General features: G+C 38.8%; 3 protein-coding genes across 3 annotated transcripts; 2 read left to right on the top strand and 1 right to left on the bottom strand.

Moving 5' to 3' along the window:
* The first annotated feature begins 33332 nt into the window (after positions 1-33332).
* Positions 33333-35314, top strand: mei-W68 (meiotic W68). Its single transcript, XM_028323129.1, has 8 exons — positions 33333-33429; positions 33504-33681; positions 33765-33908; positions 33997-34190; positions 34412-34557; positions 34630-34767; positions 34886-35057; positions 35175-35314. Exons 1-8 carry the CDS (start codon positions 33333-33335, stop codon positions 35312-35314), a joined length of 1209 nt encoding a protein of 402 aa, XP_028178930.1.
* Positions 35315-35947: 633 nt separating this feature from the next.
* On the top strand, positions 35948-38909 carry LOC114366629 (uncharacterized). Its single transcript, XM_028323561.1, has one exon. It carries the CDS (start codon positions 36001-36003, stop codon positions 36535-36537), a length of 537 nt encoding a protein of 178 aa, XP_028179362.1. The 5' UTR covers positions 35948-36000; the 3' UTR covers positions 36538-38909.
* LOC114366637 (inactive dipeptidyl peptidase 10) lies at positions 36955-60603 on the bottom strand. The gene is made up of 17 exons (XM_028323571.1): positions 60490-60603; positions 58668-58771; positions 58142-58340; positions 52311-52385; positions 52143-52195; positions 50465-50676; positions 49987-50207; positions 49271-49374; positions 49063-49192; positions 48729-48969; positions 48581-48646; positions 48030-48345; positions 47034-47183; positions 46186-46371; positions 42235-42392; positions 41636-41841; positions 36955-40501 (listed from the first exon to the last, which is right to left on the bottom strand). Exons 1-17 carry the CDS (start codon positions 60601-60603, stop codon positions 40373-40375), a joined length of 2664 nt encoding a protein of 887 aa, XP_028179372.1. The 3' UTR covers positions 36955-40372.
* Positions 60604-72089: the final 11486 nt, after the last annotated feature.

Raw genomic sequence — 72089 nt, 5'->3', positions numbered from 1 at the left:
GGCAGAAGATGTTGCTTTTATGCTAAATTGTGTCTGCCCATTTCAGCTTTATAAACTGAGTGCCCAAACATCTGCACGCAGGAAGATTTAATGAAGGCTACTGACAACGCCACTTTTGTAGCGGAGTTTCGGGCTGAAACTGTATAGGTTTGATGTCGACACGACAAGAAGAAGAAGTACTAAAAAAATATTGGTGTTGAAATTAGTTAGCCGTATTTGTTAAAATATTTTCAAAGATTAGTGCGATCCATAGCTAATAGATAATGCTATCACCTCTTTGTCTTGAGATCATTAATTAGCTCTATCACTATCGGTCTAGCTCATCTTATCTAATAGTTGGCGGACGTCCGATATCTTGACGTCACATCAAGCACAGCGCCCTGCCCGTGACAGTGACGAGATAACCCGTCCCATGCCTCCACACAACTCAAACAAAGGATCAAACTAAACAAATCCGCAGACGATCGCGTTCCAAAGCACATGAAAGAGAGTTAATCAAACTACGAGTCTAGGGATGACGGGGGCGTGGGTGACACCCGTGCCACAATACGTATGATTGACCTGTGACAATGGAGCTTTCGTTTGACTAATGCGATTGTGAAATGCGCAATCGAACGCAGCTTTGCCGGGTGCGTTGGTATTTTGTTCGAAATCAAAAACTCATTTTGTTGGTCAACGCTCAAGTGCATTACAACTCTGTGTTGAGTCAAACGGTAATTTTGTAGATGACTGGTCATATCGATCATGAAAAGGTTAAATTAAAGGGTTGCGTACTTAATGCCATTTTAGTGTTCGTCTTCTCATTATTATGGAAGATAATAAATAATAAAAATAAAAATGGAATTTATTTCTCACCACAAACAAGTAGATACAATGTAACATGCTTACGATTAGGTATAACCAAATATATGTAACTTGTTTGTGGAGACTGGTGATCTATGGTAAGTAAAAAATACTTGTGTTACAGACCAAGATATCTCCTTACAGGATGAATTTTTCATTGGAATAGAGAAGGCTAGCTTTAGCTAGAGTCTTTTCAATATACTGACAACTAAAAACTACGCTTTTTTCTCATTCTATCTAGGAAGAAACTTGTAGATGCCGTCCGTCCGGGCCGCCTCCAAAAAATTAAAAATTTACGTCTAATTAAAACTGAATAATCCTGAATATTCAAGAGTCGAATTAATAAAAAAAAAACCTGTTTTTCAAATAGGTAAATTACCTACACCTAGTAATAAAAATGGCCGCTAATTTATTAGAACTAGGTTTTTATGAGCTAATTTCCTTGAAAATCCAATATCGGCGGAGTGGCAAGGTGAAAACTGTCATTCTGTACAGTTTTGTTGTGAAAGGCAGTAGGTGTTCGCTACTAATTTATTGTCACCCGTTATCTATAGGATGCGGGCGCGCGTGCGCATGGATGCAGTCATGGCGACGCCCCCCCCCCCTCTCTTCCCCCTACTTCGGCCTTGTTTAACATGCAACACGCGATTGGCAACAACTGTGTTCCAAATGCTTCTAGGTATGTATTCGTATTTATGACTCTATTAAGCGTATCGTTGTTTTCGTCTATTTAAAGCAGAACTGAAAGAGCATAGAGTACGGTATTTAGATCGCTATTGTTATGGTTCCTGTAAATAATATAGTTTATTACGCGATAAGGCTGCGAATAAATATGAAGGCCATCATTTACACTTTTTAATACTCTTTGTTATAATAATATGCGATTTGCATTTATTCTTCATGCGGCGCTACATTTTTAGACTGAAAAGTTTTTCTTCACATGAAAGCAACATAAGATCTTTCGCATATTGTTGGGCATTTGACAAGCAGCACTTAATATTGATGTTCCTTCGTTTTCATTGATATTTACAAATAGAAAACTATTTGTCAAATCTGGAGCTTATGAATATGACCAATCCCTCGTAGATGTAGAAGTAAAAGATCCAAGTATTTTTTTAGTAAAAAGTTGCAATAACTAACAAAGCATTATCACCAGTTTAAAGACCATCGAATATTCGTTCCGCAGTATGTTTGATAAAGGTTCTAATTTCGCATAAAATCGTTTCACTTTGAAAGTATTGCAAAATGTTTGCGACACGTACCATTCACACCCTCTTATTTGTTAATTCATTTGAATCCCAAACTACTCTTTAGCATAAACATGGGTTAGTCTTCGTATAAATATTCGTTTGCTCTTCACATGCGAGTGATATACGAGCATATTATACTAATTGCTGTGTGTCACAGCATTTGGCTCTATTATTCGCTTGATAGCGAGAAATTGGTATTATTGTTTGAATTGTCATTTCGTAGTTCACAAAAGGGTTGGAACCGAAGATGTTTGGCGAATAAAAAAGCTTTACCCCAAGTTCATCGCAATAATTCATTTTTTATAGTAACCCAGTAACTTATTTTACTTTTTTTTATAAAGACTGTAGTATTGTTAGTTTTTTGAACCGAGCACATGCCAAAAAATTAAGCGCGGCTGAAGTTGTTTTTTTTTGACAATATAATCACACAAAATGTGAGGTATACGATGGTTACAGGCAGCTCAGAATTTGAGAATCAATAAAAACCTGTTCGATAAGGTTTTTTTAATTTTGAAGATTTATTGAAAATAGTCCATTTATTTTGTTAAATTTGTAACGTTATAAAAGTATACATACTTACAGTTGAAATGATAGATATACTCGTATTTACCTTCGCCGTACTGTGCTGTTCTCACTTACGAAACCTTGGGAATTTAGGGACTTCAGGGGTACCTTTTAACCCGATTACCACACCCTTACCATTGATTTGCCCATCGATTATGATGAGTAATATTACAAATGTAATTAAGGTCTGAGGTCTGCCCATTTCACGCTCACCCCAAAACAAAGGCTACGGGGGAATATCCAATAAAGAATAAAGATGTTGCGTGATTTCACCATATCGGGACGTGGGAACGCACCTTGATTGGCGTTTTTAATTAATTGATGCAACTAATATGGATAATGGTGGAAGCAGTTTAGCTGAGCGTGGGAATTGTGAAATGGAAAGGGCAAGGAAAGATGGAGGTTTGTAATATTGATGTGAATTTAATTTGATTACTAGGACTTAATATTCTTACAGCCCGAAAAAGAAGAAAAAAGCAGCAAATTAATTATTTGGCAATGTTCGAAATGTCATGATTTTGATTCTGCAATAAAACGTTTAACTCAATAAAGACAATATTTTATAGAATGTAGAGCCAATACAAAAATATTGAGGTTACCCAACCCATGACAGCGCAGTGAAATTTTAAAATACGGATGATCGTTTAATCGCTCTCTAGTACAATGCCCGGAAATCCGATATTTCACATTCGCGTATTATGAAGCCGGGTAGAATGGGACCGGCGGACCATTAAATTTTATTTCAACCCGCGACTGCGAGGGTCTAAAAGGCAGGGCGTTTCGCGAACATAAATAATGACAAAAAACATATTGCGTCTGCGTTTGTTGCACTCATTATGAGCAATTAGCCACGATTGTGACAGAGAGCATGTGAACGGATTTCGTTGGACTGGTAATGGAATGAAGACGCGTGCCGCTGCAAAATACTATTGCTTTTTATGCATTGGTTAAATTAGTATAATGTTTGCTATAGCAAATAAGTAATAACATCGACAGATTAATAGTATTCTAGAATGCATGCAATTTATAAAATGGGCTACGAAAGGCAGAATGAATATTATTCAGTACTTAAGTGTTTTTTTTTAAATAAAGATTTTTTTTTCTGTTATTTATTTTGGTGACACGATTTTAGGGTTAAGCAGATGCTAAAAGTATTAACGGTTGTATTTACATTAATTAACCTAATATCAAGTTCAAACAATTTGTAAATTCAACCCTTAAACGTCGTTTAATGCGTTTGCTCGAGCCAACACTGACCCCTCTGTTAGCGCTGCACATTAGTAAAATTAGAGCGGTGGGAAAGGGTTAAACGAATGCTTTATGTTTATTGTTATTAGACAATATTTGTACATCTCAGATGTACGGTTATGGTTATAGTTATAGAAACATTTTAGCTAACGAATATTTTAAATTGTATTGTAACAAAAGCGGGAAAACGGAAGCTAATGGCGTAGTTTTTTTTATGGGATTTTGGTAAAAATTAGAGATGTATTCTTTAAAGGCAATCGATCAACAGCCCCTGTGGTCAGTCGATATGCGTGAAACGTAAATATGTAGTATTGTAATACCTATTGTTATTGATGTTCGTTTATCTATTCTGAACACGGACACACGGCATTGTGGACGCGTGCCGTTGGCAGTAATGTATTATTACAGGAATTTGAACTTTAATATGAAGAAAATAAAAACTCTCAGGTTCTGTACCAAAAATTTACACTGATGGATGGTGCGATTATTTGTTTGCAATAAACGAAATGGTCAATTTTAATGGACTTTTAACGAATTTTGATTTACGTGGTGTGAATATCGCTATTGTGTTATAGCTGATTACAGTTACAATTATTATTTGTGATTATACAAAACGAATTCGAAAAGCTGTGCCCCAGAAGCTTTTGATTGCGTGAGTGTAATGTAGAGATCTAATGATGTATTTGAGCAAAAATCCTGCATAATGCCTATTTTCAGCTGAAAACGCAACTCTCAAATTTGTTTTGAGCTCTATTCCGCTCTAATCTTAACCTTTTCCGGTAAAATGAAGTCCCAGAACGTCCAAAACGAATTCAATTTTAAACACATATCGCAAGTCTCGAGTTTCAGCTTTGTTTTGTACACCATAGAGTCATGTGAAAGTGTAAAGAATCCTAAATAAATTTTAACAACCAGTCTCCATTGACTACTTGTCAATGGATCATCAACAACGCAAGATGGTGCGCGCGCGCAGTCACGGGCGATTCGCGCCGGTGATAAAGTGCACGGCTGACACCGCGATTACACTCCGCTCATTTATTTCTATTTTGACGGAGTCCTGACAACTCTTAATGATCGTGAGCATTGATTTTGTATTGTGCAAGTTTGAAGTGTTCGGGTTGAAAAATTGCAACGATACTTTTAGTTGTAAGTAAGTAAACAGTTGGAACTAACCTAAGTTACTATTGTGACAATGAAGAATTGAGCTGGTAAAAATTTGGCTTTTGCCAACTTTTTTTTTAAGCAAAACTTTTCTTTTCTATTTTGAGAACTTTTAATACTCGTATGATATTGAATCGTAGTCTGTGTCGATATTAAAAGAATCAAGAAATATTTTCAACATGAAAAATTACTTGAGAGTGTAATTAACTCATCGCAAATAGTTATTGAAAATATGTAGGTAAATTATGTCATATCAAATGTATTGCCTAGGTTTACGTCACCACAGTGGTCATCTTATTACCTAGGTTTGTCCATATATGAAAAAAATACAATGCATTTTTCTTGCTAAGGGACTCTATGTTAGTGTACACTTACTCATAACGCTGAAAAATTACATCCCTAACATTATATTACTTACCATCCCATAACCACTAAAGCTAAGTGTGTATCCTTGTCGCCGTGCGCATCGCCTTATCGACACGCGCCGCGCATTAGTGCTACCTGCGACGCGTGCGCACGTGGGCGCGCCCGCGCGCGTCTCCGCAACACCTGGGCACTAGCTACTGGAAATGGATGAATTGTTTATTTATTTATTAAGGTATCAACAGAGTATCAGTAAGCAATGTGTTTATGGAAAAAAAAAGATTTTTAAATGGCACCCACTAATATAATCTGACAAACAATATGAAAGTATAAGAAATATAACGAATAGAGAGATTGTGAGGTCCATAATAATAAGTAAGATTGACAGGATTCAATGTCTGATAAAAAGGTTGCAAGTTGGTTTTAAAGTTTCAGCACTATCTCAACATAGGTTCGAAACATTTTAAATAGTGTTTGAGTTTCTTGCGCTGCTTCTTCTCAGCACTGGCCCATTTATTGTCCTGAAGCAGTGGTAATACTGGGACGTGTAAAAGTGCTTTTTTAAAGCCTACTTACAGAAATAAATGAGTTTTGTGAGTTTTAATTCTTACCAACTTCATTTCAAAAGTTCTACTATAACCGACGGAGTGTGTTTGACGTCTCGTTTCGAAATAAACAGAGAAATCGAAATGAGTAGGCTTTTTTTGACGACGGACAGCTGGTGTGGTCGTCAGATGACCATCTGAGTGGTACTTAATCTCTGTCGTATTGTTTAGTCACAATGCAAAAAATAAGTGAAACATGAAACGAGAGACATTAAAAAAAAACACAATTTTAGTTTGATTATGAATACGAAAGGCAAATTAATTGTCAATGGATAATTTCAACAAGTACAAAGTCAAGTATTTGATACAATTTTTTAATTGTACACGAATAAAAGTTATACTATTATCTATCGAGCTATCCATTCAATCCTATTCTCCAACTGCCCGCCTCTTGATGTTTGCATGACATTCGCCAAACGTCACTCAAGCTCACCACAAAGGAGTTAATGGGACCTACAGAAAGCGGTGTCGGATGCGCGGGAGCACAATATTGGACATCAAACCGATGCGTTTACGTAAATATAGACTGGCCTTTATTATCTGCCAAGTTCGATTGTGAAGAGCCTCACCCCTCCATTCACGAACCATGATTGATCTACGGCAGATTGACAGATTTTTTATAAAACCACCGAGGGTCGACACCAACCAGCGAATATTAAAGGCAATTGTTTAATTTTTACATTGGAAGGGCGATGCGTTGGAGTGTTGTAATAATGTTTTGATAATAGCAGTATCCGTTCAGCTCATATTTCTTATTCAGAATGCGTGGGACCGATTGCGCAGCGGCCCATTTGAATGTAAAATGAATTGAAGACGGTTACTTTTGTAACACCTTGTATTTGTTACTTTAATCACGTAGGTTTTGTCTTAATAGGTATTTAAAGTGATCAATAAAAATAAACGAGTAGCAATAATTTAAGTTTGTTAAACTTACAAAACATAACTCTCAGTTCGTTAAACAATGCAAAATAGTAAGTCAATATAAAAAGTAAAGCACACAATAAGTTTTTTATGAAGCAAGCACAGTGGTACTGTTTGCTGCCAATATTTCTGGTGCCATTGAAAAGACCGCATTCAGCAACTTTAATTATACTTTAATCTCATTGAATCTGTCATCTATCGACAGCTCGAAATAAAGGACGGCGGCTTATTATTTTTTATTCGTATTTTTTCGGACAATGGCCGTCCGATGGTTTAGCACAATGTGCCCACTGATCCTCATTGATCGCCAATTACCGGACATTAAGTACCTCAAACGCTTTCATGTCCGTTATTTGTAGCAACAAATCAAATGGAGAAAAAACTATGGGTCCACAATGGGCCTTTCAAGATGGGGAGTTTTTGTGCGCCGGCGCACGCTCGGAGTCGCCTCAATGGCTTATGGGAGCTTAGCCCGATTCCGGTATAGCGATCGCATTTTCGATAGCGTTTAGGTCAAAAGGCGGGTTCAAGTTCAAAAAGTATTTCTTTTGTGTACAATATTGTTCTATTGCCGTTAAGTATTGTTAATCAAAAAGCATTTTCTCATATAATTAAGATTATTACTTCGGTTAATAAGATACCAAGTGTACTACGCTGCTAAGGTAAGTAGTAACAAGAAATACCTATATCACAAAAAAGTTTGTTATTACAAAACAGAATCAACTAAATATAACGCTCCGAGCTTTCGTAGCACCGTAGCACGTAGAGTGACGTAGCATCAAGGTGTAGCGCACGCGCCGGGCCCATTCGCGCGTGACGACGCATTGTGCGCATGCCCCGGCGCATCGCATCTTACCATTGTTACCTTTGTTGCTTTTATTCGCTTTTTACCGACAAACGTCCAAAACGATGTATGCCTTCACGCAATAATTCGGCTACTTTCATTCTTTTATTGGACAACACTAGAGCCAAATCAAATATTGTATTTCGTTTTTTATGACAAAAAATGGAGAACAATTCTAATTGTCGGCATATTTGGGTGGCGATAAAGCAAAATTATGTTTTTTTAGGTGTTTCATAGGCCTTTTAGATGCGGAATATGGCTTATTGAGTATTTTTTTCTAAAAAGTGAATAGTTAACTTGATATCCTAATAAACGTAAAATTATCTTACCTACTCAAATGTTACGCTTGTATAACAAAACAGACCTACATCAGGTTGGTTTGAACGGGGCCCACATTTTTTTAAAATAAAATAGGTAAGAAGTAAAGGAAGTTCATACTACAAGAGGCGGGCCAGCCAATTTCGTTCGCATATCATGTCTCATCAAGTAAGTTCCATGTGAGTCAAGCTCTCGAGACGCCCGCCTCCGCCTCTTGGCTTTGAGTCACCACTCCCAGACTGCGGAGCCGAGCAGTCTGGCTGGGTTTAGTGATGTACCGATTGACTTTGAATCGGGTATTCATTAACTTTTCTAGTCAAAGTTCTTAACGATAATAATAACAGATTCGAAGACGTAATATGTAACGGTAAGATATAGATCTCACACTATGTATTTCAGTAATGTAGCGCTGATTCATAGTTGGCCAGCTCCACTTAAAACTCGTATTGAACCATTACATTTAAGTTATTCTATTGAGTCAAAGATAGGTTAACGTAGACATCGTAACGTTAGATATCATCAGAAAATCCAAATAATATTAGGAATACAAATAACCTGTCGTATTCCTTCCAGATACAGGATTCCAGAAAAGGAACCTCAATACATCTGCCTTGTGAGATGCAGGCGCTCTCTTGGTCACGGCTGCCAAGAGTCGCAGGTTGAGAAAGGCACAAAAGGACATACATTAACTAAATATCAATAAAAAAAATCCAAGGATTTTAGGTACAAAAGTAACCTGTTGTATTACCCCTGGATCGCAAAGAACATCACTACGTCTGCCTGGTGAGAATGCGGGCGCTCTCTGGGTCACGGCTGGCGAGAGACGCAGGTTGAGAAAGGTCGGGTGACCCAATTGGTCGGACGATGGCGTGTCTATGACCCATGGCTTTGGTAATTGGACGGTGCACTTGAAGAAGCATCTGTTGTAAAAGTCATTAAATCTTGTTATGTTGTTTAATATTTTCTTGTAACAACGAGGAAGCTTTTGATCTGTGCTATTTTATTTGTGAAATTTTCTAAAGAACAGGTAAATATTTGGGATCACAAAGTACCAGATTTTGTGACAACTTGAAATGATTCATATGTTATTTAGCAATTTCATTACTTAATATTTTAAGTAAGTTAATGGTTATTTATAATATCAGGATACTTATCCATTGAGATTGGTTATGGTTAAATAATGAATTGTTAACTGATACTACTTTGAGTAAAACAGGCGATTAGACTGTTAATAGATGATTAAGCATTTTGTGTTGTCAGTTAGCTCATTGTTGAAACCGCAGTCTCTCATGTTACACCGCACGCCGCCAAATATTGTGATAATCCATCCGGCCGCCATTGTCACTGGATGACTTGATAAAAAACCATAAAACGGCCATCCCTCGGGACCACTCCGCTCTGGAAAGCACACTCCTTCCCTCCTTCCCATAATCTATTCCAATTAACTGACAGGGCCATATTGTGATATTAACACAATGCATTCAATGCCCCTCCGCTTTATGCAAGGAATAACCCCACAGTAATTTTATTCCTAACCCCTGCTTTTTAAGGGTCGAAATCCTCTGCTTCATTTGGCTATGATGTTATACATTTTGATCTCATTGAGCGTGTATTACGGTTTTGATTACTGGTGCTTGTGATGGAAGTACTTATTTGTTTATTATGTTATTTTGTGAGTCTAACAATGTAGAGTTGCACCTTTTCCTCTCAAGTGTTTGGCAAATTGTTATTCGGACAAAACGTGGGCGTACTACACACACTTCAAAATATTATTCCAGGCTATTAAAATACTAATTACTACATAATTATAGTATTAAATTACGATTACGGACTGTCTCGTGTGTGTCTTTCTCGGACTCGAACATTTTGAGTATCCTACTTTCCTACTTATTAGGATTTTTAGCAGTGGACGGTATATCGCTGAAATGATGTTGATTAATTCAAGTTATAACGTTATTGTCTGCCACTAAATTTTTCCCAAATTCTCTAACGAGACCATAACAGTTACCAAACGAAACACATAACAATGAATTTGAGGGCAAATAATTCAGGGTCGAAAAAGGTAAAATATCATCACACCTATCTCACAATTATCAGCAAGGATACTCTAACTTTCCCCGGCTAATCCGCCGATAACCGGTTACGGCACCCTTCATTGATGGCAGCTATTAACGGAGATATAATCGCCATTGTCTTTGCCGGTTCCCACAATCGCCAAATTAAGGAGGGTTGATGATCCCCTAAAAGTTAGGTTGGTGTGATAGATAGGTGATTCTCACAAAAGTCAAATGAAAATTAGAGTTTTTGCCTAATGTCCAACTTTTAGGTTCCCTGAATTAATATACCCCCTATTATAACTCTGATTATAGGAGAAAATAGAGAATATTCTACTTACTACTGTGACTCTATCATCTTTTTCTGCCTAATTTAGGTTCTAAAGTAACTGAAAGATGTGTTTAGATGCTAGATGATTTTGTATATGAAATGTACGCATTTATTTATTTAACTTAACACTGCAGCTGTCAATATTATCTACCTATTATGCTCTCCACTACTTAAAATGACTAAATTGTAGAAGCAACCACAAAGTCCATCTATTTAATAGTGATGGCAAGAAGCAGCTGTTTACAACGCAAGGACATGGTAGTAATTCATTTAATCGCCAAAACCCGTAACATAACAATGACAACAACAAAAGTAACATCCGCAAAACTCTCTAATGCCCTAAAGACCCTGAAGAGTTATGAAATAATCTATTTTGCCTCATTATTAGGTATTAACATATTTAATTATTTTCATGTAGTAAATGACATAATATTTGTAATTTATTCTTGTAGAAATTATTTATATATTTGTACGCTGACTAATTATACAGCAAATTTTGGCGATCTACTTACACTAGTTTTAAGACCACTATGTTTACCCAAAATTGTGCAAATAAATATTTAAATTTGAATTTGAATTTAAGCTACGCGCTGTGCCATTGTCGGCTTAAAGAGCCAAAGAAGATCTTAACCAGAGAGTGCGGATCAGTACCATGTCATGACATGACTGTCACTTACTCTGAGGATACTGGTTGGGAATAGGAGGGCACAGTAATGGCGGTTTCTTTATTACATTACCGTTTCCAAAAACACTTCCCGTTTCCCACACCGACCGCAACATTTTGGGATTGATAACATCGAATCGACAATTTTAATTTGATATCGATATTGTTACTACTTACTATCGATAATGAGTGACGTTCTCAGGAGCCGCGGGGGGCGAGGGGGGCGTGCTATCTGCGTGTGAGATCGAGGATTTGGTATTCAACGGGATATCTTAGAATTATTGTTTATGCCATTCTGGGTTTGAATGCGGTCCCTTTTGTAAATCATTGTTTGTTGTTTTGTGAATTGTTACTTTACTGTTTCTTTTAAAACGGGAGCAATTTTACGGTATTTTGTTACCTTTTCTGTACTTTTAACTTTATGTAAAAATGCCGACGATTTTAAACACTTTACAACAAACTGGGTTTGCAGATTTTTTGTCTTTGTTATTTTAACGGTAATCATAACTTGTCTTTTATATGGTAGTATGGAAGTAGGCATTATTATGTTCAGGTTCAGTCGATAACTAAGTCATTTGAAGTTAACAAACTTAACTGCTGCATTGAAGTTTCCGACTTTCTTTTCAAATCATATAATTCACTACTTTGTCCTCACCTAAGTAAGCATTCGATAGGCTATACCTTGCCTACCAAGCTTCACTATCTCCATCTATTAATGCTCCTCATTAAGACGGCAAATGGGCGTATCGGATTTGGGTGAAGCCACGAGCTGAAGAAGAATTAGTTCGGTCATTAGTCCCTTCTCACTACTACTAATAGAGCTTTAGACAAGTCGACTTTGAGATAAAGAAATCCTAATTTTGTGGCGCTATTTCAACTATCTAATACTAGAATCAATGATAAATAAAAGCTATATGAAAATGACCAATCTTACTGACTAATTTTAAGTAAAAGCCTATGAAAAGCTTAGGTACTTTTTTCAGTAGTGTCTATGCATATTTTTGTGGATTAAAAAAAATAACTAACACTCTTAACTTCTTATATGCTTCCCAATCCCATGTAAATAATTAGTCTCAAGCGGCATGATAGACAGATTGACAGAAAGATAGAGAGTGATCTAATAGATGACGTGTTATAAATAACAGCCCCCCTAGACAAAACGCACTTTTTGATCGAATCGAAAATCGAATCCGTCAAAACTCCATACAAAAAAGGGGCTTTTCGACCACTTTGCGACTGGTTTGCGATTATAATTTGCACTTTGTCTAGACCCACAGAACTTGTTTAAAACACGTCAATTTAAGCGGTTCACAGTATAACTATAAAATATGCTAATGTATCGGTTATTTCACACGTACAACTAGACACTAGTCAATTTAAGTTGTTTTGGATTTACTCTGACGTTTGACATAGATCAAGAAAGATGACCCTAAACCTTAAAGTTTTCCTAGTAAATCCCGATAAGTGCACGTTATCGGCGTATCTGCAGCATCAGACAGCTCTGCGCCAGCACAAAGGGCGCAGGTGGCCGACACACGATACTCGGGGGGCGCAGTCTCCTCCGCTTGTCTCCGTCAAAGGAATTCCTGGCAGACAACGCGCAACGCGCCTAATTACGTGCTGCCAAAGAATAAACAATGCAGAAAGGTAGATATTTTGGATAGAGTTGGGCCCTAAGTTGGTAGAGCAATAAAAAGTTACTAGTTGTAACTTGCCATATACCTAATAGGTACTCGTACATCTACTCTACTATTTGTGTTACTATCATATTACTTGCTTATGGTAGCTTAATCTAACGTAAGGTAGCAAAGAATACCTATGTCTACCTACATACTTGGCTCCATCTTCGGCTCTCTCGAATATCTAGATTATTATTTACAAAAAATATGTTAAATTTTTCCCCCAGCTCCTGAAACTTCAACTGTGATCTCTAAATTATTACAGTCAATTTCAATTACTTACACTTTTTTTCTTGTGTTGGAAATAGCTTTTCGAAACGTTCCACAAAATAGCATCCGTTACAGTTATAGTAAATCTCATCTAGACTTGCTTGATCTTTGTACGCACTTGTGACTCATATTGCGTACGCGCACAAAACGCGCGCGCTTTTAAACGAAATGAAAAGCGTTTTGTGTGGCGAGCGCATATTGAGCGCTGGCGCATGTGCGCGGACAAAGCAGTGCGCAGATTTGTTCTTTAGTGCGTCGCGTGATTCAATATAATGGATTATCTATTAGATGTAAGACATAGGGATAAAATAAGCAAAACTTGTAGACTGCCTCTTGAAATACCTAAATACTTTCATTGATTTTATTTGTTTGTTTTCTCATGGTGATAGATTGTTTTCTCATAATAGGATACCTTTCCGTGAATACAATAAATATTTTTTCAAGTAAGTTAAGTACATAATAATTACACAATTAATTAATCTTTTTGATTAGGGATCGTAAACTGAAAAGACGAATCGACTTCGTCGAATCGAATGTTTATTACTTATCTGAATTTACATTGTCAAGTAGCAAACTTAGCCGCCAATTCGAAGCCAGCATTTTGCAATTACATGAGGCAGGCCTTTCGCGAATAGTTTAAAACATTACACTTCCGCATTAGTCATAATCATTAATTAAACCTAACAGGCCACACCTTGGGCACGTGTGCCCGTATGGCTCTTGCAAATCCAACTTGTAATAGACCAAACGCAGTATTTCCATTTTGTCATTAGCAATCGTCTATTAATGCCTAGATTATGGCTGGAAGAGGGCATAGGGGCTCGCAATTTTCACGATGGCAGCTGCCGTGTATCTGTGCAAAAACTTTTCTACGAGGAAAGCACCTGCGCCCGCGCCTGATTCGATATCTCTAATCGATTGGCACGCGTTCGCTCGCGTCAGCGATAGGACGTGCTGAAGAAATTGTTTGTTGTCAAGTGGATAGTTATTTAATAAATTGCAAGCAAAGCAAATCCCAACTAATATTATAAATGCGAAAGTAACTCTGTCTGTCTGTCTGTCTGTCTGTCTGTTACGCTTTCCCGCTTAAACCTCGCAACCGATTTTGATGAAATTTGGCATAGAGATAGTTTGAGTCCCGGGAAAGAACATAGGATAGTTTTTATCCCGGTTTTTGAAACAGGGACGCGCGCGATAAAGTTTTTCTGTGACAGACAAAATTCCACGCGGGCGAAGCCGCGGGCGGAAAGCTAGTGATCTAATATTCTTTAACACGTCACTGCAATGATGGGGCGTCTTTTAGGTAGGTAACCTACTGTATTTTTACGACGGGTTATTTACCTATTTTGTTTACCGAAGTAATTAGGTTAGTTGTTCCCTGAAGAAATGAAGCTTTTACAGTTTTTTTAATAATGAACACCAAACCTTTAAATTCACATCAAATGAATTTCCCGTTCAAAGTTTTACTTCCATTTCACTTTTTCAAGCTATTTATTTATCACCAAAGTTAGTTTATCCAGCTAGGTCTAGTTTATTTTTATATAATCGTACCTACTAGAGTTCATTGGTTTAGGCATGAAAAGTAGGTACGGTTAAATACTTTCTTCTCATAAGTGCTACCAGATGGTCCACCCAAGGACCTAACCTGTATTGTAGATGGTAATAGGTACCTATACAAATAGTATTTTTTCTATTACAAATAGTAATAGATTTAATGTTGGTATAGATTATTGTCATAATTGATTCCTTAATTTTTCGTCATTCACACACACAGTCGCAGCTGATAGTAATTTGTCCATATCATTTTATTTTATAACTCGCCAATCTTGATAATTTCTGTAACCATTTGCCAGTGGTATAAATAAAAATAATTTTAAACATTGAACAGTTCGTAAATGGAATTAAAAATAAACAGTGGCATGAACTTAAATCGGTGTATCGATAATGGCTAGCCGATGCCAGTAATAGGATAAACACGGACGCTTCCATATCGGGTCGCGTATGATAATTATCACATCGGTGGCCATTATGTAATGTGTGGACTCTAATAAAATCGCTACAACTAGTTTGTCGAGTCCGAGCTTGAATTGTAGCTAGGGTTGACACGAATATCTTTTAAAACACTTTTTTTGTTGGGATAGAAAAAACCTGGCTTGGAGACCACGGATCGGAAGACATGGTGTAGACAGGCCTCCCACTCGAAGGACCGGTCGTCTGGTGAATATCGCGGATAGCACCTGGCACGTTTACGACAGGCAAAGCTTTTGGGAGAATTTAGGCAGGAGATTACTTCCCAGAAAATCGTGTTTTTTGTAGGAATGTAAAATAGTCTCTGTTGTGCGATTTATTCCAAAAAGTTAACTCTATCTACTACCGTGACAACGAAATATCCCTTTTAACTTTTATGCTGCTTTATTTCAGTTCAGTCCATGATGAAAAAACATTACGGTGAATATAATCTTATAGATCCTATTTTTATTGTAAAGAGCTGGGTACGCTAACTGGGTGGTAAGTGACGGTGACACTGGTGACATGGACAGTAAAAACAGAGATCCTCAAAATGTAGCAACCCATTTTTTTACAAGCTTTTTACAAGCTTTATATTGACTTCACTTGTTAGTATGTGTGGGACAAATCTTGCAACTGAATTTAAGACCAGTTCTCCTCAACCGATTGAGCTGAAATTTGGTATACTTATGTAAGTACGATGACGATGCAATATTATGGTACCATTGAGCTGGTCTGATGATGGAGTCGGGAGGTGGCCATAGGAACTCCTAAACAAAACGGCGGAAACTCATCGTGTTTGGGTTCGTTGGATTTGTCTTTTTGAGCACTTTAGTGTTAGACAATGTCCAGGGTCCTGAGATTAAGATATAACTAAAAAAAAAAAAATAAAACCGACTCCAAAAAACCTACATTAAAAAGTAGAAAAATAATTACTAATAACCTACTTATTTATTAGGACGAATTAATATTTATGTAGGTATACCATGATTGATACTTTTGGAGTCGGTGCAGGCAAACTTTACATGTTTCATAATCTTGGCACCGACTCCAGAAGTATCAATCATGGTATACCTACATAAATATTAATTCGTCCTAATAAATAAGTAGGTTATTAGTAATTATTTTTCTACTTTTTAATGTAGGTTTTTTGGAGTCGGTTTTATTTTTATTTATAATTTAAAAAAGTTTATTTTTATTGTTATTTTTTTAAATCACGGATGCTGCCAACCCTGCTGCACCCACGTGGTCCGACCAGCACCTGTTTGCTAAATATACCGAGCGCAATCAGCAGCGCATCTGCCGCCATAGATTATTACGCAATAACTCCATGGTAATGAACTGTCCACTCCTGCGCATCTGGCCGCGAGCTTGGACTGGTTATGATTTTATGGCCACTGCACGCCGACTTTGGAACAAGCTTTATTAATAAGTAATAAGATTCCCGCCCGCGGGTTTGTCCGCGGTTTGTCATATTTTAAGAAATAAGATTATGAAAAATTATAGCTTTGATTACAAAATTACAGGATAAATAAAAAATATTATGGCACAGAAAGGAGAAAACCCCCTAAAGGTAAAGTTATGTATTTTTTCCACAACGGGTAATCGCATCAACGTGTCTTGAGAAATTTAGTTTTCAACAATTCGTACAATTCATCATTACATTACATCGATGCTAAATGCTAATGTTTTATGGAGTCAGGGGTTTGTGATGTTCTTCACTTGGTGCCAACAGAAAGCATTATAGAACAGATGTAGAGTTTTGTTATATTATTTTTTATTAAACAGGACCATGTAGAGTTTCTGAGATTTAGGATGTAGGTATAGCTTCTTGTAATAATTGATTCCTTAATTTGTTTTCAAAACAAATCAACATAACCTTTGCTTTTTTTCCATGAAACAACAAACATTGTAGCACTACATTTAAAGTTGCATGTGTTACGTCCACTATCTATTACGTCGGCAAGTAATTACCAACCGCAGTTTGCAGAAGTGTAAGAAAAACAAATGAATGTAAAAACGTTGTTCTTTTAATTTAGTAATTTACTGGCCGCAAAAAATTAAAATAACAAACTATGTCGGTGGTCGAAGCTGATCGTGACTAAGCCACACTAAAGTAGTTATTATAATATCGCACTAGTTATTATGTGATTTTTTTATTGTGCGTAGAACATAATGTCTCAATTACTGCAAAGCAAAGAAGCTCGGCAGATGTGGGCCGTAATCTTAATGTGATACTATTATTATAATAATCGTTGTTAGTTTTAAAGCCTTAATGATTGCTTTATTAGCGTAGTCAACTTTGTTTATAAATGTTTTTACTTAGATTTACACGCACTGCACGCTGCTTTTTACGCAACTACTTTAGAAGGTGGTTGTTTTATAAGTATGAGAAGAAATAGATCTTGGAAGTTAATTTGTTATAGTCCGCACATTGTACATGACCTTTATACTTATAAACACGGTCAATTTAAATAAAATTTACGAAAAGTGCGAGAATCGCACAATTTATATCTACTCATTTTCTTACATCACTTTTGAAAACATTTTATCTGATTTATCAAATTCTTACCCGATGGACAAAGGACTCTACAAACATACTTGATTGTGATGTAATGTAATATAGAGATCACTCAGATCACTTAGTCCAATATCTGTTTACCAGTCTACATTCAATAAGATATTATGATTATGATTATGATATTAAGTAGGAGTAACTCCTGCGGTTGATTCTTTACGCTTATTACTTATAGGCGTCCGTTCTTCAATGTAGTCTCTATTACCAAGTAAAATTTCACCTTTAGCTGCTAATCTTTACTATCCAAAAACCGTTGGGTCATATTTTTAAATCGGCATACATGAAAATTTATTTGTATTCGCATTTATTTAGGCGGCACGTGTCTTTAATTGCAGGCCCGCATCCACTGATTGGCTGGCACAATACCGTTACACTTTCCAACACCCTAATGCAATTATTAACTGTTTAAAGAACGCTTAGGTTTAAGTAATCGAGTGACATGCTTTTCTGAAAGGTTCAATATAATTAAAGAATCATTAGAATTACCTAAACGGTCGGTGGAATACAACTAACGGAATGTTAGCTACAGAAATGAAATGCTTTAACTTTAAATAAAACTGTATTCTAGATTACGTAAACTAAAGCAAGGTAACAGAAAACTATAGTATCGAAAAAGGACGTAGAAAAATTTCAGCTCAATGGAAAACCGGGATGTTGGTTAATAAAATTTTAAGTTGCAAGATTTGCCTACACCAGACATGTGAAAGTAAATAAAAGCTTGTAAAAACAAGATGGACTCTGTCTAATATCTACGCTCATTAGCTTGCCAAAGCCAATTTTAACAATAAATTATAGGCAGTTATTGAATAAAAGTAGTAATAAAATTTATGTAATTTTATAATAATGTTTGAAAGCTTAAAGTTATTGTACTTTTATAGTATTCATAAATACCAATGCAAACAAGTCCGCTTCTCTTTTATCCTCTATGCATAAAAGGTACAATTATGTTAAAAATTATAGCATTTTATATAGTTTTAATAGGTGCAATTTCGCAACAAATAAATGTATAATAACATTGATATAACCGACTGATTACACTCATAAAAATAAATATCTGCCTAACTTGTGAATTAACCGTAAATAGAGGCTATGAACAGGCGTGAAGCTAGATAAAAGTTTATTATAAACAAACACCTTGTTATCGGTTTATTAAAATTGGGTGTAAAGTCATTTAATTATGTTATTTTATTGGCAAAGGTGTCCCCAGCCCAGGTGGTCCGGCGTCGGGAGAGACCGCGCACGCGCACTACGTGGAAGTGTCGTGCTCATCAATTTTGACACTGATCTTTGAACTGCAAGCCATTTATTGTTTAAAGTTAAGAGATAACAAAAAATAAACCCAAGGTTTTATAAGAGCACATTAATTATGAAAGTAGCAAAAGTAAATGGAAGTGAGATTATATCGATGGAGCAGCTTATTGAATATGATGTAAAGCGACCAACTTATTATTACTTCATCTAAAAATTAATTCGAATGAATAGCTAGGTTGTAAAATCACGACCAACCAAAAGGATGGCAGTTACCTTGGACAGCAGATCAGTTTAGCCACACAGAGAGGGGATGCTGCCAACCTTTTGGATATTATTATCACAGGGTCTGATATGTTATTACTACTGTAAGAATAAAACTGTAAATATTATGTAAAAATAAATTAATACAAAAAATTAACGACAAGTTGTTCCAAAAATAAACACGAGAATGTAGAGATGCGGTTAAACCGAACGCGCATTAGCTAAATACGTTTTATGCGCGCGCGCTTGCACCGACCGCATAGAGACATAATGGCTGCGGTCGCCATCGTAAACTCCGCACCTTTCATTCGCCAACTATTGTATTGCCTAGTTTTATGGGGTATGAAGTTTCACTTTCCTAAATAAAAGCTGTTAGGACAGCTTATTGTAACAAAGAAGTGTCAGGTTCTGCAGTGTTTAAGTTTATTGCGACTACTTATTACCTACTGTTAAATTGTATTTTAAAAAAAAGTTAAAATACCACTTCATTATGAATGTTGTAATGATTGCAAGAAAAAGTGCTTGCAGCCTGATAGGATAATTGTAAAATAAAAGAATCTTTACCTGGAAATGAAGTTGCTTAGCGAGACTTTTTCGCGTGATTTTGCTTGTAATGTGTGTTCGGGTCTTCCTAATTTTAAGTACTAGACTGCATCCCACTTAACATCAGGTGCGATTGTGGTAAATACCTGCCTTGTTATGCATAAAAAAAAGTAATATTTTTATGTAGTAAAATATGAATAATATAATTATTTACAATACTTATATCACAAAATGGAATGGACACATGGAATATACCTATGCGTGAAAATTCGAGTCGTTAGCGAGAAAAAAAACAAAAGAATATCGATATATGGGTCGTCGAGAAAGGAACGCAGTTTTCTTGGTGGCCAGTGTCGCGCGACTAAAAAAGAAAAGAAAAAATATTTATTCGGTACCAAAAATAAAAACAAGTGAAGGTTTGATAGATAGAGTAAGTTAAACTTAAATTACTGGCTGTATTTGGCGTTCGCAGAGCACAAATAAATGACAATCAAATCCAAACCCTCCAAAGAATCTCCACATCTCACATGAAGACAGTGCTTATGGTATCTGGAAAAGGCTTTCCTAATTACTTGGGGTGTGTTTTGTTTGCCGCTATCGCGCGTAACGAGCCGCAAATGGGTCGACGGCGATCGCGCGATCATGCGGGCCACCCGCCCCCGCCCGAGCGTCAAAGGCCTTTGTACGCGAGAGGTGTAGGGCTTGGTGATGGGAGGAGCGGGAAGCGAGTTGCTAAATCAGGCTGACGGTACTGTGAAGCAAAAAATCTGACCTGTAAAGAACCGTTACAAAAGGAATTTGGAGTTTTTCACCACAAACCAGAAGTCTGCCTGTTCAGTGTGGAGACAAGCATAGATAGGGTAATTGTGAGTTATTTGAATAAGGAAATTAACTTGTAATGCGAATGCACTTCAAGTCGTGTCTTCGAGATAGGTAACATTGTCTCACAAGCTGTACTTCTGAGAAATATCACTATTAAAAATTTGCATATTTTTACGACTAGGTATATCTCCATAATCTCCATTTTAAACTTATACTCTTTATATCGCCAAATCGCAGCGGTGTCTTACATTTTGCGTAATGTACTGCTGTTGCTCACAGTTAAGCATGTTGCTCTTTTTATCTCGCTGCCGCTTATCAGCATATCCACACCAGAAGCAGATAAGCTCAGCAGTGCTAGCGGAATCTCGCGTCTATCCTTGCTAATGAGTTTATCTCATACGTGAGCAATTAGCCCGTTGAATCCGGCACAAGGATTCAGTTGAGGTGCTGCAGAACAGCTCTTTGTCTCCGCTTCACAATGTGGAAGCTTTTCATTTGAAAGATTTCATTGTGAAAATTTTTGGATTTTTTTTTCCAAAGATATCACCGTGAAAATGTATAAAAGTATTTTTTCTGAGAATTATGAAACAGGCGCGTGTATCTGGCATCTTTGTGTACGGAATTAGTGTCGGATCTGAAAAAAATTGCCAATTTTTCGCATAATTATCTGATCGATGACCGTAACATGTAATCCAACCAATAGTCGATCTATTTGTTGAAAAGGGATAGAGAGAAAGAGAGGTCACTAGCTACAAATTGATCTCTATTATCCGGGTATTAGATTTAGTCAGAAACAAAAGAATATCCATGACGTGTCAATACTCAAAGTCGGGGACTTTTTTTGAAACGGGGTTTTATAAAACTGAATAAAAATGTTCAATTCAAAAGGTTCATAATCATTCAGTTTAAATTGGAAAACATTTCAATGTATTTTTTTAGCGCTAAAAAGTACCTGAATGCGTCGAATATGTATGGAATGGGTTTCATTACCTCCCATGAAACTGAAACAAACAACTTTGCATCGCTAATTAGCCTAGATAGCTGTGTAATTGTACCTACTGGAATTAGCATAGCGTCAACGGTGTCATTGGCTGGTGGGAGGGGAAAATCGATTTCCCCTCTACAATGTAGAGGTTTTACCTGCCAATTATATGAGGGGAAATCCTATAGATAGGTAACTGGGAAAATACTCTTTTCAGGTGACGTTTTAGGTTTTTGTATTACCTGAATTCTTTAAACGTAATTAATGAGTTTTGCCTTGAGGTGTTGTTGGCATTAGAACTGTGAAACTAATGGAAATGCGTGTAAATTATCCGATACCACTTAATTATGTAACGATGCATGTATTATACTCAATATAATATGTATGATCTTATAGAACCGAATGGTTACATTGTGGATTGTTATGGATCAGACGATGTTTCACTATCTACCGTGTGGTGTCAGATTTCTTGAGCCTGACATTTTATAAATCAGATCGCCTATTTAAGAAATAGAGAGACGCCCGTATTCACAAACATTACTATGAGGTCTCACAGTGCGCGTCGACACACAGGGTCACACACGGACCAATCACAAAGTTCTATTCAACGCTGCGCGTTCGATTTGCTGCTTCACTTAAGCAAGCATCGTTTGTGAATACGGGTGAGAGTCTATTGCTGTAACAATTGTCGTTCGGAAAACATATTGGCTGTCGACTATTACTTAAACAATGATCTATCAACCACCCGGTATATGTAAAATATGTTTGCGAAGCAGCACGAGCGGGTCGTCCCGTGCGCATGATTATGCAGTGTAACAATAATGCAAATGATGGCGCAATATGGCACAAATCGCTCCCTTATCGCCGCATCGGCACGCGACGCTTTACTCAATTGTTATTTTAAATTGTTCCGATGGGTTTAATTAAGGGAAGAGTCACGGTAATACTATCTATACAGTATTCCAACTCGGCCATATTTTTGAAATAAATGTCAACAGTCGCGCGCGGTACGTCACAGTATGACAACATGCGACAGGGCTGCCCACCTACAGTACCCAGTTTAATTACATCTGCCTACTTAGAATTTCTNATGGTGCCACTTTTTTTGTTCCTAACAAATTCGTTAGTACACAAGTTCGCGTGGAAACAACTTCATGTAAGTGATTCCATAGTTTTGCTCGCGAGTGTAGTTTTGTGATTGTATTTTTTTATTTAGTTAGACAAACCACATACTTTGTGAATGGAATAGGTTAAAAATGTGTGTTGTTTTGTGATTAACTAGTAGATTTAATTTAGTAAAATCTACTTAAATAATTGTAAAACTTTAATAATCATAATGATCTGTTACGTTAATTTCGGGCGTGCGAAGTCGTGGGCAAAAGCTGGTTTAATACAATATAATTTTCATTTCAAATGAAACTGACTGAAAATGTCAATTTGACTAGTTTTTTACCAATTTGACCGTAAATGACGGTCAGTCAAATTCAATCAGTTTTGTCATTTTTAACACTTGGCCACCGACGTCCATTCGGCACATTCGCGACACCTCCGACTTTTGCATACCGAGCGCATACCGAGATTTGAATTTCGAAATCAAGTTCTCGTTTCGTCTCTTTATATGAAGTTACAATACTGTATGATATTATTACCGTGGAAGAGTTTTTAATTTGTGGTTGATGTCAACATTTTGTTGGGTGTATGTGGATTGATCGTTTTTTGTTTTGGCTTGCTCTCTAGGCGTTCTATTTTTGATTGATGATTGGCAATAGTAGGTACTGTAGCGTTCAGTTGAAACAATTTTATGTTGCCTGAAGAACATGGTGTGGTACTGTGGTATCGTGGTCCATCAAGTTCCTTTGTGCTCCAATAGGATAACTATGTTCAAATTCTGAAAAGATGGTGAAAAGTTAATGAAATAGTGGTATTAAAATTCTAACATAAGACAGAAAAGTTAATCTAACGACTCATTAGCTTTTGACGTATCTGTCCTGAAAACATCACCAACTCACCTACATAGTTTATTCTCCTTGTACATCTTGAAACCTTAGACTTGTAAGCTTAGCGAAGCTACTAACTTCATCAAACACGCAATGTTTGCTGGCAGCCGACCGCAGCGGGGCCTTGACAGTTCAAGAAGCAGGGTAGAGCAGGGCCCACGCTCCTGATTTACGTTCCTCAACCGCAGAGATCCAATGTGCCTTTGTTACAACAATTTTTATTGAATAATAAAATTTCTCCGTAAAATGGAACGGCTTTATAGGTCATAATTCGTTTTTAATGCGCGTTTAGGTAAGAATTTGCGCTGTCTATTATTGTTGATACCTCGAAGCGGGGTGTGAATCTTCTTTTAAAATGATATTTTTAAGTTTGGATCTACATTTTTTATACTTTTAAGAAATTATGAAAACAGATTTGAGGACGAATGAAAGTAAACAAATAACGTTTTCAGCTTTGTTGTGTTTAGGGGTAAGAAGATAATAATTTTTTTTTCTAAAGTTCCTCTGAGGTTTACGATTCCAGATGAAGCTTTTTGCTTCCACTTCCACCTACAGCTTAATCATAATTTTCCATCGTGTGAGATGCAAGCCAAGAGCTTTCTCGCCAAGGTTAAAATATAGATGATTAATTAGATACTCATAGGTATTGAATTAATTAATGACTCATCTAAATGATTTGATATAACTATAAATACAATAGGCTCAATAAACAAATGTAAAAGCAGACACTTTAGTAGCGTGACGATAAAAATGGTTAAACACATTCGTGCCAAGATACCATCTTGGGGTAAAATGCGAACACGGAGATAATGACTCGATGAATAATAATGAGTTAGTAAGTGTGAATCACCAAATATATTTAAATTGTTATCAATTAAAAGCAATATAATAGCGATTTGAGTCGCGTAGGTCGGGCCATATGGCGCGCGCACGGGAGCCGCGTAGCGAGGCCACGAAGTTGGCTAGTTAGTTGAGCTTTAAGTTAAAAGTTAGTTACGAGTAGCTTGGGTATAGACAATATAATAAATCAGCAATGGTGTATTTTGTTTCGATAAATATGAACTTTAAAGGCAAAATTTGAAATGTATTTGTTATTATTAATGTAGCTTTCTTGTCGTTACGTTACACTCAACGGAGTCCGATGGGTAGTTTGGTTAGTCAGTAGTGGGAAGACAACTGGGTCTAATTAACTGGAAGACACACCGGTTCTAAAATCCAGCCATTATAGAAATTACACTAAAAGCTTTATAAAAGTGAAATAAGTAGTATTCTTTTTTAAAGGCTCAATTTAAGTTTTATGAGATCAACAAGAATAAGTCGCAAACTTTTTGAAAACTTTTTAAAATAATGTTTACACATTAATATGCCAATATCTCGCTCTTCTAATGGCCCCACAGTTCATGTAAATTTGTCGGGCTCAATTGAAGTTAATAGGTACGTCGGAGGGTGAGTACCGCAGCTGACGGAGGTGTGAGGGAATGCGGCCCTCCCTCGCACTCGACGACGGAGGACAATTGATGGTCAAATAAAAAACGCTTGCGCATGGGCGGGAGGGCTTTATGCTCTTATTTATAAAGCGAGCATAGTATTTTTGTTCTGTATTATAATTCGGATATTGTATGTTTATAAGTCAATGGAGGCAAGATTGACACATATTGTATCTGTAGTTCTATGGTTGACCTAGTCCTTCACGTGAACAATTGCAAAGATAGTAAAAACATAATGTTATCATCAGTCTACTTTTTAAATAAAACATCGATCGAAACGAAACCCATAGTAAACATAAAATCTGATATTTAAAACATTGTTTGTATCACTTTAGACTAAAGTTAAGTACATTTCCTTGAGTTCTTTATAATTGCGATGTAAGTATTCAAAAGGTTACCAAAAATTAAGCTTAGGTTTTGAGAGTGTTTTGTGAATACGGCCCTAAGTCCTTTAAAGCATGACTATTTAGAAATGTATTGAGAATTGAAACGATTGTAATTTGTAATATAGACAATAATTGTGTTCCTTTAAAAGGGGTATCAATCAGTATCAAGTAGAATTTAAAGAGAGACTTTTAATTATGGTAGGCTGTAATTCTAACTTCGTACTTACTTATTTGCTAGATGCTAGCACTAATAGACGCTTGTTTATAAAGTTTAAAAATAGAATTGTTATTCGATTTTACACCTGAGGCTTAATAAAGCTTATTAATGCTTACTGTGTCTCATAAATAGTACCTACTTACAAGTAAATAGTAGAAAATTAGTGTTCATATTTACAGTTAACTAAGTCACTCACTCTTTTTCTCTTAAATTAATAAAAGTGGCAAGTTTTTATTTTAGACAGTTTACGTTTCCAAAATCTTCAACAAAATAATAACAAAAGAATTAAATCTTTATTTTCTCATCACAATCTTTTTCTTGACCTTTCAAACATGCACCACTCCATCGAATCTCCCCGTGATATTTATACCAGGATTATCCACCCTTTGTAACGCACCCTTACTAAGTTAATGTGTGCTCAGAGATTAGGACTCCTCATGAATGTTAAACAAATAACTATCTAATGTAGAAGCGGCCGATAATATAAATTAATAGGTTTTTATTTGTATTGGTTCTCCTGTGGGGAAATAAAAATGTCATTGGATAAAGTTTTTGCTTGACATCTCTTCTAGATAAACCCAATCATGCTTATAGAACAAGCCTTCACTGACCTAAATTTGTGAATTACCGCCAAATAACTCATTAAACATTTTGTGTGTCCCGTTGGAGTATCGAACCCAGGACCGTGAGGTTTTAAATCACTAGCCTCAGCCGTTCAGCCACTAGCTTAGACGCAAAAAAGAACTCCAAATACTTAAAAACCTGTATTTACCAACTATAAATTGAACGTTTCCGATTAAATTTTAATTAACTACAGTAATTACCTTTTAATTAATTGTATTGTAAGTACTTTTTTTATTAGGCTTTTTTAGTATAATCACAGAGTACAGAAAACAACTACAATATAAGGTTTTCTTAAAATAATTAACCAATTTAATTACGTACCTACGTAGTGTAAGAGAGCCCCTATTTTGTATGGCATCCATCATTTCACTAGCTAAATGTCAAAGACAATGTTGATTAGTTAATAAATCCTGTCATTTTTGTCATAAATTTATCCTTTTTTGTATTCGATAGTGCATCGTATGCAGAGTACCAGGCACGTGGTAGCGACAGCTGTTGAGATTAGGATCTGTTCCGGACCTCACCTAGGCATTATCATCAATCGAACTCACGTGGATATGGACATTTGGATGGGATCTGATGAGATCTTTATGGATTTGTGTTTAAAAACTATTTGTAATGAACATACAGTTCATAAAAATATCTATCTACTTGTGCACGTGTCATAGAAAATACAAGTTTAATAAACTCGCACTTTTGAACGGAGTAGGCGTTCGAATTTTGAATTTCGAAACATTTGTTGTCACAATGTTTTTTTCGAAAATTATTTGCATAGCCGTAAAATCAGCCAGGTTACAAAATGAACATCAATTATATTGTTTGTTTTAATTTTTTCTGCTTATTAATTTTTAGATAATTTAGTGTGCACAAAATACCTACCTAACAAATCTTGCCTCAAGTCACAACTGCATTCTTATAGGCAAATAATATTATCACCATGACATAGGTAAGTACCTAGTAGTAGTTTTTTACCAAACTTTTTGTATTTTAGTTTTTAAAGTAAATAACTTGTCTGAATTTAAACTGAATAAGTGGTGCGTTGTAATGAAAATATTTTTAAGCATCTATATTTTTTAAAATTATTTTAACGATATGGTATATCTTTTTATAAAAAAAAAATATTCGATTTCATCAGAAAGGAGGTTGCATTGTGAACTGAAAAAAAAAAACAGTTTGGCGCCAAAACAGATTAAAAATTAGGTAGTGTTTCGTAATTTCTTTGTCATAGTTGGTCTTAGTCCAGTTAGGTATTTTATTACAAAGTTACAACAACAAATGTTTTTAATGCAATAACAAGGTATTAATCGCTTGAAAAACTAACATCGATAAAAGGTAATTAATTATTTTTACTTTATTTTAATTCCACTAAAACAACGTGATCGGTAGGATGTTTTCAATGTAAGATGTTTATCTTTACTGCATTTTAATATCATTTTGTTGCAACTGATACTATCAACGTAGAATGATCTAGGATTAGTAATAAATTAGAAGAAATTTCTAGATTTAATTCTTAGGCCGTGTGAACGCAGGTGCGGTGTCACCTGCCGGCTTGACGCATACGGAGAATCTCAATCCTTGCTATATCCTAGCTAGTACCAGTTTCAATAGGAAAATAACCTAATGGGAAACGCTTGGTGGCCATATTAGATAAACACTTTAAATCATTTTTTAAATGCTTCTATAATCAGGCCCATTATGGGTTGGTGGAAAAATAAATTGATTCCATACTTGGAGGTCTTGGATGCATAGTAATGTTAGTGGTTACTTGGTCGGATTGTCATATAGGAAAATCAAAAATATATCTAGTTTACGATTTTTCTAAAATTTTATGAGTACTGACGTGGTTTGGTTCTAGGAGAATAAAACTCTCCCGAATCTAGGTTCAGGAACACAATATTTTGGTGTAATTTTCACGCATAAATATATTTTTTAAGATTATTAGAAAGTATTGCAAAAGTTACTAATAATCCCGTTAGTCCCTTGTGTTAAGCTAAATAAGCTTGTGTTACGAGTAGTCTCACCACAATAGTCATGAGGCGGTGGGATTCGAACCCGTGTTCCTCGGATCTCGAGTCGGCCAGTCCAACCACTTCACCGTTTGGGCTATCGTGGCTATAAAATAGATTGAAAATCGTTTGTATAAACTTCATTAATAAACTTTTTTTTATTATTACATATTTTTATTCTGGGGAATACTTAATTTTAAACATTATTTATACCGGTCTTGGAAATTATCTTAGTTTTGTATTTTTTGTGATTATTGAACCTAACTTGTAAAAATTCAAGCTCTTTATTTTATTACACGTAGTAGTATTGACATTATCTTACACCAAGTCACTAGCCTGCGTCGTATTGATCCGCATTACGAGTACAATTTATGTATTAGCATACGAACTCTTTTAACCCAAGGAACAACGCTCTGCATAATTGGACGAGATCGACGCGTACGATTCTAATGCAACAAATTGCAGTTTATTTACATAAGTCGGTGGCAAGTGGCAATCACACTCGACACACCTGTCCTCATGTCAGTTCTCATCATGATATGTGACAGGAATAACAACGATATTTGAGGGATTTGCGCGGGAAATAAAACTCTATTAACTAGCTTAGTGACACTGTTTAAGTAGCAGTCTTACTTAAGTACTTTTTTATTTCTAAAATTCGATCTTACTTAGATACATGTTATTAATTTAAGCCTATATAAACAGCTATTTGTCCCGTGTGTGACTTAATTAAACATTTAAGTAGTATCGACTACACAGGGTGGAATTTTGTAATGGCACCTTAAGAACTTCTTACCTATATTAAATATTGTGAATAGAAAATTTTACTCAAAGATTGTGAAAGAAAGAAAACTGTATTCAAATATTTCAGAAAATTCTCTTGCCACACCCGGGAATCGATACGACTATTTGTTAAAAATTACAGCCAGTAGATTGCGTCGATCGTTAGGGACGAAATCTCTCAACAAACTTGAACGATCATCGAAGAATTATTTGCAAAAATGGTGTAACGGTGATTTTCAGAAATTTCCGGCAACCTTTTAATGCAGTTCTCTTTCTTTTCAGAAATTACGGAATGTGTTCTTTGAGTAAAATTTTCTATCTACAGTATTAAGAGTACTTTTCATTCAGGTGCCATTACAAAATTCCACAGTATATTGGTGGTCGGCTCTGAGTACGCTCAGCTTTAGTGTCTGCTTCCGTAGATAAGTCCTTTGGTATGGCACACTAAAATGTGTGGTAAATATTTATTTTAATACATTTTCTAATGCCCGTTTTACGAGCAAGCTGTGTAAGATACACCTTACTTTGTAACATCTTACAACTGCTTAGTTTTACTTACATTAATAGTTACCTGTACGTTGCAGTCTAGCCGAGGTGGCAGCCATAAGTTTGCTACATTATGATCCTAAGACTTTATTAGGACTATTACTAGGGATATTTCCATTTACACCTTGTTCGTTTGCATTTTATTAATTAGTACTTGTATTAATTGCTTTCCATTAATTAGTCCTTAATTAGCATTAGCTATTGACATGAATGTTTGATATTTAAGTATGTTCAAGTAAGAAATAAATTTATTAAATAGGTATTATACTTTCCAATTTAAATTAATCAAACGATGCATTTTAGACTAACGATAATAATATATTTCTAAGATATTTTCCTTAGCACACCTATTTATCTTGTTCCTATTTGTCAAACTGTCACAAGTTAAGATTAACAGTTGATAATAAATGTCTACTCACACTCTGCAATAGAACCTAAGGAGTAAGAAACTCTCGAAAACTAGTTATTAATTTAATAGTAAACATTACGTAGACAATGAGCAAAGTTTTGAGTAGCAATTAAATTAAAATGATGAATAAATCAAATGCATCAAAACATAAAAAGCGTAAAAAACAAAACTTACCAACAAAAGGTCACCTCATTGTTTACTTTTTTAACCGAACTCATAAAGAACAGTCATAATTGTTTCGGATTATGAGAACTTTCGTATTAATTACTCCCCAAATGAGCGGCGCATTCGTCACCATTCTCTAAAACAACATAAAGGGTGGAGCACACTCGAGCGCTATTGTTTTTCGGCTATAAATCTAATTCTGTGCGTTGTAATTATATCGTTTAGTGTGTGACAGTGCCATTATTATGCAAATGTCTGGCTCGGGGTGGGAACGAGACAGGAGACGGCAATATTGCGACTCTACGGGACGCCACTCTACTGTCCGGAGGGCTACTGTTATGAGTTTTGGTTTGACGATCGTTGAAATTAATTTAAAACCTAAATGAGATTGGTTGGTGGGAATTTCTGTTCTGCTCTCGAAGTTTTCAACATGAATTGCAGAGATGGGAAGTGGTCTTCCAATTTGCTCTCATGCTTAAGTCTGGATAGATTGGTTTATTTATTTCATCAAAAAGGAATTACTTGATGATCGTGTTAAAACTACACAAAGGTGACCAACTGACTCAACACGTCACTTTTCTGAATGTAGAGATAAAGTTTTCTATAAGATCTTTCTTTTGCGTGTAAAGATGCTATTTTAATAGTAAGTAACCGGTGCCCCATTAGTATCAAAGAAAACATTTCAATTAGAATACAAAGAAAGGGACGCATTGGCATCTTTGTTTCCCGCAAGAAACAATAGCAAAGAGGTCGATCAGCCTCGTAGGCCACTTCAGGCACAATCAAACTGCAATGCGAAGGTATGTAGCGATTGTGCGCTTTGTTCGCGCACAAAGACACTTGAATGTGAGAAACTGTTGCGTACGCGCATGTGGGAATGTGGGCTCTTGGGGAACACCGATACTTAGGATATGGTTAGGATTGGTTATTTGCAAGTGGATACATTTCTGCGAATGGAGTAACCAGAATGTTCTTGGGTTTTGTTCACTCACTTGGCAATTGAAGTAGGAATTGCAAATTTATTGATTGTGAATACTTTACCGGACTTTTGTAGCGACTAATTACGTGTACTAGTAGTTTACCAGAGATGTGATTTATTTTTGGTAATATAGGTTTTTTCAGCTAAGTATCTATTCCTTGAAAATGTTGTGGTTTGTACCTACTTAGGTATTTATTACATTATTATTATGTGCAATGATTAACCAAATATATTCCAACTTACCTAATTACCAGCATTCCATAAGTCCGATGCATTTGAAACTCTATAGCGGCCAAGATAGCATCGCGGCAAATCGGCTCTCACTGGTGCCCAATCTGAATTCAATAACAAGGTATTAAAATAACGTTTGAGCGTTCAATTAGGCGGTGGTATCGGCCATCGCGGGGTCGGATGGTGGTCCATTGTGGCGGCGCCCCGCGGCTCGCGCCACTCGCGACAATACAACGTTGCCTTGCCGCTCCGATGACCGCACGAGAGAGCAGATATTGTGGGAAGCGACACTTGAAAAACAATATTTTTTTGATTGCACTGGGATTTGGCTAAGAGTTAGACATCGATTATTGCGATTCGCTTCGCTTTTGAACTTCGATTTACTGGACAAGATAATGCGAAATAGCCACCTGCTATAGATACCTATCTATGCCACTGTAGAGTCAGGCAATTTTTTCAGCAATTGATGAATAATGAAATATGTAATTTTATTCCGGATATTTCTTAAGCTATTTTCGCAAGCATTTTTAGCTGACGTTCAACGGATTCCCGTAACTCGACATCAATAAAGTACCTCCATATTGTAATAAATTCCCAACCCTTAACTTCGCTTCTAAAAAGTCGTTAACTACTCTCGTAGTAAATCATAACAACAGTGGGCCTTATCAGCTAGATATCATCTTTAATGGCGACAAAAAATAATGGCGAAGCCAACCCCGCGGCGACCTCACGAATTGTTCCTTCACACTGTCGTCAAAGGCCCAGATTCTCAGATCGGGAGATAAGTGAGTTCTCACCTCCCCGCGGTCACGCTCGCGGAAGGGTTCGCAATAAAAATTGCAACAATCAATTGGAGAAGCCATCGAACAATTTGTATAGCTCTATGTGCGGGTTGACAGCGATGCTATCGGCGCCTCGGGGAGCAATGCAATGGGAAGTGGCAAGGGTTGTTTTCTCACACCTCAAGTCCCGTTGCGTAATTAAAGTTGCAAGTGGTTTTTCAACAGGTTACAGAATTGGCCACATGATTGTATACTGTTAACTAAAATTTAAAAATAATGTTTAGGCCAGGATTACAGCTATCTATTAGTTCCTTAGAGGTTCAAATATTTAATTTACAACATCATAAAGTAATTCGAAAATTAAAAATAACTTGAAAAAATCTAAAAAATCATAAAGTAAATCGTATTTCTCAGATAATCTCAAAGTTCAGTGGCACGCCAAGAATACCAAGCAAAACCATAAGTNATGGGTCCAAGTTACCTCAAAGTCCATAATAAGACATAAACATCACCTCGTTGCAATATGTCACTGGCAACAAAGCGCTGCGGTAACGGTCCGCATCATTTGTCTGTGGTCCGTAATTTATGGTCTCCTGCCGAAGAACGAGGACAAAAACGGGGATGTTGTTAAATATTTGCCTTGAGACAAGAGGGGGCGATAATTCGAGGCTATTATGACGTCATTTCACGCCCTTTGTGAGGTCGTCACGCCGTGTCATCTGCTCCTCGAGACGCCTGCCTCGACTATCTCCCGATTACATCTATTGTGTCATTTTTTCAGAGCGCTAGGATGTGCCACCGGCGATGATTTGGTCCCGCTCGCTTGTTCGCTCGACTTTGCCATAAAAACACTTCGCTGCCCTATTGTCTCGTGGCCCTTTTACGAGCTCCGTTTTGTGCTGTTATTGTTTGCGGTCGATAAACATCTCGCCACTAGGTAGGTAGGGATCATCACCACTTTTACCGGTGGCGTCTTTAATAAACCCATCAGGTCGATTGTTAATTGATTTTCAAAGGTTCACAGACACACGGAACAATATGGATTTGTTGAATAAAGATTTTTATAAATTAACAAGAGATCTGCAATCAAATGAATTTCGAACATTTCGACAAGATCTCAAACTTGTGGAGGCTATTGATAAGTTATTTTATAGTAATCACATGAAATCGTGTGATACCAATGCTGGACAAATAGTATTGCCAGAACGAAAACTTAAATTTAATGAAGTTCAGGACTTATTGAAGTTATCTTTGAACGGTAATAATAATGCATGAGCGATAATGGATGATAAGTTTAAATTACAATAATATTTTCAACAACATGGTTTTCAGCTACAAATAGAGACCAGAAAGCAGTACAAAAAGAAGTAAATAATAATAGAAGATTAGTAATAAAAAAGATAGAAGATCTTCTATCGGGAATTAACCAAAGCGCTGAAGCTGGAGAAAACCCTAAACTGATTATAAGGAATCAAAGACTTTGGAGCAACTGTATCTATGATTTGGATAGGTATACAAAATTAAAGTACTTATACTTTTTGAATTATTAATAAATACATTTTTATACTGATGAAAACCTGTATTTTCTTCCAGAGTAACATTGAAATCGTATAACGACGCGAAAAAGACTACAGTGTGCTATTCAAGCAAGGAAGATAAAACGAGATTTAATATTATTGTATTCGTACTAACAAAAGTACATGAACTGATGTTAAAAAATCTGACGGTAACTAGAAGGTAGGCCTTTGACTAAGTTTTTTGAGTTACGATGTAATTGATGAATTTCTTACCAGCATTATACCTATGTATGTTTTGTTACTTTCAGAGAACTGTTCTACCAAAATGTGTCTCGTCTCCGAAACCAATCGAACCTGGATGTGGCGGTCCGCGACGTTTGTTGCCTGTTGGAGACTCCTCCGTGGAGTTTGGGCATAGTAGCCACCTCCAAGGGACTGGTGGCTGGCCCGCTGACGATGCACCATCGGGATGGATCTGTCGTGGACTGTATGGCTGCTGGAGGTAAAGTAGCTACATTTAATGTTACGATAACTTAAAAAAAAACTTATCTAAAGCAATCTTAATAAAGAATGGGCGAAGTCAACTACGTGTTTTTATCAATTCATTACACTCATCTGATATGTTCTTAGTATGGCCAACCATGATATACCTAACACAGTGTAGTATAGTTGGCAGTCCTTTAGCGATACCAAATCTATTCAAATTACTAATGTAATTCGTAGGAGTCCTCATACCGCAAGACATAGAAGGTCTCAAAGATTTGAAGTCAACAGCCAAATACATCCTCGTGGTAGAGAAAGATGCGATATTCCAAAAGCTTTTGGATGAAGGTGCTTTGATTAGATTGGGACCAGTTATTATTTTGACGGTAAGTCTAGTATTATGAATGAAATCTCCCACAGTATCAAAGATTTATTTATACTTATTAAACTTTATTCAGGGTAAAGGCTACCCAGACGTATGTACAAGACAGCTGCTGTGCCGACTCTGCTCTGAGCTAAAGTTCCGTGCTTTGGCTCTAGTTGACGCCGATCCTCACGGCTTCGAGATATTCCTCACTTATAAATACGGCTCTTTGGTAAGGTTAAAATCTCCTCCTTCTTCTCTTTCCTTCATAATCCTTGGGTACATTTTATTCTTTAACATTTTTCTTGATTGGTAAAACTGAAACTAATTGATGGTTTTTTAACCCATAGGCACAATCCCACTTGTCATCATCCCTCGCATGTGCTAGCCTGGCTTTATTGGGTGGACGACACCATGACATCATGACCCTGGCACCAGCTGAGGCTCGCCTGCCATTGACCGATCTTGACAGGCGAAAATTGAACTCCCTGCTGAAAAGGCCATACTTGGATAATGCTCTAGGTACCTAAATACAAATTTTTGGATAGGTTGTTGTCTTGTGCGATAGCTTTTTATCAAAACGCTCTGATAGTATTGTTTTGGAGTAAAATTAAATGTGTTTTCCCGAAATTTTCTTAGGTTCCCGAATAAAACAAGAATTCTCTGCCATGCTGGCTAGTGGCGTGAAGGCCGAGATTGAAGCATTGGCGCCCACCGCGGCAGCTCTATGCGATGCTTACTTACCTTCTAAAATCATACAGGGTGATTATCTTGGATAAAGTAATTAATAAATTGAATTATTTTATAATTTAACACATACCTACATAGTACTATATCTTATTGAATACAATAACCCTTTTCAACACTTTTTCTGGCGCAGTCGGGTAATAAGTAATCTATATATATAAAAGAAAGTCGTGTTAGTTACTTCGCTTATAACTCAAGAACGGCTGAACCGATTTAGCTGAAAATTGTCAGGGAGGTAGTTTAGAGCCAGGAGAAGGACATAGGATACTTTTTATCCCGTTCGAAATAAAAAAAAAGTCTGCTTATTTATTGCCATTAAGGCGGAACAAAGTTCGCCGGGTCAGCTAGTATTACATAACTACCTAAATCAAACCATTCTTACATTTTCAAACTTGCTATGCCCTCTAGTGGTAGAACGATGAAATAAAATGACGCACGCTAGTAATTTTATTTTACGCTTGGCGGATGCTTTGACTCACACGAGGGGTAGACGCTTCACCGTCACTTGTCTAGGGGTCGCTCGGGCTGCAGATATATTTAGCAGCGCCATCTATCGGTGCGCATTTCGAACTAAAGTATTTAAAACTTGCAGTCATTCGTGTTGGTCTACAAAGTCGTTGCTCTTTGGTTTTTGGTCAGTAATGTCATTATTTGTCAAAATGCGATGAGTGCCTGAGAATGAAAATAATTATCTAAATTACCCAGTTGAAATAACGAAATGGAAAATAATGACGATCCCAATAAGGACAAGAAGTTTGTGAACAAAGCTAAGTCTTGTAATAGTGGACCCTCGGCTGCGTCGAGGCTCAAAAGTGAGGCGGTGAAGCGCAAGTCTTTGTACGTGAACGACGCTGTCCGTTCGCTGGACCTAGCACTGGGTAGACTCAAGAAAAGCAAACTCGTCAGTGGAGAGTACAGCACCAGCTCCCAAACTAATTCAGATTCTACAAGGCAAGGAGCCATTGAAATGTTCATGGATGCCAGTAGAAGTTTTAATTTTAACCAAAGCCTGGAGAACGCATCGCTCATGTCGATGAACTTTTCTCATTATGAATTGATGCGCAATTTGTCCGAGTCAAATTGCAACTCTGATGGAGCTTTCAGCGGTACCACGAACAACAGGTACATGAGCCCTACAGATTTGTCTGTAAAGGATGAGCATTTGGAGAAGTATTTTCGAAGCGTTGAGATGTGGAGCAGACACCGCAAGGGCGGTGGTCCGAGCAACGTACACTTTGAATTGCCCGAGAAGTAGCGTCTGTGCAATGTGTTGAAATAAAACTTCAAGATGAACGATTATGTAAATTTCAAAATTTTATTTATTCAAAGAAACTTTACAATAATAACAGAATAATCTCAGAATTTACAAATGAAACGTACCGATCTATACAACACTGTAACTCTTAAACGAGACGATAAGATTTATAACACTGATTAACAATAGGTAACGTAGATTTTAGATGCATTTTCTAGGGCCATCGAAGAGCGCGACAACGAATGCAATAGTTCTAAACATCTTTCATTCATTGTCCCTATTTATTTGCTCGATAGTTTTGAATTTAATAACCATATTAATACTTAACAATTAACTTAATGGGATATCATCAAAGATAAAACCATACGATTGTGTCAAGGTCAATATTGATGAATGAGAAACTCAAGATTGTTTTGAGGTTGATGTTTAGAATATTGTGTTCGTTGTCGCGCGAATCACCAATCTAACCGCTAAGGGAGCCATCCGCGGCACTCTACAGTACGGAGGCGGACACTACTCTGCACGAGACTGCACTCGACGTAACGTGTACCAACGTCTAACACTCATGAAAATAAACTTGAAAATTCAGAACAAAAGGCTTTAGTATTTGTATTGAACCTGACTACTACTGTAGATCTAGTAGATTCACTCTAGACAAGTTTATTAGTAAGGAAGAATTTTAGCCAAGACAAATAATATCGCAATAAGTCTGAAAATATTACCCTGATGATAGGTCGAGTACAGTCTAGAATAATTTGCAGGGGATCCTAAGAACACAGCATTTACTGATTCACATTTATACCACATCCATTGAATTTGGACAAACTAGGACGAGAATCTAAATATATTTATTACAGTTTTCGGAGGAGACAACAGTTAAATTAACATTACGTAGCTGATCAGAGTTGGAATATGAAATAATTGACATAGTTCATCACAAATAGTTCCTACATTCCTGCTTCAAGAATAAGACGATGTACGGAAGCTTTCGCTATAACTGGAAGACTAAAGGACTATCAATTTACGGAAGAAAGATAGGAGAGAAGCGGCGTGCAAACAATTGATTAGAACCATCGTCGTGCTAATTCAACAACAACCCGGTATACTACCTTGTTTTTTAAAAACACTATACACGATTTTTTAAAATTTTGTTAAATTGGTGTTATCCGCTGAAAATTTCACATTTAGAAATCCCACTTAAGTTAAAAAGAATTCTTATTTTAAGATCTAGCTTCGCCTTGCGTTGCCTTTAGCGTAGCAGGCGCAGGCGCCGCCGGGCGCGGTCTCCGGCCGCAGCGAGTCGTATGATATCCTTGTATAACTAGAGAACAATCGCTAAAGAAATCAATACATACAACATGATGTAAAATTTAAAGCACCCGGTTTCCGAACTCTCTCGTTATTTATCTAACTATAAAATCTCATATGTTGTGTGATGTACACGTAGCCCGTATTATATTGTCTATGTTTGTTTCATAACTCCTGGAAAACAAAGCAATATTGTTACATTTACAATGGAAGAATTTCAAAATATCTAAATTAACGTTAATCTTATTATTAATTAATTTAATAATTACAACGAATTCGATTTGACTAGGCCCTACGTAGTTTCAGATGGAGATATTAATAATTATCCCATTATAATTTATTAATCCAATATCGTTAAAATTATGCAATAGAAGAATCACAGCATCCTTAGACCATAACGGCAATTGAAATTAATCTCATCGACGTATCGTAGGTATTTAATTAGTACAATGATTGTAAAATTTAGACCAAATTGGCAGTCTTCACAAACATGGAATGTGCGATATGCGTCTATGCAGGTATCCGATAACACTTAACAAATATCGGCAAACGATTATTTCTATACAACAACAATGAATTATCTAGTTACAGTTCGGTGAAATCAACAACAATGGGTAACCCGTACTAGCCAACAAGCCTCACTGCATCAACGTCAGTCGCTTCTAGAGACGTATTTACTTAAGTATCTTAATCTGTACCAATCGCATACGATTTGTGCGATTATGCATGCAAAATTTAATTTTAATACTTCAATAATACGTCTTTAGGCTCCTTGCCTATCTGATCTTCATTAAGTTAAGGCTTTAGTGTTTCTTCGATAATATTATTTTCACGCAACTCGACGCAGTAGCTTTCCACCCTTTGACTTGATACAAGTCAAATATTTATTATGTTCAAAAGTTCCAACGAGATATTTAATTTTCCAATTTCAATAGTTTACATACTAACTTGGTGACTGCCTACGTTCGCTGAAATATCTATCAGAAAGGCAAATTTTCTAGCTCAATTAAAAACTATTTTGTACAAGCTTATTACTCAAAATATATCAGTTTTGAGTCCTACAGTGAAACAATATTCACCGACTACAAGTATTAGATGTTTAGTTATTTCGTTTAATGTCCTTTTCGAAATTAATAAATATTTTCAGCATTGATTTCACCCATGACTGGCGTCTGAATATTAAATAGTAATCAACCGTATCATAAGATCGATATGAATGTCTAACGTTAGTTTGTATGGATATTATTATGTGAACTCTTACGCCTAGGAAGAATAGTAAATGTGATGTGATGGAGCAAAAGCAGCTAAGGTTAGGGGATGATCAAGGTCACTTCATTTCTAATCATTATAAGTCACTATAAAATGCGTTTCTTTCGATCAATTTACATTTAATATGATTAGGATATTTTAACTACAATGTCGTATGAGGTATAACAGCACTATAATTTTATCAAACTTAACGTTTCAAATGTCTTTTCGAACAAAACGACTACAGTTTTAAAGGCCTAGTAAATTTCCCTAAATGATAAGCTCCTCATTATGTATTAATATCAACAATAGAATCCAACTCAATTCCGATGCTACTATTGTATAATCATAAAATTTTCAATGATGTTAAATTCTTACATTGAAGGTTGGGTAACTCATTCCTATATCAAATTCACTTGTTAGTGCGTACCTCTATAGAGAAGGTAAAAAAGCTTGGTATAGTAAAGGTGGCAGTAGAAAACAGTAAAAAGCCTAAGTGACAAGCTCGAAGTTCTATCATGAATAATTTAGTATGATCACAATCAACTGAAGTTTACCCGTTCACGCAGGCCGACTGCCTGGTGGATGACCAGAGTCATACCGTTTAGAATTTATTTCCTATCTAGGCTCGACTTAGAAGTAGAAGACACAGTATGATAGTTTAGCCGAAGAGTGCTGAAGCGAAGTTTCATGGATCGAATGAGGAAATATTCAATTTAAATAACTAGTCTAGACGTGGTGTCCAATGTTCTACTTCAAAATAACCCTTTGAGTACATAATCCCATAGATACTTGATTAACATCATATTTATTCTGTTCGTTAATGCTTCTAACGGTAATTTTCCTATTAACTGGTAATATTGAATTAGAGCATCTGACAACACCATATCCGTTGCTGCCCAATTTTGTCTTCATTACAAAATGAACCTAATTAACTTCTATTGCTAATTCATCATATCATGCTTCGTAACAGAACGGACTTCTTATTATCATAAGTTACGATCCTTAATCTAGTCACATAGACCTCGCATGGCCACTCGCCCGCCGAGCCGAGGCGTCGATCTAAACCAGGGGAACACATTTTATTAAAGCACTATCTCATGTACATATTTACATACAGTTCTTTTAACGAGTACGCGTAACGCTGGAAGTGCTTTTGTTACGTGTACATGGAAGATCCTCTCCTAATATTGAAACACAGACGACTTACCACAAATTCAGGCGTTTGGGTTGCAAAGTGTAGCAAGATAACAAGGGGGTAGTTGGGTTATTGTTTGCTCTATCTGTCGGGAGGGGGCAGCTTGGTGTCCTCGGGGTCGAGGGAGAGGCACTCGCGGAGGTAGTCCTCCATGGACCGGTACACGTGCTCGATCACGCCTTTCAGGTCGTGGCCTTCGTCGGCGTAGGCCTGGAAAGAAATGAGATAAGAATAAGGTTTTTGTTTTACTGAGCCTTTGACATTCCAAATGTTTGGGACACCTCATCATCATCATCATCATTTCAGCCACAGGACGTCCACTGCTGAACATAGGCCTCCCCCAATGCTTTCCATGTTGATCGATTGGTAGCGGCCTGCGTCCAGCGCTTCCCTGCTACCTTTACGATGTCGTCGGTCCACCTTGTAGGTGGACGTCCCACGCTGCGTTTTCCGGTACGCGGCCTCCATTCCAGAACCTTTCTGCCCCATCGGCCGTCAGTTCTGCGTACTATGTGCCCTGCCCATTGCCACTTCAGCTTGCTAATACGTCGGGCTATGTCAGCGACTTTGGTTCGTTTACGGATCTCCTCATTTCTGATTCGATCTCGCAAAGAAACACCAAGCATAGCCCTCTCCATAGCACGCTGTGCAACTTTGAGCTTCTATATTCTGTATAAGGCCTATAGTGAGAGGCCACGTTTCCGAGCCATAAGTTATCACTGGTAACACACATTGGTTAAACCCTTAATCATTATTAAAATATCCTAACTCGATGCGTAAAACTTTATCCCGAATTAGGGGACATGAGTTCACGAACTTAGAAACAGAGCAAAATTTTATCACGAAACAGGATCCAAACAAGAGGTCCGCAGAACAATTAATATTAAAAAAAGTTCAAACAATATAACTATAATTTATGTATTAAGTTACTGTCAAAAGACCAAAGTTTAGCATACAAAAGCTTTCATACTGATATCATGCTTGGTTATTTTTAAATAAATTGTTAAAGTCGTAAGAGCCTTAATATACCGAAGTAGGGGGCACTTACCTTACTCGTTCGCTTCCACATGGCTATGTGCGTGTGGGTAAGACGCACTCAGGTATGAAGTACAGTGCGTGTATCAAGCAAGACTGATCTGGTACTCTTTCAGTAATCTGTCCACTACAAAGCCTTACCTGATATCGGAAGAGCAACTGTATTCCAGCGTTCGTCAGCGTTCGAGCCAGGTGCAGTTCGTGAGGTTAAAGCGCGCTCATGTCGGCCATGCCGTGTATGAGATACAGTGCGTGTATAAAAACTGATCTGGTACTCTTAGTGACATGGCCACTTTTACAAAGCCTTACCTGATATCGGAACAGTACTCCAGCGTCCGTCAGCGCCCGAGCCAGCTGCAAGGCGTGAGGGTAAGGCGCGCTCATGTCGGCCATGCCGTGTATGAGGTACAGCGCGTGTGGCGGCACATGGTGCGCCCTTTGAGACGCGTCTGCTTCCACGTAGCCTTTATAGTTCACTGAAGGCTGGCCTAGGATGCGCTCCGTGAATGCTGCATCTGGAAAATGAGTTGAAATTGTGGTTATTTACTTGTCCGGAAAGTCTAACGCCCGTATTCACAAACATTACTATGAGGTCTCACAGTGCGCGTGGACGCACTGGGTGACACATAAACCAATCATAGAGCTCTACTCAACGCTGTGCGTTCAATTTGCTGCTTCACTTAAGCAAGTATCGTTCGTGAATACGGGCGTTAATGTTGTTGTGTGGCAGTTTTCAACAGCTTGAGCAGTTTTGCACAGTCGTCTGACTGTGCTGATATTCCACCATAGTTTCTCAAAGATTTTGATTAAACCAATTGCAACCTTCTATTTTTTTTATACTGAGAACATGGTCTTTAGAATTGAAACATTTCTATCAAATTGTGTCCATAAGCAAAGTGTGTACTAACTATAATAAAGCCAATCAGTGATCGGCGATACTGCTATCCCGCACTTGAGCGTGGACTGCTGTGAGCCGAGCAGCATGGCCGTGACGTAGCCGCCGTAGCCCCAGCCCCACACCGCCACGCGGGTCACGTCCAGAAACTTGAACGTCTCTAATAAATATCTGGAAATAAAAACGAATATTCATGAGTTAACTTAGTGAGGTGCAGCTAATACAAAATGTAGGTATTCAGCTTTATTAGCTACGTCTGTTAGTTATTAAGCCTTTCTCGTTCTTTAATTATAAATTGACGAACTCTAATCACCACTGTTTGTCATTGCTCAAAACTCTCGTCTAGTGATTTCACTCGCGGCATATTTTATAGTGAAAGGACCCTTTATAATGGGAACTTCTATTTTGGCAGTTCAAAACGCCTACCTTCTGGTCGTATCAACTACCATTTTACATTCTCCGGTTACTCAACTAATAACAGCTGGGGAATTCGTGTTGTGATGGCCCAAATTGTGACGCTAAGTGCCCATTTTTTGCCCCGGTTGCTCACCTAATAACAGCCAACTGGTCCGCGACCTCGACGCCGCCGAGCCGCCCGCGCAGCAGCGCCCGTGAATCGTAGTTTAATTAGAAGGACTCTAATGGAGCAATCCTATGGCTGGCAGTTCAAAATGCCAATCTTCTGCTAGTTTATACTACCTATTTTCCCGCTCCAGTCGCTGCTAGTTCAAAATTCAAACCTTCTGGTGGTGTAAACTCCCTATATTCCCGATTTGGTCGCTCTCGCTCACCTAATAACAGCCAACTGGTCCGCGACCTCGATGCCGCCGAGGCGGCCGCACAGCAGCGCCCGCGGCAGGCCGCGCGCGCCCGCCACGTCCAGCTTCACGTACACCACGTCGTTGTGTATGAGCCCCAGTCTGCCAGGAACTTACCTGGCTCCTATCTGGTCGGGCAGGAGCGCCTGCGGATCGTTTAATTAGAAGGACTGAAGGATTGGGGGATCCTATATTGGCAGTTCATAATGCCAACCCTCTGGTGGTATCAACTGCCCATTTTACCTGCTCCAGCCGCTCAACTAATAGCAACTGGGGAATTCTCGTGTTGACGGCTCAAAAAGTAACGTACTTATCTAATGATTGGCGGAATTCTGCCAGTTTTTCCTGTATTGGTCACTCACCTAATAAGAGCTGAGGAATTCACGTTTTAGCGCCTCAAAAAAATGGTCTCATTTTTCCCGCTTAGGTCGCTCACCTAATAACAGCCAACTGGTCCGCGACCTCGACGCCGCCGAGCCGCCCGCGCAGCAGTGCCCGCGGCAGCCCGCGCGCGCCTGCCACGTCCAGCTTCACGTACACCACGTCGTTGTCTCTGTCGTTGTCGAACTTCTGTCTCTCTAGCCAGGCAGCAGCGCCCGCGGATCGTGGTTTAATTAGAAGGACTGAAGGACCCTAATGAATCAATCCTATTTTGGAGTTCAAAAGGACAACCTTCTGGTGGTGTCAACTGCCCATTTCACCTGCTCCGGCCGCGCAACTAAAAACAGCTGGGAAATTCTCGTTTTGACGGCTCAAAAACTTGCCAAAATCCACCTCGCTGGTGGTGGTAACAAAGACTAACCACCCATTTTTTCCTATTCACTCACCTAATAACAGCCAACTGGTCCGCGACCTCGACGCCGCCGAGGCAGCCGCGCAGCAGCGCCCGCGGCAGCCCGCGCGCGCCCGCCACGTCCAGCTTCACGTACACCACGTCGTTGTGTGTGAGCCCCAATCTACCATGAACTTACCTAGCTCTTATCTGGTTGTGCAGCAGCGACCGTGGATCGTAGTTTAATTAGAAGGACTGAAGGACTATTTTAATGGGGGCACCTATTTTGGCAGTTCAAAATGTCTTGGTGTGATTGGAAAAATGTGATTGGCAGGAATGGCAAGTATCAACTGCCAATTTTACCTGCTGCAGCCGCTTAACTAACAGCTGGGGAATTCGCGTTTTGACGGCTCAAAAATTTACTGCTCCATTCGGGCGGTGGCGACAAGTGCCCATTTTTTGCCCCGGTTGCTCACCTAATAACAGCCAACTGGTCCGCGACCTCGACGCCGCCGAGCCGCCCGCGCAGCAGCGCCCGCGGCAGCCCGCGCGCGCCCGCCACGTCCAGCTTCACGTACACCACGTCGTTGTGTATGAGCCCCATCTACCAGGAACTTACCTGGCTCCTATCTGGTCGGGCAGGAGCGCCTGCGGATCGTTTAATTAGAAGGACTGAAGGATTGGGGGATCCTATATTGGCAGTTCATAATGCCAACCCTCTGGTGGTATCAACTGCCCATTTTACCTGCTCCAGCCGCTCAACTAATAGCAGCTTAGGAATTCGCGATTTGATGGCTCAAAAAGTTCTGCCAATCATCTACCCGTATGAATCAGAATTATACCGGTTTTTCCTGTATTGGTCGCTCACCTAATAAGAGCTGCGGAATTTGCGTTTTAACAGCTTAAAAACATAACCCTCCTTCTGGCGCAGTCGGTTAAAAAGAAACGTAAACTTTCTATTTGGTGTCCATTTTTGCCCCGGTTGCTCACCTAATAACAGCCAACTGGTCCGCGACCTCGACGCTGCCGAGCCGCCCGCGCAGCTGCGCCCGCGGCAGCCCGCGCGCGCCCGCCACGTCCAGCTTTACATACACTACGTCGTTGTGTATGAGCCCCAGTCTGCCAGCAACTTACCTGGCTCCTATTTGGTCGCGCAGCAGCGACCGCGGATCGTAGTTTAATTAGAAGGATTGAAGGACCCTGTAAAATAGGATGTGGGGGATCCTATTTTGGTAGTTCAAAATGCCTACCTTCTGGTGGTATTAACTATCATTTTACCTTCTCCGGTTAGCTACTCAACTAATAACAGCTGGGGAATACGCGTTGTGATGTCCCAAAAAGTGACGCTAACTTTTAACTTTGAAAGTTTCAAACTGGTCGCTTCATGTGTGGTCTCTCAACGGACGCTATGGCAGAAACTTAGATGCAACTCAAAAGTAACTAGCAGTTGCAGTTTCGTTGCAGTTGCGTTGCACCGTCTGTTCTGGGCCTAAGTGCCCATTTTTTGCCCCGGCTGCTCACTTAATAACAGCCAACTGGTCCGCGACCTCGATGCCGCCGAGGCGGCCGCACAGCAGCGCCCGCGGCAGGCCGCGCGCGCCCGCCACGTCCAGCTTCACGTACACCACGTCGTTGTGTATGAGCCCCAGTCTGCCAGGAACTTACCTGGCTCCTATCTGGTCGGGCAGGAGCGCCTGCGGATCGTTTAATTAGAAGGACTGAAGGATTGGGGGATCCTATATTGGCAGTTCATAATGCCAACCCTCTGGTGGTATCAACTGCCCATTTTACCTGCTCCAGCCGCTCAACTAATAGCAACTGGGGAATTCTCGTGTTGACGGCTCAAAAAGTAACGTACTTATCTAATGATTGGCGGAATTCTGCCAGTTTTTCCTGTATTGGTCACTCACCTAATAAGAGCTGAGGAATTCACGTTTTAGCGCCTCAAAAAAATGGTCTCATTTTTCCCGCTTAGGTCGCTCACCTAATAACAGCCAACTGGTCCGCGACCTCGACGCCGCCGAGGCGGCCGCGCAGCAGCGCCCTCGGCAGGCCGCGCGCGCCCGCCACGTCCAGCTTCACGTACACCACGTCGTTGTTTCTGTTGTTGTCGAACTTCTGTCTCTCTAGCCACGCAGCAGCGCCCGCGGATCGTGGTTTAATTAGAAGGACTGAAGGACCCTAATGAATCAATCCTATTTTGGAGTTCAAAAGGACAACCTTCTGGTGGTGTCAACTGCCCATTTCACCTGCTCCGGCCGCGCAACTAAAAACAGCTGGGGAATTCTCGTACAGACGGCTCAAAAAGTTGCCAAAAGGCACCCCGCTGGTGGTGGTAACAAAGACAAACCACCCATTTTTCTTATTCACTCACCTAATAACAGCCAACTGGTCCGCGACCTCGACGCCGCCGAGGCGGCCGCGCAGCAGCGCCCGCGGCAGCCCGCGCGCGCCCGCCACGTCCAGCTTCACGTACACCACGTCGTTGCGCGACGACATGTACGAGCCCCAGTCCACCATGAACTCTTCGGTCACCTGCTGGCTGCCTGGACGCCCGTTTCTGAAAGAAAAGTGTGGATCAAATGGCTGTTATGTGAAAAGGGGGTTTAAATTCAAGGGGCATTTGAAAACACCACTATTGTAGCGTTTACGTTACGTCTACGTTCTTTCTAAAGAACATCCTAGACTCTTACAGATCAAGGGACTTTAACTTGACAATTATCAAAATCATCAGCAGGCACACGACTTTTACTAATTTAGCAGATATAAATACTTAAGTAATGTGTAGGCTTCTGCTCTGCAGTAGTGGAGTGCGAAAGATGTGGTTTTATTACATAAACGTCAACGAGACACCAGACATGCTTCAGATGTGACGTCATATGTCTCCCATCCCGCACCGTTCCACTACTCAGTTAAACTCTATACCTGCGGTATGTTTATATTACACATTAGCACACGTGCACTAGCACAGGAAGGCGGCGTCGCGTAGCTCCTCGCACCACTCTACTTTCGCACGATCCCACTACTGCAGGAATCTATTCAGCTAAGTGCTATAACTTGTTTAACCACGACGGCGGCAGCGTCAGCTGGACGCGTAAAGACGCTAGAGTCAACTCGCGTATTCGTACCTACCTAAGTCACTCCTACCCTCTCGGATCATGCCACTATCGCAGGGACATTCTCTCTGAGTAACCCACTAGACCTGTAGTATACGTTACTTACACGTGCACTAGCACCGGGAAGGCGGCGTCGCGCAGCTCCTCGCGCCAGGACGGCGGCAGCATCAGCTGGACGCGCGCGCGCGAGCCGCTGCCCAGCTGCACGTCGAACGACCGCCGAGTCGGGAGAGCCAACTCGCGTAGTCGTACCGATCTGGAAGTTTGTGCTTAATTAATAACCTTCGTAGGACTAGCTAAAACTAACTGACAGAATGCCTGATGCCATTAAATTGGCTTTATGTAATTCATGTCAGCTAATTAATATTAAAAGGCATGAATAAATGAAATCAGTTAAAAAGTTTTCTAGATTTGCGGAACTTCAAGTTTCTACCTTCAGTCAACCATAAGACAATATTATCCTTACATGATTGATCGTATGAAGCGCTTTGTTTACGTTTTTTAAAATGAAGTGCCAGCCTATACACACCTACAGCCTATAGTCTCATATCAAACTAGCTAGGTTCATCAAATTATGTTCATAAGTGCTGCGGTCTAGTAAAACAAGCCCATTAACAAAATTTTAAGTGAGTGCTGCATCGTGACACTGCTGTGATATTAGGTGCTTCTGGCATTTTGCCACTGCGCTAATCTATTGGGTCGTTACCACGCTTGTAAACTAACGACATAAGTTTTAAGCTTGGTGAACAATGTTCAAACGAGCGTATTAGGGATTATCAGATTAATAGAGGTAGAAAAGGAAGGCGCTGGATGCAGGCCGCTACCAATCAGACATTATGGGAATCATTGGGGGAGCCTATGTTCAGCAGTGGACGTCTTATGGCTGAAATCTGTTTTTGTTTCTTTACATCTGTAGTGACCTATACATATGTGGTTCTCAAGTGTTATTAATTGGAAAATGAATCTCATCAAAAACAATACTTGTCAAAAAACCAAGTCTCGCAACTCAGTTGTTCTACGGTATAAAGTTGTGAGAACCCTGGTCTTCCTAAAATAAATAAATGAAATGATGACGATGAAAACAAATGTGGTTCTTGCTTACCTATAAGGCCTCGTGTCATATAATATTCTCTCTAGCTTATGTGTCCTAGCGTCATGAAGTCCAGCAAGAGGCGGTCCAGGGCCTCCGCACTCGAGCACATAGTGCGTGATGCCCACCCTGGGCTTCGCCGGGGAGAACGTGGCTCTCCAGAAGGAGCAATTGGCGTAGTGCAGGCGGGCCGGCCACACCGCCAGCTCGCAAGTAAGGCACCGCGGTTCTTCCCGCTCCGCCCGAGCCCGAACGGAGTTACTACCGCCCCCATAGCTCGGGTCTCTAACCACATACACGTGTCGTTGGCCCGGCCGCTCTGCGCTACCTGCACCAAACAAATTATCAATCAAACCTGATTTACACAGGTAGAACTAGAAAGGGATCTAAGCACAGGATACAAACAGGTCAAACAAAATGTCCCTAAAATCACACCAGCACGCGTTTCCCTCTGACATAAAGAACGGGAATAGGATCGATTAGAATGACAGACATGTTGGGTTAGTAACGTAACCGTTATACAAAATGAAAAACACTCAACTGCACTCAATCTAAATACTTAATTTGATTTATTTCTTTCACCATATCGGGATGCAGTTTAGGTATGTATAACCTTTCCTTGTTTAAACCTTTAATAAAAACAAAAGTAGCGTTAAGTAAGAAAGCAAGGCAGAAGTTTAATTAAGACTTAAACATGATTTCAATTCTTACCTAAATAATAAACTAAATGGTTTTCCTGGTCCCACGCCAGGATTTCTGCCACTTCAACTTTGCCATGGGACAGTACTGCAATGCGTTGACGCAACACATCCACGTGTTTGATGTGTGTGTAGTACTGTCCCCCGCCCTCTTGAACTGCTGCTAGAAGAAGAAACGCGCTCCCATCTTCTGAATAGACCGGCTGTTGGTGAACCTCTAACCACGGCTCATCAGTCGCCTTTTCAGAATGAGACTGAAAGAAAAATAAAATGTGACATATTTCTTGAAAGGTCTGAAGAAGAAAGGAAGGAAGAAGAATAGATATAAAATCGAAACATACTCGTACCTCAGTGCAAGTCCAGTTAGGAGCATAGCAACTACTATAGACGGTTAGATTCTGTTCGCGGTTCATCCACACTACTCCTACATGTGCATTCTCTTTGCCCACCCACTGGGCTGATATGATGTAATATTCCCTGGAAAATTTCAAACACATTTTGTAAGTCGTTCTGCAAAGTTGCAAGAAGTTAAGTGACAAATTAAACGGTACATACATTCCATCTAAAGTGCTCGGAGGTTTGACTTCCCACCTCGGCGGGGACGTCGAGTTCTGTACGCCTACTATCCATAACTTCGCTTTCGGTATCGAGCTGCCGGGCTGGAACGGAGCAACAAGTGTCAGTGCTTTATGAACGTAAGTGGTTATAGTAGGGAAATCGGTCGAGATCACAGATCACAGAAACTAAAGAGAGATGCGAAAAGGGGGCGGAGCCAGTGTCGCAGCAATATGCCCAAAAACAGAACACATTGCTCGCAACAGCAATGATGACAGGAGCGACGTTATATGTGTAAACAGTTTACATTGCTTGCGTAGTACTAAAGACATTCGAACGTTGAGTACTGATACCGCAATGGATACACTCTTCGCGACGTAGGTATTGTTTTTATTTTGATTACTTTGTGTGTGAGATTTTCAAATGCGACACTGGGCTTCGAACTCAGCGCATTATCGTTCGTTTCAGCCGAAAGACGTCCACTGCTGGACAAAGGCCTCCCCCAAGGATTTCCACGAAGACCGATTCTGCGCCGCTCGCATCCAGGCACCTCCCGCGACCTTCACCAGATCGTCGGTCCACCTAGTGGGAGGCCTGCCCACGCTACGTCTTCCGTCTCGTGGTCGCTCAAAAACTTTCCTGCCCCAGCGGCCATCAGCTCTACGAGCAGCGCATTATATTGGCATTACTCTAGATCCCTTCGGTCGAGATATTACCGTGGGGTATCTGATAGTGATGTGGTCGGGGAAGATGGTCGGAGCTGTGTTGTTGAGGGTGGGAAGCAGGAAGCCGGAGCGGGCGGCCCCGGTGCCGCCGATGGCTTCGGAAATACGCGGAAACTTGAGTTCGGAGACCATGCTGTCGTCATACTGCACGTACAGCACGAGAGTGCCGTCGAACGAGCCCCACATCGCTGATGATACTTTTGTCACCTCCTCTGTAAGTTACAGAAGAATAAGCAGGTTAAATTTTAAAACAGTCTCAAGGCATAATGGATGGTGGGTACTATCAGGTACTATGTAGAATCAACGTCTTAGATTTATTACACTTATCCTTATCTTCAACTTTAAACCTAACCCCAAGTTGCAAAAGTAACTTTAACGCTGAAAGAAAAGATCAAGGCAGTGACAGAATAGAAACTTTAACGCTGAGCATAAGATGGCAATATTATCACTTTGCGACATATCAGCTTACCTTGATACATCCAGTCAGAGACTCCATTGTAAACGGCACCAGGCATTGCGTCATATGTAAGCCTGAGCAGTGGGGCTCTCTTGGCGGGCGGCCCCGGGCGCGCCAGCACCTCGTTATCCGCCGCCAGAAGCAGGGAGCCGTCGGCGCCGAGCCACGCGGCATGCTGCCACTCCCAGCTCCGCTGGCCCTCGCCGAACAGTGGAATGTGGTGGCTACATTCAAATTAAGAATTCCAATTTTGAATTTGAAAATTTTTTTCTTCCAAATTATAGAAATAAAAAGATCATTCAGCTACTCGTTATCTTTCTCTGTCCGAAGTTGATAGAAGCGCGCCCCGTTTAGCGGTTAATTAAGTTACTTAACAATTTCTAAAGAGTCCAAAGTTAAAAAAGTTTTGCAACTAAACAAAAGAGGAACTTTGTATAAATCTGAAAACCTCCTCTATTTTGCGAGGCACGAACTCTTTAAAGTTCACGACTCGATTCTCTGTAGTGCAGTAAGTTTTAGTTTACGTCGGTCACTGAAGAACGTAAAGTATTGCCTTGGTCCGTCGACGCGTCTCGGGCCGCATTAAAATTCCACTCGCAAATTTTTAAATAAATTGAGAAACGTATTCACGTTGGTATCTATCGCCAAATCGATTTCTTCACCCGAGAAAGCGCTGGGAAAAGGAAATTCTCAAACGAGATATGATTTGAAAGACAGAAAACAAACCGGGAGTAAAGACTTTAAAATTGCCTTTTTAAAGCTATTTGCCTGGCGGAGACGCCTTTTAAAACTATGCAAAGTCGTGCAATGAAACAGGGAAATGGGATACGACGTAGTTTGTAAAGTACGTAGGAAACAGTTAATGAGAGGGGAATAAAATTGGAAACATTTTATTGTGAAAAGTGTTTTTGCGTATTTTTGGAGCAGAATGTTTACATAATCGCTTTACAAGTGGAAGTAGCAAGTAGTTGTTCTAGAATAAGATTTAAAATATGAAAAAAAAAAATTTTTCACTTAACGAACGCAGCAAAATGTTATTAGACATCTACAAAATTCCGCCTCCGCGTTAAATAAAATATAGGAAATGTATCGAGATCGTGACGATATTTTATATTACTCCAAGAGGGAAACGGGAATCGGGCCCGTCGACGACATTTATTGTGCTTCTCGACAGATGTCGTGCAATTTAGTTGAACAGCACAAAATAGTTGTACTTATAATGGGTGTTTACTTATTTTATCTTCAACATATTGACTTCTTCCTTATGAAAAGGAAATTAAGGTTTAAAGTAAAGAAAATTAAGCACTAGATATAAATTGAAGTAAAAGGTACGCCGTAAGTACACTATATTTTTCGAAAACTCTTGATTAAAGAGGAAAATAAGTAGAGGTTAATAGAGGAAAATAGTGTTCCACGTGTGTAGGCATACCTAGTAGCGGTTCTTACAGACAATAGCCAGTAAAACTTATAATGCCCTCTAAGTACATTTCTTTTGCTCAAATGAAGGGAGAATGGCTCCTGTCAGTTGAGGTAATATCGTTACCAAATGGCGTTCGCCAAGGTGCGGTGAGTGAAAACCAATTTGCGATTCAGAAATTCAATTTTCAGGCGGAAATACAATTATGAGCATCTCGAGGGTCTTTCAGCGACCTTTATGGCGTTCAAGCGTCAAATATCAAAAGTTACTCACTCATTTGTGACGTCATAAACGGTGTAGTGCGCTGTAAACGTCCGATGATAAACCTGTAAATAATAAAAGTCAAATAGAATCGTCGATTCGAGAGCAAACTTCCTAACGACCGTCTTGTTTATTTTGTAAAAAACCTATTAAAAGTTTTACGGCTCAATCGGTACGTACCTCCTTGATATTGTGTTGGAAGAGAACGTAACGCAAGTTGGGCGAGCACTGGTATCCGCGAACATTCAGTTGCCTCTGTAATAAAACAGTATTCATTTCAGTTCGGCTGGCAACTTCGGCTTTTAATAAAGTCGTCGGGAAACTTCGGGCGGCAATCTTTGCCGCCTATCGCGGTGGTATCTATGTCGCAGTCGGATTGTATAATCCGCCGTTTTACATTACCACTAGGCATTTTACATTACAGCTCTGTTTTGTAATACGGCGGTTCAACGTTTAGGCGGATTGTCATTGCGATACGTTCTTCAATACGGCGGCCCACGTTTAGCCGCATCGTACTACTATAGATTGTAGGGTGACCATACTTATAAAATAAAACAATGTGTAATGAAAATAAATTTTAATAAGACAGATTTTAAGAATTATTACCTTCGTTACTGTATACTAAATAATATATTTGGCTTCAGTAGTTTTTTTTTTACTTATTTATAAATCACAAGGGATAGCCATCTAAAAAAAGTAACTCAAAACAATTAGACTTTTCTAAACATTTTAAGAATTAATTAAATATTTGGCTTTAGTCTTTTTTAGACATTAAAATTATCAAAGGGAACAAACAGGTAACTCAAAACAATAAAGTTTTAGTCATTTTTTCTGGTTTATTTTTCTTTAAGATAAAATTATCTTCACCGGCCACAGCCATGATTTCATATTTTTACACTATTAATATTGTGTAGGATTCCGCCGAACACCAGAATCCATAGCCACTTTGTCCGGCAGCGCCACGGTATTGAAAATAGGAACTAAAAACTGTCAAAGCGGCAGGTAATGACACGCTGTTTTACATTACGGCTAGCCGTATTGAAGAACGTTTGGCGCCGAATACATTCCGGCGGATTTTCATTCAGCCGTATTCAATCCGGCTAAACGTTAATCCGCCGTATTACAAAACAGAGCTGTAATGCAAAATGCCTAGCTGTAATGTAAAACGGCGGATTATACAATCTGACTGCGACATCTACATTTTGTTTAACGATCTTAATTAAAGACTGTTTGTGTTTCTAAATGAGGACGACTTTTAAAGATTCACAACGTTTAGGTGCGACAGGCGCGTACTTTATTAAACTAAATGGAATATTTAATAGAAAATCATATAATAATAACGTTTTTCGTCTGTTATGTTTTCGGTTGGTTTGCTTGTGGCCACAGAATCTCACACAAACGGCAGTAGTTAGCACGACGGATTTAAGGATTAGGTAGTTTGTTGAACATGCATTTAGTAACACGGGCGTAGATATCCGCTTTGGAACGAGTATAAACGGAAGTGAAAATAATATTTTTCCAACGCTGGAAATTTAATTTTGAAACGGATGTTTACTCGAAGTTTAAATTAATTTTTCTGTGCATTTTGTGATATAAATTATTGTGTAGCAACCGAAAATGGTTAATGTTACTTGAGTGTCGTTATTGCGAGTTGTGACAGATACTTATAGTGTGGTTTTCGTAAAAGGTTTTAGGTCTAGGAATCTATCGTTATCTGATGTTCAACTTCATGAGGTTCGATATCTCTTTCGTCTTTGTATGTATCTCTCACGTGGTTTTCACATTAGCTCAAGCATGATTAAAAATTCTATGGGGTTTGTAGCAAAAAGACTTCGTTGAATAGATCTCATATCAAACTTTCTATCCACCATGGATAGTAGATTTGAGAAATCAGAGAGTGTTATTGTTGGAGATGGTGTTTTGTTGGGATTATACTATTTCATTTGACTCACTAAAGGTATGGTTCGTGATGAGCACATAGAACGTATTGTTGAAGGTATCGGCCAAGAAACCGCCGTCGTCGGCCTGGTACATAAGTTATTGCGAACTGCCCCATGTGATCTTCTTATCTCAAATGAACCTTTTATGAGATACTAGTGCATACTGGTAGCGCATTTTCTTACATAACTTTTTAATTCCTATCATTGGAGGTCCGAAAATATTTCTCATACAATTTGATACCATAATGATCATTCTTCATAAAAAATTTAAAACCTACATATTTAAAAACATAATCATTGATATTCATAATATCACTAATCATACACTTAGTTTTTACTAATATTTGTTTTCATATATTTTTCTATACTAATGATCGAAACTCATAATCATTCGAATAAATAACTATAATATTCATAAATGTGATGTATCCTAATATTTGTTTTCATAAACTGATTACTCATACGTGTATTCCATATTATTGAAAACCATGATGTCTATATTCGTATTAAATCGTATTTTAACATTAAATTAATTTGAAATGGTCCAAAACAGGCAATATTTTGTGCCACAAAACTAACGTGACAGAAACGAATCGCTCCAAAACCGACTCCACGTAGTCTTGTCTGCCCTACCCCTAGAGTGTAATTTAAAAGCCGGAGGCGCGGAGGGAGGGCAGCCAATATTTTGTGCCACAAAACTAACGTGACAGAAACGAATCGCTGCAAAACCGACTCCACGTAGTCTTGTCTGCCCTACCCCTAGAGTGTAATTTAAAAGCCGGAGGCGCGGAGGGAGGGCAGCCCTCGCCCGCTGTAACGAGGCTCAGGCGCCCGGGTGAGCTGGAGCGGCTGAGGCTGGTCGCCGAGGCGCCGAAGGCGCCGATGGCGATCCAAAAAGCCGAAGCTGCGGAAGCAAGCGTGGGTGCCTGAGCCTCGTTACGCAAGGGCGGAAGGGCTGCACATCCCGCAGCGCCGGAGACGAGGAGATACCAATGCATGCTGCATGCTTGCTTTCATGCTGCATGCTCTGCATGCTTATCTACTCTATTAAATTATATATGATTTTTTTAAAGATACGAGTATGTGTGTTATAAAGTAAATTATTCTGAACAACAACATTATGAGTTGAAGTATGTTCTTAGTAACAACATTATTAATTAAAACAATATGATCAATGAATGTTATGAAGAAAAAAGATCTGAAAATAAAAATTATGTATTTTAAATGGTTCTTGGTAGTAACAGTATTGATAAAAAAATTATGATTACTAACTGTTATGAGCTCCGATGGTAGTAATAAAAATGTATGAATAAAAAAAGTATGAAAAATAAAATTATGAAGAGAGATTATTATGAACACAAATCGGTAGTAAGACAAAGAATAGGATTTAGAATTTTATGTGAGCCAATATAGAACCTGCATACTTACTAAAGTATGGTTCGTGACGAGCACAGAGAGCGTGTTGTTGAAGGTATCTAGCGCCAGCAGACCGCCGTCGTCGGCCTGGTACACGAGCTGATACGACCTGACCCACGTGGTATAAATGTTACGGCTAAAGATAGGTGTGAACATAAACTTAAGATTAGCCGGCTAAACTTAAGTTTATCTTCGAGAAGCGGCTAAAGTTCGATAACATGTTAGTTTGCGTCGTGATATTCCATCTTTAGCCAGCTAATGTGCACATTAGCCAAAACGAAACGGCTAAAAATGTATTCGATGGGCGCGCCAGGCCAGCGGAGGGCTTGAGGGGGCGGTGGGGAGACAACGCGCATTTTGTAATTTTAAATACCTACAGAAGATTCTGTAACGACCAAATGGTTCCTTATTATTTTATTTTAATTATTAGGTAGATTTTGTTTTGAGTAATTAATATTTTGTTATTGTAATAATTGTAATTTTGAATACCTACATAGGTACATAAAAGTATGTGTAATGAAAGTGATTATTTTTTAATAAAGTTTTCGTGTCAAAATAGTAAACATTATTACATTGTTTCCTTTTCGATTTCCTTCTACATTTTTAGCCAAGGGCCTGCGGTTACACTTAAGTTTAGCCGGCTAAAGATAGAAGAAACTAACATTAACACCTCGTCGAAGATAAACTTAAGTTTAGCCGGCTAATCTTAAGTTTATGTTCACACCTATCTTTAGCCGTAACATAAACATAATTCATCCTTAATTAAACATGTCTCGAATCAAGAGCTTTACTCACTAGAGTGTGGTTCGTGACGAGCACAGAGAGGGTGTTGTTGAAGTTATCTAGCGCCAGCAGTCGTCCGCCTGGTACATGAGTTGGTGCGAACTGCCCAATGTGATCTTCACATCTCAAATGAACCTTTTACGAGATACTAGTGCATACTCACTAGAGTGTGGTTCGTGACGAGCACAGAGAGGGAGTTGTTGAAGGTATCGAGCGCCAGCAGTCCGCCGTCGTCGGCCTGTTACACAAGCTGGTGCGAGCTGACCCACGTGGTCTTAACAAATCTCAAATTGTAGTGTAGGAGAATAGCATTACAAACTTACTAGAGTGTGATTAGTGACGAACATAGAGAGCGTGTTGTTGAAGGTATCGAGCGCTAGTAGTCCGCAGTCGTCGGCCTGGTACACGAGCTGGTGCGAGCTGACCCATGTGGTCTTCAAATACCTACTTCAAATTAAACCATTGCATTTACTCACTAGAGTGTGGTTCGTCACGAGCACAGAGAGCGTGTTGTTGAAGGTCAAAGGCCGCCGTCGTCGGCCTGGTACGAGATGGTGCGAGCTGACCCACATATGATAGTCTTCGTAGTCTTCGTCTTAGTAGTGTAGGAGAATAGCATATTACACTTACTAAAGTATGGTTTGTGACGACCACAGAGAGCGTGTTGTTGAAGGTATCTAGCGCCAGTAGACCGCCGTCGTCGGCCTGGTACACGAGCTGGTGCGAGCTGACCCACATGAGTGGTCTTCACATCTCAAATAAACCTTTTATGAGATACCTACTAGTGCATACTTACTAAAGTATGGTTCGTGTCAAGCACAGAGAGCGTGTTGTTGAAGGTATCGAGCGCTAGTAGACCGCCATCGTCGGCCTGGTACACGAGCTGGTGCGAGCTGACCCACCACGTGGTCTTCACAAATCTCAAATAGTAGTGTAGGAGAATAGCATTACAAACTTACTAGAGTGTGATTAGTGACGAACATAGAGAGCGTGTTGTTGAAGGTATCGAGCGCTAGTAGTCCGCAGTCGTCGGCCTGGTACACGAGCTCGTGCGAGCTGACCCATGTGGTCTTCAAATACCTACCTCAAATTAAACCATTGCATTTACTCACTAGAGTGTGGTTCATCACGAGCACAGTGAGCGTGTTGTTGAAGGTCAAAGGCCGCCGTCGTCGGCCTGGTACGAGATGGTGCGAGCTGACCCACATATGACAGTCTTCATAGTCTTCGTCTTAGTAGTGTAGGAGAATAGCATTGTAAACTTACTAAAGTGTGGTTCGTGACGAGCACAGAGAGCCGTCGTCGACCTGGTACACGAGCTGGTGCGAGCTGACCCACGTGGTCTTCACATCTCAAGTGTTAATAAACCTTTTAAAGATACTATTATTAATAACTTACTAAAGTATGATTCGTGACGAGCACAGAGAGCGTGTTGTTGAAGGTATCGAGCGCTAGTAGACCGCCGTCGTCTGCCTGGTACACGAGCTGGTGCGAGCTGACCCACGTGAGTGGTCTTCACATCTCAAATAAACCTTTTATGAGATACTAGTGCATACTTACTAAAGTATGATTCGTGACGAGCACAGAGAGCGTGTTGTTGAAGGTATCTAGCGCTAGCAGACCGCCGTCGTCCGCCTGGTACACGAGCTGATGCGAGCTGGTCCACGTGGTCTTCACATGTCTCAAATTAAACCTTTACGCTACTATAATTGTATACTTACTAGGAGTGTGGTTCGTGATGAGCACAGAGAGGGTGTTAATGAATTTCCGTCGTCGTCGGCCTGGTACACGAGCTGGTGCGAGCTGACCCACGTGGTCTTCACATCTCAAGTGTTAATAAACCTTTTAAAAATACTATTATTAATAACTTACTAAAGTATGATTCGTGACGAGCACAGAGAGCGTGTTGTTGAAGGTATCGAGCGCTAGTAGACCGCCGTCGTCTGCCTGGTACACGAGCTGGTGCGAGCTGACCCACGTGGTCGGCAGCCGCTCGCCTGTCAAGTCTCCGCGCAGGAACTCGTCTAGCCGCATGCGCCGCCCCGACCAGTAGAGTAACTCGTCCACATATCTGGCGAATTCATTTGGAATGAGAGCCCTTTTCGTCTACTCCTTAAGATCGATAAAATATTAGTGGACACCCTGTCAATGATCATTCTTTTATGAGCTGGCAAAACGGGAATCTCTCTCTAGGTAATGCTTGCGCATGCAGTGGGGAATATGACGTCATCAGGTTGCGAACTCAATTTAATGAAAAATATGGATTTCAGAGCTACTAAAAATCTAATTTTAAAGCTAATTGAAAACTCGGTGCTTGCTTAAAAATGGCTGGCTTATACTAAATAGCTTATCATAAACAGCATCGGTTTTATTCGAATAAGAAGAAGACAGAACTTACCCTAATAAATAAATAGCTGTAACGATACCGGCTATCACAAAACTGATGACCATCAATGAAAATATGATGCTTCTCCAGTTGTGCCCATCTCCTTGGTAGAGATCCTGAAAATAAGAATGTTATCTTTAGAACACATCGTGGAATGAAGCAAGATGTTTATGTATATTTCCAACTGTTTGAACAAAGAGAATTTTGCCGAATCTAGAATAGTAAATAAGCGAGATATATGCCTGCATAAAACAGTACACCTACATAGACTTACACATGAGACGATTTTTTTCAAGTTTGGTAATCATAAGGTACTCGTCTGTTGGTTATGAGCCTCTTAACAACACAGAGAAGGCATTGGTTTTATGCTTTTTCCGCATCAATGTCGTTTATACTTATCAAAAAAATTCAAAGCTTCCTTAGCATCACGGTAACGCGGTGTGTATTTGCCTAAGACATATCTGATGCGAAAAACATCCTTTGAAATCAGAATATGATTTACAGAGGTGTCGATTCTGGTGACATTATGTAAATCCGCGCGCCGTTTCATCAGCGTGGAATCAGAACTTCAACGTTCAGTTTACTCCGAGCGCAGTGGCGATAAAACTTGACGCTTCACTTTTGTTTTGCTTTCATTCTTCTAAAAGATAAGAGTTTTAATTATACTGAGAAAAAGAGCAAAACTTTTTATAGTGGACCTATTGGATATTAGGCGAAAAAGAGCAAAACTTTTAATAGTGGATCTATTGGATATTAGATAAATTTACGAAATAAATTCTATTAAGGGAGCTGTACAATTCTAAATTGGACGCATACGAGTAAGTAGGATTGTATTCGTAACTAGAACACTAGTAAAATTTATCCGTAACAGGCAGGTTTCGGGTTTATCCTGCATTTTGTATTCATGCACGCTCTAGTTCGCAATATTCAATTGCATTTAAATATTGACAATTGTGTGTTACTAGCACTAGATAGCAGTAGGTACATATTTATTGCTAATAAAGTGAAAAGGTTGAATAAATAGATGAAAGTTCAATCTTATTTCATAAGTAGGTTACATTTACTTTAACATCCAACTTCAATCTTATTTTTTAGGTATTTTCTATTAAGAATTTTCATCATCTTACGTAATTAAGTAACAACTATTAGTAATTTTTTTGACGATTATAGATGACTAGCGGCCGCCCGCGACTTCGTACGCGTGAATCCCGTTTTTCCCGCTAATTCCCGTTCACGTGGGAATTTCGGGAATTCCTTTCTTAGTGCACCTCTATGGTACCTAAGCTACGTCCCTTCCAAATTTCAAGTGCCTACGTTTAGCCGTTTAGGCTGTGCGTTGATCTGTCAGTCAGTCAGTCAGTTTCTCCTTTTATATACATATTTAGATTAACTAACTACTTTTAATCGCATGGAAAACTTTGTATTAAGCACCCACCAACCATGCTTACTTTTAACCGCATGAAAAACTCTGTATTAAGCACCCACCAACCATGCTCCGGAGGGCAATATAAGCCTTCAATGCGCAATTCAGCCTAAGTTTGACATTAAACTGACGTCACGACTCTATCAGTTGCAGATATTAGGAGAAAACTAGACGAAATACTGACAGAACATAAACAGAATTGACGTCCGATGGGGAAGCAAGGTTCTGGAATGGAGGCCACGTACCGGATATCGCAGCGTGGGACAAGGTGGACCGACGATCTCATAAAGCGCTGGATGCAGGCCGCTACCAACCGGGCAATGTGGAAGTCATTGGGGGAGGCCTATGTTCAGCAGTGGACGTCCTGTGGCTGTGACGATGATGATGATAGACGAAATAATCGTGGCATACCTCTTCCTTGGCAGACTTGGGGTCGGCGACTTGGAGCGTCTCGTCGGGCGGGAGGCGCCAGGAGCCGCCGCCGCCGCCGCCGCCCGAGCGGTCCGTGTGGCCGGTGGCGTGCATGCGCCGCCGCCGCCGCCGCCGCCGCCGCCGCGTGCGCACCCGCCACCGCGCCCCTCTACATGTCTCATAATCTTTTTACCCTACCAGCGCTTCGAGACCAACATTTGCCAAGTGCTGAGAAGAAGCGCCGCAACAAACTCAGTCACCACTGTCTGCCGGTTAATAAATAAATAGAAATAGCAGTAGTAGATACATTCGATTCAGGAGCAGTTCACTGAATTTACCATGCATTCTTGTATGGATATCCGTAACCGTATCCATAACCGAAACTACATATCTATAACATCCCTAGTACGTAGTAAGGACAATCTGTTCAAGTGGGGATTCTTGGATGGCTCAAACTTGGAGTGTACCTAAGTGTGGTTTTGTTTCCTAGTCGACGAAGCACATGATGTCGTGCCCTGCGTGCCCAAACAACTGCACGCAGGAAGATTTAATGAAGGCTCTGACAACGCCACTCTTGTGGCGGAGTTTTGGGCTGACACTGTGTAGGTTTGCTGACGACACGACAAAAAGAAGAATAAAATAGGTCCAGGTAGGTACCAGTGGAATGGAATATTGTCAACTAATTTGAGGTACGTAGATACCTAGTAAAATTTTGACTGATTATCATGGTACGAGGACAGTCTTTGACTTTATCTTGTTATTCAACCTACAAACTACTAAAGTGTAGCTAAACCGATAGCAAAGTAAAAATATTTGCTCTCATCCAAAGTTTAGTTATTTTGATCGAACAGAAACATTTCAGTTGTCCATTTTTCAGTGAATCACAATAAGGATTTCCTGAAAAAAGTTTTCCAATAAATCCTCATTGTGAATAGTGCTTTTATTGCACAATGCATATATTGGACCATATTCCGAATCTGACTATGAGCAGTAAAAAATATTAGATTTAGATAAAATCATTCACAGCTTTTATTTCAATTGCATTTAAAAAACTATCGGAAGCCATCGCTTTTATTATATTGCGTATTGTTTGAAAAGTTTTAATGCCGCTATAAAACATCATACCTACACCACTCTTTTATGAATGCTCTGTGGAATGAATTCAATGACGATTTCATAATCGAGCATGTCCCAGCGAGAGCCACCGCAATGCGCGAGCTCACCGATGGCCCGCGAAACCGCGACACGCTCGCATCGTGGAAGCTGCAGTGACATTAATTTTCCAGTGATCATGGAACCACATAAGGCCAATTGACAACGAATAAATAAGACAAATACCCAAAATATTTTTTGCTACCATGATGGAACGGATTAATTAGATTGCTGACAAAAAGCTCTAGATTTGTTTTTGACTTTCAATACTATTTTCTTTACGATTACGTACTTACAAGTATTATTTGTAAGATATTCTGTTATAAAAGAGTGTAGGATTTGTTGAGAAAGACAAGTATACAATAAACTAGTGGAGGTTGAGTTCGGACACAGGAATATAAATCGCTGGATCTACAAAATCATCCTAAAAATTGTTTAAATGACATAAAGCTTCAAAACAATATTAATTAAGCCCACGTGTCGCCAGTCGCCGAAAATGTGTGAAACTAGCGGCATTATCATGTGCAGAATTTGTCCCACAGTGAGCTTAAATCTGTGAATGCACTCATTAGGTATCACTATCCGAAATATTCACACTAAAATGTAGTTACCCGAAATATACAGCCTAACACTAAAATATTTCGTCGCTGTACCAAAACGCATCAGTTCATTCCCATTTCCGAAAATTATAAATGATCTCGTAATTTTCTAAGTTCGAGGAATACATATTACCTACCATTGCTATTCAGTGCATATTTTACGTTACGAGTATTATAGGGTGGAAACGATCTCACTCGATTATTTCTAAACTAGCTTTTGCCCGCGGCTTCACCCGCGTGAAATTTAGTTTTTCACAGATCGTCATAAATTATAGCCTATAGTTATTCTGGGTTATAAAAAATAATACTGTAAAGTTTCATCAAAATCCGTTCAGTAGTTTTTGCGTGAAAGAGTAACAAACATCCAGACATCCACACAAACTTTCGCATTTATAATATTAGTAGGACTATACAAGATATCGAAAACTATAGTTTCTGATCCAGGAAGTGCTTATTAAGTTCTATCTTACAGAATAAACTGGATCTATCCGAAAATTCAACGTTTCCAGCTTCTATACATGTAGGACGCCTCTTCGAAAAAAATTAGAAGCGTTATATTTTTTGTTATTAAGTTAATTTTCTACTTACAATAAAAACATTCAGACGCATTATCAATCATCATTTCTCTGCTATGTTGTTGGCGTTACATACGTTTTTATGGTTAAGAAGAGGATCATATTTATCTGGCATAAAAGATATGGCTAAAAGTTTATGAGTAATCAGCTACTGGTATGACCGTGTTGAGTGTGGCTGAGTGAAGTAGTAAAAATAGTCTTCTTTTTATTACTGTACGTACAAGTGTACTACATTAGAATAAATAAGGTTTATAATGGCACCTAATGGTGTTGCAAGCCCCATAGTTTTAAAGCCAACATATTTTTACACTAAAGTAAATTTTAAACTGAAGTAAATTCAAGTAACTCAGTCGTATCTAATGTTTGTAGAAGTCTGTAAAAAGAAACTAGAAGTATTTAGTTCGAATCCGTTGAATTTTTAAGAAACTGAACTCAAAATTGCTAGGAGTCCCATCGACTTGACTTCTAGAAACTACTAGAAAGTACCCATAGTACAAACTTTGCTTAGTTTGGGACTAGAAGTGCAGTGTAAAATGTCCAAGGATATTTATTTATTTACTGCCACTACTACTAAATGATTAGCGTACTTAGTTCTCAACTTAATACAAGTACAGACATACCGAAAGTATGTTCACGATAGAAAAATTGCTGAGGACGGCCGCGAGGAGCAAAAGATAATTTGTTAATAGTTTCAGAAGACGCCCTGCGCCGATACGATAGAGTGCTGTTGGGCGGCTGCCAAGTAGGGCTGCCTCGAGGACATTCCGGACCATGGATACTTCGAGTTGATGGCAAAAGACGGATTGGGCTGCGAAGGGCTTGTTATGTTCAATATTGGCATGTTTGTAAATAAGTAATAGAGGCTGTACGAAGTCAAAAATAAATAATCAGTCAAAAATTAATCTTTACATGACAATCGTCCTCAAAATATAGAGTTTTATCGCAATGTTGCAAAATAAAATAATGAAAAACCTGACTGAGAGAGAATGATGACACTTCTTAGTTTCTTCGACATGTGACTAAGCCTGCTGTTGGGCAACATAACATTAATTTGTATTTAATAGAGTCGTACTTACAACTATCATTTTGTAGAAAGCTGCGAAGTGGTTTCGAATCGAAAAGGAATATTACATCAGCTCAAAAATACATGATCTGGGGGAGCTCACGCAATCATTGGCCATAAAGTGCTCTATGTTCCATTACTAGTCCAGCAAAGCAGAATCCCGGTTCTAACCGTTATCGATAGGTTATTCGTATTTATGTTTCAAATCAATATTAAATCGAGGCAGCCCTAGCTCAGAGCGGAGCACGTCCGCACAAGTCTATCTATACGTCCGCTCACCAACTTTACGACTCACTAAAACTTATTCCAACTGATGCGATTTTTATACTGACGCTGTTTTTATTACGCGAATATTTAGATCGGTCATTACACTACAGCGGATTCGATGGGTAGAGTAATAGAGTACCGTGAAATAAACATACAATTAGATAAGTGGAAATACTTACTGCTGATTGTTGAACTACTATATCAGTTTTTCTACCATATAGACAAATTAGCAATGCATATAGCAATAGACCTACTAAATAATATGGTTGTAACTAAGTAAATAGCTATTTATCTGGTAGAAAAACTGATAAATGAGCGTTTAATTAAAGCTTTAATGACAATTAAATAAAGATTTTCAAACACAAGACATAGCCATTTGTTCCTAGATGAATGGAAAAAATAACTAACTAAAGAATAGAAATACAATTCTAGTGAAGGCTAAATATGTACTGTAAAACGTTTGTCACGGCGCCGTCCGAGGTGTGGACATTTATGTGGCCGTAGAATAGAAGTGCCTTTTATTTTCCCGTTTTCGGCCAGCGGGCCCGTAAAAACAGCTGCAGCAGCCGAATTGTATTGCAGCCGTAAAGCCGAACTGCGAGCTTGGCCGAAAATGCTGATGTACTCCCCAGAGGCGACCAGAAAACTGTTAATTGTAGTTTGCGGTACCTACCTACCAACATCCCAGAGGGGTAACGTAGATTTTTATTTCCACCGCAAATGTTGGCTCAGTGAAATAATTCCGAGAGCAGAATCTGCGGTGGCCAGACAAAAAATTAACTGCTTGAATATTTAAAATAACTCTAACCACTCTCGTTGGTGCGTTAGTTTTTTAACGTAGTCATTTACCGCTTTGAGTTCACCTGTTTGTGGCTATTTTAAAGAACAAAGTGGACGGTTTAGAAACCATGAAAATCTTGAAACTTCAACGTTCTAGTTGAAACGAGAGGTGTATAAAGTTTTAGATAATGGTGATAACGTAAAGCATGGTCATTTTGCAGCTTCAGAAGTTTAACCGTAGTTAGTAAACGCGTCGAGTACCTACAACTTTTCCCGACTTAAACGAAAGTATCTAATGAACTAAAGTTGAAACAAAACGGGTGCCAATTTAGTGCTTTTTGAACTGCTATACTAAATAAGACTGGTGTAATCTAGCAAAGTTGTAAATGTAATACATCGTTACATTGAGGATTATAAAAAAATGCCTTATTGCATGTTAAGTGAGCCGAAATGAAAAAGTTAGTAGGGCCAATTCGAGCATATCAGTGTCCTTATGCACCAAACTTTTAATCTAAACCGCCGACTTGACTCCACAACAATACATACGTGTTTCATTTGCCCCCACTTGTAAGTTTGACCGTCACAACTTCCCACAGGACCGGGTGGGATGCCGCGACTAACGCGCCAATTTGGGGAACATTGCTTCTTATAATTATCCCAAAGGTTCAGAGCTCGGCTTATGGGGAGGGCAGGGCTGCAATGCAGATATTAGGACTGATGTAGGTTTGATACGGTTTGGGAGGACGGAGATTCGAATGAATGTCGTTTTATTTATGTTGTTTATAATGACAAAAGACTGTTCTATGAGGTAGTGGTTCGAACGGACTACTATTCCGAGAGGTCCCGGGTTCGATTCCCGGCCGGGCAGAAATTGAAATTATGAATTTTAATTTCTGTGATGGGGCTGGCTGTTACTATGTATACTCGTATAATGTATGTATTTACAAAAAAAAAGTATTTAAGTATGTTTATATCCGTTGTCTAGTACCCATAGTACAAGCTTTGCTTAGTTTGGGACTAGAAGCGTAATGTAAATTGTCCAGGGATATTATTATAATGGTACTTGTACCTAATTGAAATTATAATATAATAGGTGTTCGATTTCACCTACCCATATGTTCAGGATTTCAATAAAAAGTCCCTTTTTACATAAGGATTAGTTTAATCTTCATAGTATGCTGCGTTTACAATGGTAAAATGTAGAAAAATACGAGCTACGCGCTCGAGGATTAAGATCCCAAGGTAAAGATGGCCGGACGACGCCGCTAGTGATCTTTACTTCCTGTTTGGAGGCATTGGCGATAGTGACGTCCGGCGCGGGGTGAAAAAAGGTTGTAAGCGCACTGCGCGAACACCATACATTAATTATTGAAAACTAGCTTTCCGCCCGCGGCTTCGCCCGCGTGGAATTTTGTCTGTCACAGAAAAACTTTATCGCGCGCGTCCCTGTTTCAAAAACCGAGATAAAAACTATCCTATGTTCTTTCCCGGGACTCAAACTATCTCTATGCCAAATTTCATCAAAATCGGTTGCGAGGTTTAAGCGGGAAAGCGTAACAGACAGACAGACAGACAGACAGACAGACAGAGTTACTTTCGCATTTATAATATTAGTTGGGATTATTATTTTTTGCATTCATGACAGGACTTTATTATTTTTAAAAGAAAAAGAAGCAGCACTTACAATATCTACTCCTCGTAGTTTGCAAATACCTACTCGTAATTCATCATCGTTTTATTTTCATTTAATTGTAATCCATAATAGGCTAGATGACAACATTTGAATTATTTGTCCGTCAGACAGATAGGTAATTTGAAAATATTAGAAATTTAATAATTATGGCGAAAAAATTACACTCCGTTTGATAGTGTTAAAATTGATAGTATTTTGTTTCATTATTTTTTAATTCGATTTGACACTGATAAAAACAAAAGACGATCGTAAACTTTTTCAACCCTCGATGAAGGTTTGTTGCATGCCAGTGTGATTTAAAAAAAGAATGAGTAAAACCTTTTTGTATTAATTTCGCACGTAGCTGATTTAAGTGATATTGTCATTGGCTGTCTTTTGATAAATCTTTATTAATGTGGGGGATTGCAATACAGTGCAGAGCGTGACTTTTGGCTGCCCGCCAGAGCTTCATTCAATTTGTTGATCCCGAAGAATGTTACAGTGGCGTTAATCGAGATATTTTTTACGGCGCCATAATAACGATTAAGCCATTAATGCATCTATAAGTCCGAGGAAGTATACAAATACTGCCAATTCGTACCAATGTTTACACAACATGCTCTTTGTAATCTGGGCCACGAGCCAAAAGAGGGAGGTTGTCATTTTTGAAATTGTAGTTTGCAGTGTGGTAGTCCGATTTTCCCTTTGTCCACTCCGTATATTCTCTTTGTTCGTCTTTTTGCTTTCAATAAATCTGGACTATGTATAGCCATGGAAATGGTTATAAACGTTGACAGGGAAAGCCATCGCTATGGGCAAAATGAATACTGACACTGGTAGGAGTGGTGACATTTTTATATCCCATTATTTTGTGGAATATGTTATTCAAATTTGTAATAATAATATGCTAAAGTGTATGGCAGATGAGTAAGTATAAAAATCGCAAGTATATTTTTGGGAAGTAGAAACATTTCGTAGCAAGAAACCCATAAAAAATGTCAACACTTTCGCATTGGCTAGTTGCCAATATTGAAATATCGAAACCCCTTTCAATTTGTTGTTTTATTGCTTCATCTATGCACCGATATAGGCTGTCGTTTGGTGTTTTATAACATCGTAACAAAAAGTTAAAATACGACGTAATAAAAACGCTACGGCTGTGCGTACGTTCGCGGCTGCGGTCATGTTAGCCATCTTTGCATCTCTGCTGATATTTTCTGCCGTGTCTTACATACGAGCATATTTGTTGAAATATGTACTTCATTATTTACCTATACAACTTTTTGGGACATTTTACAATTCAATTAAATAGAGTAATATAGAGGGTTTTGATTGGTTCTAATCTATGACTTAGATTTCTAGTAAGTCTCTTTGCATAACTACAATTTAAGTGATCATCTGCTTAACTGCTGGAAGCTTGAGTAGATGATGATCATTTGTTGTGTTTAGTACATAGAAACACGAATAGACAATACTAACTCAAAAGTTTGCATTAGTAGGATTTATTTCCAAGTTACAACAGAATATTGAACTTACCATGAACACCTTATCACTTGTGGGTGACACTGGACACGTGTCATTCACACGTCTCATTTAATAAATGTAACACTCAAATCCTATATTCTGAAGCTTAGTAAACAACCTATCATGACACTTACGCCAGTCATCGACGCTTTTACGAATATTAGGGAGAATGTGTCGAGTCGACAGCTTTGACTCAGGCACAGAACTGTTGTTACAAAATCAACCCTCTTACAACTGCATAAGACATCATAGTGTTGATCTTGATATGCTGTGTCAGATGGATGCGTTGAGTCAATGTGTTGAGACTTGAGATGAATTTTTCGAGTCGACACATTGCGTGCGAGCAATGTCGTCGAACGTGATGTGAATTAATGCCACCATAAATTAAGTGGTTGAAATTGATTGAAAAATCCTGAAAAATACCGCTGATTTATTGTAAATAAAGATTTACTTTAGTATTTTAATAAGCTGATTGTAAAATTCAAGAAGAATAACTTTTTAATAAATACCCGTGTGTTAATTACTAAAATGGTTGTGGGTTAGAAAGGTAGGGAAATAAAGCGATCTTTGCATGTATTTAAAATGACACACAATACATTTTACAGTTTCGCCTTTATTTAAAAATCGTTCAATTGGATTTAATATTGCGTCGGGGAAAATTGTTACGTAGAAAATGGGTTATGGCATAATCGCGGCACATCCCTACAGAGTGAACTTTCGTCACGCGCAATTTGCCAGATGACAAAGTGTAGTCGAGCCGCCCCCGCACTCAAAAATCCTGAAAATAGAAAGAAAGTGAAAACTGCGGCAAAACGCCGTGAAATCCACGACCGGCGGCAAATCGCCCAACGGTTAATCTCTTTATCGGACTGACACGCGCGGTCTCCGGTCCTTTCCGTATTTAATTAAAACATAACCGAATATCAATTGCGGATATTATTTAACGTCGATACAGTCGGAGTACGTAAGCCTGAAATATTGGGCTCGACGGAATTGGATTTTAACACATTTCGTGGACGCTCTATGAATATGACTTGATTTTCCATGATATGAGTATGACTTTTTAGGTGTGGGAGACAGAACAATGAGATGCAGGCATATTTTGGGAACCCCTAACATCATAGGTACCTAACTACATATTTACCGATAAAATAATGGAATTGAATACTTTATAAAATTCAGAAAACATGTTCGGTGGTTCGAATTAAATTCGAAAGCATAGTTTTTCACAGCGTTGAACCCAGTGATAAGCTAGGTATCTAACACATTAAAATAATCTACTGTAACAAAATGATTGTGTCGTGATAAAGAAAAGTTAAGCCAAACATCTCAAATTTTTCATTTTCCAGGCGGTTTCAAAAGAATTTCAGCGATTTTCATTTGTGTGATATTCACAGTTAAAAGCCGCGTTGGAACGCTATACTAATGAGTTCTCGGAATTTATGTCCAACCTTTATTAGACTCCCTGCACATTAGCACTAGTAACGCAATTAAACGAGGCCCGAGTGTCAATTTGAGTTACATTGTAGTAACGCTCATAGTAACGTTACTAGGGTTACAAGTTAAGTAATTTTGTAACTGAGTTTACCATTGAACTACTCTACTACATAGACTTAACATGAAAACTTAATAATTACGAATACTTACTTACTTATACATTCAGAATCGGTATTTCCGAATTCCTAATAATTCATGATCTTCAAACATCTTCCTAATTCTCATTTGTCATAAATCCCCATTCTTATTGAAGTGAAAAATAAAAATGAAGCAAATATGAAATTTAAAAATAATTTCATATAATATTGCGTGAAAGTAATAAATTAGATGAAACATGTAGCACTACACTCCAGACATTTATGTGGGGCATTTGTATATTTTTAAAACAGACTATCGGGTCGGAATCTCTTAGGAAGTGCTCTAAAGTTTACGTTCAAGTAGGATGTTTGCCAAAATTGTAAACCAAAACGCAATAAAAATGAAATATAGCACACATTTGAATCCACTCCTTACATCTTCTTTAATAATATTAGGCACTGTTTAACTAGTAATTTTATTTCAGGTATTCTAAAAAAACTCTTTTAAAAGTATCTACATAATACAGGGTGGAATCGATAAGTGATCTCATTCGATTATTTCTAAACTATACAAGATATCGAAAAACTGGTTACTGATCCTGAAAGTGCTTCACGAGCTCTATCCAACGGTACCAAAATTAAGTTAAAGAAATAAATTGATCTATCTGAAAATTTAATGTTTTCAGTCTTCATACTAAATGTATGCCAGCCAAACAAAATTAAAAGTATTAATTTTTTTTATTAAACAATAAACACTTAAAATGAACTCGTAAATTGCATTTTTATTTAAAATTATTCATGGAAAACATTGGTTTTAGGTTTTACTTGCTATAATATTATCAAGACATGAGTGCCATGACTGTGGCTGTACTAAATGTATGGAAGCTGAAAACATTGAATTTTAGGATGGATCCAGTTAATTTTGTAACCTATTATTGGTGTCGTTGGATAGAACTCGTGAAGAACTTTCAGGATCAGTAACCAGTTTTTGAATATCTTGTATAGTTTTTAATATTATGTGGTTTTACTAAATGTATGGAAGCTGGAAACATTAAATTTTTGGATAGATCCAGTTTATTATGTAACCTATTATTGGTACCGTTTGAAAGAGCTTGTGAAGCACTTTCAGAATCAGTAATCAGTTTTTCGATATCTTGTATAGTTTAGAAATAATCGAGTGAGATCACTTAACGTTTCCACCCTGTATAGGTCTGCACAGTGGTCCAACGAACACAACAAGAAAATAAAGAAAATATTGCAAGTCAAAAATATTAACATGGGAATCAACTGTGACTTGGGTACGTTTGCTCCAGTTTTAGTATTTTCAGCTAAGTTTCAGAGACAGAAGATAAATAAATACAAACTAGAGGTACCTAATATTGTGTTATACTATAGCTCCTTTATTAGTAGGTATTACATTAAATTACTGCGGAATCGCTAAAATCAAGTGGCAGTGGGTGGGGCACATAGCTCGTAGAGCTGATGGCCGTTGGGGCAGGTAAGTTCTTGAGTGGCGACCGCGAGCCGGAAGACGTAGCGTGGGCAGGCCTCCCACTAGGTGGACCGACGATCTGGTGAAGGTCGCTGGAGGTGCCTGGATGCGAGCGGCGCAGGATCGGTCTACGTTAAAATCCATGAGGGAGGCCTTTGTCCAGCAGTGGACGTCTTTCGACTGAATCCAATGAACGAACGAACATTAAATCACTCCCCCAAAAGCTTCCCATACAGTGACAACAAAGTACACCAAGCATATCATATTCCAAAATTGATTTTTATGGATAAATTGTGTCGTTTAATATCCTCCAGCATTCCCGGGTGTGCCCGGTCACCCGGCTGGGGTGACCGGGTGAGCGGACATAAATCTCCGCCCGCGTGGGATTTCACCTGCTACCGACTATGCTGGGCACAGTTCTGAGCGGAGTGGAGCGGGCTAAATAGGTGATCGGGGACTGCATTTGGCATGTAATAAGAGTCATTTTTGTCTGTTGGTTAACGATGATGCATTTTTAAAATACTCAATAGACTAACAACTGCAAAATTAAATTACTTTAAAGGACATAGAACACTAATCAACCCAGAAAGGGTTAATAACCGTATCAACTCGAGGAGGTCAGTATTCTTTTAATAACTTCATACTGTAACTCCGTACTCCGTACTGCGCGGATACTTATCCGCACCGTAACGTAAACGACTCCCCTCGCAGTTGACAGCGCGCGAAAGGCGATGACGGCTCGCGAAAGGCGATGACAGCTCGTGAAAGGCGATACGGTGTTGATCCCTTTCCGAGTTGATAAGTCTGCTACATAAATTCGAGATTGCAAATAATTTCATCTGTGAAAACAAACGCTCTACAATTCTATTTTTAACCTTTATACAGGATAGCCAGATACTTAG

This window comes from Ostrinia furnacalis, unplaced genomic scaffold (genome assembly GCF_004193835.3).
Source record: "Ostrinia furnacalis isolate ACB-3 unplaced genomic scaffold, ASM419383v2 OfSCF0069, whole genome shotgun sequence".
Taxonomy (NCBI): Eukaryota; Metazoa; Arthropoda; class Insecta; order Lepidoptera; family Crambidae; genus Ostrinia; species Ostrinia furnacalis.
This window is presented reverse-complemented; position numbering and strand designations above follow the sequence as displayed.

What these genes read in the sequence shown, in the direction of transcription:
- mei-W68 (XM_028323129.1), top strand. Translation starts at nt 33,333, where the DNA reads ATGAAATCGTGTGATACCAATGCTGGACAAATAGTATTGCCAGAACGA. An exon ending in ATTGAAGTTATCTTTGAACG is followed by an intron (nt 33,430 to 33,503) that starts GTAATAATAATG and finishes CATGGTTTTCAG; the next exon opens with CTACAAATAGAGACCAGAAA. An exon ending in AATCTGACGGTAACTAGAAG is followed by an intron (nt 33,909 to 33,996) that starts GTAGGCCTTTGA and finishes TGTTACTTTCAG; the next exon opens with AGAACTGTTCTACCAAAATG.
- LOC114366629 (XM_028323561.1), top strand. Translation starts at nt 36,001, where the DNA reads ATGGAAAATAATGACGATCCCAATAAGGACAAGAAGTTTGTGAACAAA.
- LOC114366637 (XM_028323571.1), bottom strand. Translation starts at nt 60,603, where the DNA reads ATGCACGCCACCGGCCACACGGACCGCTCGGGCGGCGGCGGCGGCGGC. An exon ending in TTCCCGGTGCTAGTGCACGT is followed by an intron (nt 46,372 to 47,033) that starts GTAAGTAACGTA and finishes CTTTTCTTTCAG; the next exon opens with AAACGGGCGTCCAGGCAGCC. An exon ending in GACCAGTTGGCTGTTATTAG is followed by an intron (nt 42,393 to 46,185) that starts GTGAGTGAATAA and finishes TTTTATTTCCAG; the next exon opens with ATATTTATTAGAGACGTTCA.